Source organism: Protomyctophum bolini (genome assembly GCF_963924005.1).
Source record: "Protomyctophum bolini genome assembly, chromosome: 6".
Classification (NCBI taxonomy): Eukaryota; Metazoa; Chordata; class Actinopteri; order Myctophiformes; family Myctophidae; genus Protomyctophum; species Protomyctophum bolini.
Genome location: NC_137867.1, coordinates 18192350 through 18263235, shown reverse-complemented (window position 1 = coordinate 18263235; position 70886 = coordinate 18192350). Strand labels below are relative to the sequence as shown.

General features: G+C 42.9%; 5 protein-coding genes and 1 long non-coding RNA gene across 9 annotated transcripts in view; 4 read left to right on the top strand and 2 right to left on the bottom strand.

Annotated features, from left to right (window-relative positions):
- znf131 (zinc finger protein 131) overlaps positions 1-5469 on the top strand; it is an 8262-nt gene extending 2793 nt beyond the window's left edge. For 2 of the 3 annotated variants that reach the window (XM_080765315.1, XM_080765316.1), the window contains exons 4-9: positions 554-698; positions 1174-1276; positions 1440-1634; positions 3205-3592; positions 3697-3827; positions 4202-5469. In XM_080765315.1, coding sequence (XP_080621441.1) covers positions 554-698; positions 1174-1276; positions 1440-1634; positions 3205-3592; positions 3697-3827; positions 4202-4696 — 1457 coding nt within the window. In that variant the 3' untranslated portion in view covers positions 4697-5469. The remainder of the gene's footprint in view (positions 1-553; positions 699-1173; positions 1277-1439; positions 1635-3204; positions 3593-3696; positions 3828-4201) is intronic. The other variant, XM_080765317.1, reaches the window with a different exon arrangement.
- Positions 5470-11205: 5736 nt separating this feature from the next.
- Positions 11206-26205, top strand: nim1ka (NIM1 serine/threonine protein kinase a). Its single transcript, XM_080766358.1, has 7 exons — positions 11206-11399; positions 15948-16425; positions 17077-17444; positions 18158-18270; positions 20824-20945; positions 22944-23090; positions 24709-26205. The coding sequence occupies exons 3-7, from the start codon at positions 17140-17142 to the stop codon at positions 25459-25461; spliced, it is 1440 nt and encodes a 479-aa protein (XP_080622484.1). The 5' UTR covers positions 11206-11399; positions 15948-16425; positions 17077-17139; the 3' UTR covers positions 25462-26205.
- Positions 26206-33459: 7254 nt separating this feature from the next.
- On the bottom strand, positions 33460-36303 carry LOC308316492 (4-galactosyl-N-acetylglucosaminide 3-alpha-L-fucosyltransferase 9-like). Its single transcript, XM_080765143.1, has 3 exons — positions 35996-36303; positions 34580-34898; positions 33460-33903 (listed from the first exon to the last, which is right to left on the bottom strand). The coding sequence occupies exons 1-3, from the start codon at positions 36263-36265 to the stop codon at positions 33671-33673; spliced, it is 822 nt and encodes a 273-aa protein (XP_080621269.1). The 5' UTR covers positions 36266-36303; the 3' UTR covers positions 33460-33670.
- A 2890-nt stretch (positions 36304-39193) lies between these two features.
- On the bottom strand, positions 39194-53395 carry LOC308316783. 2 transcript variants are annotated; one of them, XR_013964206.1, is made up of 3 exons: positions 53109-53395; positions 40581-40717; positions 39194-39844 (listed from the first exon to the last, which is right to left on the bottom strand). It is a non-coding gene; the product is annotated as an uncharacterized lncRNA (long non-coding RNA). The 2 variants fall into 2 exon arrangements; XR_013964207.1 differs by lacking the exon at positions 53109-53395 and adding an exon at positions 43145-43273.
- A 3076-nt stretch (positions 53396-56471) lies between these two features.
- creb3l3l (cAMP responsive element binding protein 3-like 3 like) lies at positions 56472-64057 on the top strand. Its single transcript, XM_080765313.1, has 10 exons — positions 56472-56616; positions 57696-57833; positions 58353-58731; positions 58992-59110; positions 59404-59496; positions 60070-60176; positions 60505-60573; positions 60672-60756; positions 61451-61547; positions 62029-64057. The coding sequence occupies exons 2-10, from the start codon at positions 57696-57698 to the stop codon at positions 62436-62438; spliced, it is 1497 nt and encodes a 498-aa protein (XP_080621439.1). The 5' UTR covers positions 56472-56616; the 3' UTR covers positions 62439-64057.
- A 2710-nt stretch (positions 64058-66767) lies between these two features.
- gadd45ga (growth arrest and DNA-damage-inducible, gamma a) lies at positions 66768-68356 on the top strand. The gene is made up of 4 exons (XM_080765528.1): positions 66768-66895; positions 67012-67113; positions 67247-67457; positions 67597-68356. Exons 1-4 carry the CDS (start codon positions 66843-66845, stop codon positions 67708-67710), a joined length of 480 nt encoding a protein of 159 aa, XP_080621654.1. The 5' UTR covers positions 66768-66842; the 3' UTR covers positions 67711-68356.
- The last annotated feature ends 2530 nt before the right edge of the window (positions 68357-70886 follow it).

The window sequence follows — 70886 nt, the reverse complement described above, 5'->3', positions numbered from 1 at the left end:
GGGGAAAATCATTTTTTTCTTATAAACTAGTACCAACAAGGTCGACTAGTGGATTTACTAGTCGACTAGTTGCTTAATGCCCTAATCCACAGTACCTTGAAGTAGATCCTCGCAAGTACTACAAGACTTTATGAACGCATGGTCCTAACCATAAAGTAATATTGTGTCATGTAATACACAAAATGCTAAAGCATTTAAAAAAGTTGTTCTTTAGTGAATTCATAGTTAATAGCAATCTAACATTTGTAAACTATTCAATGTATTACAACGTAGATCTCAATCATATACTGTAACTGTACACACACAATGAATCATTTTCTCAATCTACTGTTGGACAAATGCTTTATTTCCCTTTTATATCAACAATGTCCAGCATACTCACAAGCTGGTATCCTGGTATTCCCTTTTAAGCCTAATTTATGCTCTCTCACACAATTTATGCTATGTCTCACGCGTTGTGAGTGCTATTTTCGGTGTGACATAATTGTGCAATGGAGTATGAATCCAGCTTACTACTGGTTACCAATACCTGCTGGTTCTTTCTGTCTGCCAGGTGTAAGTAACACAGCCTTCAGCCATTTGGTGGAGTTCACATACACAGCCACCCTGGCTGTCAGTGAGGAAGAGGAGGCCAACGATGTGTTGAAGGCAGCAGAGTACCTTCAGATGCAGGAGGCCATCAAGGCCCTCAGAAACAAGTGAGAAGGCTCACTTATTCTGAATCTTCACATTTTAACTATATATTCACTGGTCTAACCAAGAGAGTCCAAATCGTGACAGTTTTCTGAAAATCGTATCCGTGGTGCACTGGTGCTCCTTTTCATGTCAAGGACCCACAGAATTATCTGTATTTGGCTGCCGACCCCCCATCTGAAAATATGTTTTTCCAGGGCCCCCCCAGAAACAAAGATTTGAGTTAAAAACGTTTGCTGTGAAAGTATATATTCAAAGATTTGCACACATTTTCATGAGTTTTCATAAATAGCAGATCTACAAGCTCAGCTAAAGTAAAAAATAATGGTCAAAAGTAATTAAAAGCTATAAGGCAACACAGAGGTCTAAATAGGCTAACCAAGTGCTGTTTGTAATGGAGTTCAAATCCATGACGGAATATGAAACGTTTACCACTCAAGTGAAATGTGTTGACCTAAATTTAGTCCTTTACATCTGCAGGATGAGTGAGAGTCCCTTGCAATCTCGGAACACCAAAAAGAGGAAGATCGCAGAGACATCCAATGTGATCACAGAGTCTTTGCCTACAGTGGAAGGGGAACAGGTATTGCCTACTCCCACTGATATGAATGAAGCTTGGCGTTATATTTTCCATTGCTATGGGGAATATAATTTCTCTGACATTTTAGGATAATGGGTCAACTTTTGTATTTTGAATTCTTATTTTTATTGTTGGTCCAAAAATAATGATTTGTTTGTTCCTCCAGGTGGAGATTGAAGTTGTAGGGGATGGGTCTATCGAGGTGGAGGAGTCGGGACTGGAGGAGGTGGTGGATGCGGCAAGGAATGCCCAGGCTTCCTCGGATGATTCTGCGCTGGCTCTGCTTGCTGACATTACCAGCAAATACCAGCAGGGGGCACAGACTCTACATGTGATCAAGAGAGAAGGAATCGCGGAGGTAGTTGTGCCATTGATCAATCCATTGCTTTATTTTACTACTTTTTATGCACAACATCATCATGTAATCATTTGGTTGTTTGAATGTGTGGCATGCCTGTCAAGGCTTGAGCTATTCAACTCCAATTAAGTATAGAGGGTATGTGCATGCATAAAGTGAATGGAAAATCGAGTGGGAAAGTGAGATTATAATTGTTTAATGTTGTTTAATGCAATCGGATAATACTTTTCTGTTTGGATTTATGGGTTGTCAAGGCCAGAAAGTCGTTTTTTTCCACTCAGTAGGCGTTCCCGCATAACCTCAGGGTTTGATAATGATGTTACGCGCATACCCACTGGATACCTGCTCCTTTTTGAGAGAGAGAGTAAACAGCTTGGTCAACTAAGGTCATCACCACACGCAAGCGTGGTGATGGCTTAGGACGGTGGTCAGAGCACGGGACGTGAGTGACAGCTTGGTCATCTAAGGTCATCACCACACGCAAGCGTGGTGATGGCTTAGGTGGTCAGAGCACGGGACGTGAGTGACAGTGGGATCAGGGGTTCGAGGGGGCGGACCCACATACTTTGGATTAGGGGGCCGAAGCGTGAGCCTGAGCGATGTTGTAGAAACCCCCTCTGGAACGTGCAGAGAAGATGGGAGTATGGGAGAAAAGGGAGGGAGGGAGGGGTACTGGAAACTAGCACACTGGCATTTTTGAAACTTGCGTTTTAAATACCCCCGCTGATGGGTGAGGTAGGAGTGGCTAGGCTGGTTGGAGGTGGGTGAGTGGTTGGCAAGGGTGGAGTTGGCAGTGGCAGATGGGTTGTCTTCTGCTTGGCCAAACCTCCCGAACCTCAGTTGTTCCAACTCCATTAAAAAGGGAAAAACATATACAGTATAGGGTGGAGGGGGGCATACAGACTTTATTTACGGGTGCCAGTAAAATTGCAGCTGTCCGTAGGTGTCCGACAGGGAGTTTAACCACCGACGCAAAGCGGTGGTGGTTAATCACCCTGAAGGTGAATTTTCTCCCGACAATGACCACCTAGGCAGATATTATCCTGCTTATTACATGGCTACTTAATACATAAATTAATAAATTGACCCAAAACACAACAAAACAAGATATTTCCTTGCTTGCGGTAATGAAAGTATTCCATAAGTGTCGAGCTGGCCGAAGTCTGCCCAGCTGCAGCACTGTCTGAAAACAAGGAAGTTAGTTGATAAAATATAATCCATTTTTGAGAGCAATGTTTAGCTGTAAATGACATTGCGTGTGGGTTTACATGGCTGTCATGCTGGAAACTGCAGTAAATCAAGCAGATGCTCCGAGCGTTTGTTCTGCGATTGACCAATCGGAATCAAACATTCAACCAAGCCATGTAATAAATAGAAATAATAACTACAATAATATCATATTATATAATATATTATATATCTATTCTGTATTGTCTGTATGATCTATTATGTGTGGTTGATTACATTTGACTGCTTCTTGCCATATTGTCCAATATAGTAGATCAAATGTATGACTTTTCACTTATTTGCACAAAACCCAATCCCTAAATGTCTTTGTTGTTTTCCTTACCAGGAGATTGTATACGAGGAGGAGACGGTGGCTGCCTCCAAGGTCCTGGAGAACGTTGAGGTTGTAGAGGTCCAGATCTCCCAAGTAGATAACATGTTCCGCTGCAACCAGTGTGACCGCAGCTTCAAGCTCTACTATCATCTCAAGCAGCACTTGAAGACCCACAGCGGCATGCAGCTTAGTGGTGGAAAGCCCTATGTGTGTAATCACTGTGGCAAAGCGTACACACGAGAGGGGGCCCTGAAACAACACATAAACACGTTGCATTACGAAGCAGAGGAGCTGTCCCGGAACCAGAGACCCCAGCAGAAGAGAGTACACGTGTGTGAATACTGTGACAAGCAGTTTGACCACTTTGGCCACTTCAAAGAGCACTTGAGAAAGCACACTGGTGAGCCACGCCCCTCTTCAAACCATGAAGTAAAATCAAACTGGTCACCTGAATCTCTGGCAACATTGGGGTTCATCTTTCTAATTCCTCATTTCTGTTTCCAGGTGAGAAGCCTTATGCATGTCCAGACTGCCGTGAGCGCTTTGCACGGAACAGCACACTTAAGTGCCATATGGCAGCATGTCAAAACGGTGCCGGAGCCAAAAAAGGACGGAAGAAACTATACGAATGCCAGGTGAGGCTTCGCAAGAGAACAGATGTCCCAGTTTTGGCCCAACATGTATTGGATGGATATCATTACACTATGATGTGGTAATACTGATAGTACTATGCCTCATGAATTAGTCTTTTGATCTCCGCAACAAACGGGGGGGGGGGGGGGGGGGGGGGGGGGTTCGAGAGTCAATATCATATGCTGAAGTTATTAAACAACACTCATTAATTTAAACATTGTAGTAAATGTGTTAAGTTCTACCTCATTTATGATTCCGGGAACATCTTCAATCAGTTCTAATATCATGTCATGTCGATGTCTATCTTTCATAAACACATCATCCCCACTTGAACGCTCCTGTTACAACACCATGTTACCCCCTCGACTGCCCTCAGGTATGCAGCAGCATTTTCAACAGCTGGGAGCAGTTCAAGAACCACCTGGTGAGCCACACGGGGGTGAAACCCAACCACTGCACCATGTGCGACCTGTGGTTCACGCACCCCAAGGAGCTGCAGGCGCACCTCCGAGACATCCACGGCATCGCCGACAGCAAGCTGCTGGCCGCCGACGCGGACCTCGCAGCGGCGACGCAGTCCCTGGAGGGCGAGGAGGAGACGGTGCTGCTGGACCACGACATCCAGGTGGAGCACGTGACGGTGGAGCCCGGGGACGTGATGGAGATGGGCGAGACGACGACGACCACGGTGGTGGTGGACGAGGAGATGTGCGAGGAGGACATGGAGAGACTGAAGCAGGCTGGCGTGGAGATCCAGGTGGTGCACGTGACCACGGCAGAGGCCGTGGAGAGCCATCAGGAGGTGGAGGTGGAGATAGACGAGGGGGAGGTGGTGAGAATCGAGGAAGCGGAGCAAGCCGTGGAAGTATGAGACGACCAAATGGCTTTTAAAAAAAAAGAAAAAAGACTCGTGCTGTCGTAGAGACAGCCAGCCAGGGATGGCAGCTCGCACATAGTGAAGCATTTCAACAACTGGGTAATGTTAAAGTATGACACGCATATAAAAAGATGCTACTGTGCAATTGTCCAAACTCTCAGTCCTAAGTGGTTTGCGGTGATGCTGATGTTTTATTCACCTCTCTGAACACTGCATGTGGAATACATTATTTCACTTCAGAATGTCTTGCTGTCGACCATCACACTGAAAGGCTTACATGTACGCCCAGTTTGTGCTTTGTCATGCGACGTCGCTTCCTGTAAATAATTGATTTTCAATGCAGATTGTGTGAATATCTGTTATTCATACGATGGTGTATAAGTTAGGCTTTATTGCGCAACCCATCTCCCACTATGGAGTCTGGGTTAAATTATATATTTTTTGCACACGGTTTCCTCAGTTTGTTTTTAGATTTATTTCTGGCATTTTTGAGCTTTACTTCCTAAACATGGTTCAGTTTAGATTAGATTTGGCTTCATCTGTGAAAGAGATGTTGTCGAGTTTATTCTAATGACTTGCTCATATCTTTCCCCCTGAAACAAAAGTGTCTTCCTGTGTTAATTATTATAATGAATTTATTACAATGTATAATGTTTGTTTTCACTAAATAGGCTTCGGAAGAACTGGACTCGGTTTTGTTTTTATAGGTTTATGTAACGTTCAAGATGCTGATCTTGTATTTGTACAGAACAATGAATAAAATACTATTATAATAATTGTGTGTGCATTAGGCGTCTCCATTCTCTTTTCCATATAGCTGCCCTACATTATGCAACTGCTAGTTATATGTGGGGTTTGTTATTTGGTACTATCATATGGATTGTATTAATATTACAGGTCTACTTTACAGCTTTGTATAAAACTTTTAAGATATTATTGGGGGCTTTTTGCCTTTTATTTATATATTAACAGTAGTGTAATATAAAACTAAACCTTAAGGTACATAAGTTTTATGACTGTTTAATGTGGACATGCTACCAGGGGAGCGAAATCACCGCCTAGCAACTTGGATAGCTCCTGTGGTGCTGAAAATAATGATCTTATTAGACCTCACCCTCCTATCTTTAATCCCTTCCGCTCATTGGATAATCAAAGACTGTTCACACCGCCGGTCGATGCCTATTGGTCGCTGCGTCTGCTAATCAAGAGATTTCCTTTCACAGGCTTGATCACGGCAGCAACACTGTTCAATGTCACCATGCAACAGTGAGGCAGCGACGATTAACGCAGTAAAGGTAAGATTAATCAATTTGTATAGACTTTGTTCTGTTGTAAGTGGGAAATAGTTGGGACTCTTCGGAGCAAATGGGATTAATTTAGAAATAAACGCTGCCCAGTGAAGAAATGGCCTGCTACTGAGATATCGGAACTGATAACTGTCAATTAATTATTTCATTTAATTCATCAACATAAAGCTACATAATGGAAGGTCTAGGTTACTGTTTAGGCACCGATAGTCCCCGTCGTGTCAAACTGCCTTCCGCAAGCAATGGCCAATTAGACTTGGTAAACTGCCAAATATCTAATAGCCCGTGAATTCAGTTCTAAAGATTAAACATTTGCCCGCTAGGAGTCGGTATATATCTATTAGTATCTATTTCCTGTCAATCCATATTAAAGTATTTTGATTCGGTGATGATCCACTAACTTGGCTGCAATGCATTACTTTGGATTAGAATGCCAAATCCCTGGCAGTCTGGGGCAGTGCAGGGCACAGGGGAGGGATGTAAAGATGAGCAATGCGAAGTCATTTTTATTGAGGGTTGTCTTTTTCTATGTAGGTGGAGAACTGTTAAAACATTGGAATGTAGCTTTGTTTCAGTTTTGATATTTTGAACGGACATGCAGGCTATATGATAAGAATAGCCTAAGTGTCACCTGCATTCTCTAATGTCTACTTTAGTTGACCCTGGTCCAGTCCAGGGATGGCATGTGTCATTAATCTCGTTTTCGACTATTTAGCTGTCATCCCAAACTTCCACCATCAGAACCAAGGCGCAGCTGTTCATTAATACAATTATCATCCAGGCAATCAGAGTTTGCACTATACAGCAATTGACAAAAGTGCAGTTAAGAAAGTTTTAGGCTATAATAATTAACCACTGTCTTAAACCCTCTATTCATAGTGAACGAACCGAGTTGCAACTGCTTTTGTTTCCTTCCACTGAAATAAACAGATGTTGTGAGCTTATACATGTAGATCTATCTATTCTTGACAAATGTTCTCCCCAGAATAGTGGGTGTTGTTGTTGGGGTCAAGTGATTAAGTAGATTCTAGCAAGGCATAAATGTCCTGCAAGGTTAGCAAATCCCAAACTACAAAAAAACATTGTCATTATGGTGTAGCAGTGGCAGGCTATGGAGATACATCTTTGAACAGTGAACACATTGAAACCAAATTGTGTGGCTTTACATGGTAGGCCTATAACAGTTCAATACATAGTATTAGTTCAGACAGCATACACAATGGAAACAAAAGCCTCGGAATGTAAAGACAGCATTTAAGTTTCCACTATAATTCCAGAACATTGCTGGGTAAAAACAGAACAAAAAACAAATTGAATTGCAGCATAGGCGGTGGGAGAGTCTAAAATGTACCTACTGAATGGATAGATAGACCCTTAAAAAGCTTTTGATAATTTTTCAAGATTATATAACAATGGAAAGGCACCCAGATTTTTATGAACAGAGCCTTGCCAGTTTATTCATGGGTCGGTCAATGGTTAAAAACAGTATTATATTCTCCACACATAGTGTTCAAAGATGAAATCTCCTTTTATGGTCAACAGATGATCTGATAGAAACTTTCTAAGGTACTGAGCAAGGACAATTATCATTTTGTTGAATGTACATGATATTAAACTATTATCACCAGTAAGATACCCTGAGGGCGAGAAGCAACCTCGTCCTAAAGGGTGAGATTGCGTGCACGCATCCGCCTGGGTGACGGCAGACTACTGGGCGAGCGCTGGCGCTTTGGGATGGGGGGTCAGATCAACATGGAATGAATTCTGTACTGGCCATATATGGAGTGTACAGGGTTTGATGAGGTTAGATCAACATAATGGAATGTCAGAACAGGTCAGATCCATATATGGAGATCGAAGGGTGGCAGCGGGGGCAGTGTCTTGAGTGTACAGGGTTTGATCAGGTCTGGCCATACAATATATGGAGCGTGTCTTGAGTGTACAGGGTTTGAATGATGAGGTCAGATCAACATATGGAATGTCAGAACAGGTCAGCTCCATATGGAGCAGCGGGGGCAGTGTCTTGAGTGTACAGGGTTTGATGAGGGTCCAGGTAGGGCCGGGCCTTAATTTTCGTGCCTGTTGAGAACTCTACTACTAACTTTGGGATGTCTAGAGTTTGAATGGACAGGTATCAGTCAAAAGGGAGACATTGAAGAGGAAGAACGGGTGGGGATGGATCAACATTGGATTGTCAGAACAGGTCAGCTCCATTATGGAAATCTAAGGTTTTGAGGTTTGAGGTCAGATGTAGAGTTGCTGGCTGGCTCCATATATGCAGATCTAGGTGATGATCCAGTCTTCTCCATGTAGGGTTTGATGAGGTCAGTGTCGTGAACTTCATATATGGAGACGGTCATATATGGCGTGACGTTTCACGAGGCATGATGTCATGAGGTGTGACCATATATGGAGGCATGACACAAGGTGTGACACTGACTGACTGACAGACGAGAAATGCTGATTTTCATAGTAAACTGCGACCTAACTAATATATTAAAGATATATTTTGCACCTACGCCATAATGAAACACAATCATGAAGTAGTATGGTACTTTTGCAAGCAAACTGAGATGCAGAAACACATCGGCAAAATAGCTTTCATCCTCCAACATTTAAAAATAACATTCCGTACAGAAAATGTATCCTAAATATATTATTATTGCGACGGTAGGTCACACACGGCATCCGGACAATTATTTGGTCAAAATGTTGTTATATTTTTTTATTTTGTCATAGATACATTACATGTTTATACAACATGTTTATCACTTAGTTGTGAATGATACTGTTTTTCTGAATTTGAAAACAATAGACTGTTTCGCTTGTTATTGTCCTTTGATTCTCATTCAGCGGTACACATGAAACATTTTCTTTCACTTCATCCTTCTTTGATGAAGGCCTGTTTGAAATGCTGAAACTGATGGAAAACGGAAATGTGTCTTTAAATTTGCAGTGTCGCAAATTTGAGACAAACAGTAGATCTCACTTTTTTTAGCTATGCAAAATGATCCCCAGCATTACACTGCCATGTTTGTGCATGTGGTTGAATTGATAGTTTAACCCCTAATGCAAAGTCAATATTAATGCTAAAAAGGCAATGGTCTACTAGGGGCTCAATAGCATGACCCAAGAAATCATTATGAAATTAATTAATCTCATTTAGCTAATGTGAAACTCTATTTGCCTATTTCAGTTGAGACCTCAATTTCTGTAACTGTCCATTCACAGTAATTATATTAGTCAGCATAGCCTTGTAGGGGAGATAAGTGGCGACATAACCTGTTTTTTTCCCTGTTTTTTTTTTATAGATCTTTTAGTTTTAAGATCTTAATGGATCTAGACTTTGGAAGACACCAGATATTGTTCCTTTCTGTTGCAATTAAAAATGGCAAAACAAATCCACCCAAAGTATTTAGTAGTTATAAAGGGAACTATAGACATGACATGCACATTTTCCTGCAGTTTTTTGTCCCGAAACAGAGCCCGAGATGTGCTTGAATCTGAATAATAACCATTTAAATTACTTCCTTGAGGTCAAAATGATTAAATGAAAAATGTGTTCATTTGTGTCTGTATGTTTTAAAATGTTACTGTTTTTTTAACATTCTCTTCAACAACATTGTAGTATAGAACAGTCAGCGCATGAACAGAGTAAACGTGTTACGCAGTGAGACATTGTGTGTGTGTTGTGTGTGTGTGTGTGTGTCGTGTGTGTGTGTGTGTGTGTGTGTGTGTGTGTGTGTGTGTGTGTGTGTGTGTGTGTAAACACAGCTCGCTCTCCACTTCCTGCAATCAGTGTTGTGGTAACTTTGTTGAGGCCTCAGAGACATCTCATTGATCTCAAGCACTCTCTCTCTCTCTCTCTCTCTCTCTCTCTCTCTCTCTCTCTCTCTCTCTCCTCTCTCTCTCTCTCTCTCTCTCTCTCATCTCTCTCTCTCTCTCTCTCCTCTCTCTCTCTCTAATAATTTAGAAGATGAAGTGACATTAAATAAAGCAATCTATACCAAGATCATATGCTTGAACATACACTACTGTTTTCTCTCTTTTAGTTTTTTTTAAATCTTTTTTGCACTCTCTTTCTTTGTCTCCACCCCGGCCGAAGGCCTGTCTGTCCCCTCCGTCCATCCATCCGCCCGTCCATGTGTCCGTCTGTAGGGATCGCAGCGAAACTGTGCACACTTCCTGAATGCAGAGCAGAACCTCTGCCCTGAATATTTCATACCGGCCTCTTATAGCACCACCAGAAGGCAGTGTCCAAACATCACGCAAATCGCTACACTACTTCTATAGTCATTAAATCAAACAAGTCTTTGGAATTTGAACATTGCTGGCCCACAATAATCTAGCTGATCCTGGCAGAGACCTGTGCTCCCTGTCTGAAGGAAGCCCAACAAATACCTTTTACTCTTATGTACATGTAGGCTACACAAGATGTAATATAAAGTACAACAGTAAACATCATAAAATACAAAATGTATTCTAACAAGTTACAATATAAATAATGGCAAGGCATGCATGTGTGCCGTGCATGTGCATGCACACACATACATTTTGCAATTGGTGATGGCAGCAAAGGGTTTGGGGGGCCAGTCGTTTTACGCAGAAATGTGAAATATTTGCTCCATAGATTCCAGAGGAGACTGTCCCTCTGTTCCTATATGTTCTACATTCTCCATTGTCCTGCCGCCCTTTCACTGGTCCACTCTTTAGTTTAGACCACTCAACCCTGTGTCTCAATTAACACACTGGGAGGCTTCGCATGGGGTGTGTGTGTGTGTGTGTGTGTGTGTGTGTGTGTGTGTGTGTGTGTGTGTGTGTGTGTGTGTGTGTGTGTGTGTGTGTGTGTGTGTGTGTGTGTGTGTGTGTGTGTGCGTGTGCGTGCGTGCGTGTGTGCGTGCACGCGTGTGCATGACTGAACACAACAGTGTGAGAGGAAGAGAATGAGAAGCACAGGCAGAATGCCAATGGCAGTGTAGTGAGGAGGAAAATGGGAGAGAATGTTTGAGAATTGGGGACTCTGGGGTTCCGGTAAAAAAGGGGGAAAAAAGACAGAAAGAGGAGTGGCTACAGGCAGTCAGACACATAAACATTTTACAGACAGGCTGGATGTCTGCAGCTGGTGATGTGCCATGTCCGAACCTCAGGAAAACGGACAGCCAGTATCTGGACGGAGGGACTTGTAAAGACGTGGACAGTGGGAGGAATTGTTGACCGTAGCTATGGATAAGCTCTCATGTGTTTGCTGTCTTTGCAGTGAGTGAAGAAGTTGCTGACGCTATAGCAGTGTGATCCATGGCACAGGCTGCACCAGGCAGACCTTCCTTCCTCCTAAGTGACATGACTGTCTGCTCGTCTACCTGTCTGTCTGCCTTCAGCCTCGGCGGCTGGTAAGTAAGGCGTGATTTATACTCCGTCCTCTGATGTGAGCATGTGGCATGTGACACCGTCGTACGACAAAATAAATCAGGTTTAAAGACCCTATTAGACAAACATGTTTGTACTATAGATCTAAAACAGATACTGATGTATTGATGCTTGCTTTCAAATTCACGGCGCCTTTGGACAAATTGTTTTATTAATTTAATTTCATTATGTGTGTGTGCGTGTGTGTGTGTGTGCGCGCGAGTGTGTGTGTGTGTGTGTGTGTGTGTGTGTGTACTCAAATACTCCAAATAGTTTTGTTAAAATGTATATGTTTGTATATTGTGCAGTCAGGGTAAAGTTTACAAAGATAATATTAAAATGGCTCACATCATGGAATAAACTCTGGTGAACTTAGGTATAGGTGACTGAGCATGCTCTCTACTGGGTAATCATTTCAGGCATATCATATGCATTAATGAAACCGTAGGAACCAATGCTACTGGCAAAGATGCTCTGGGACACATCATCAGTGATGATGCTGAGAACATTGAGTGTTTTTACACCCTCCCTCATGTGACCCAGCCAGGATTGATCTGGCCCAGGCGTGTGTCCCAGCAGCGTCGGCCCACTGGTCAGTGGTCACTCCTTCTCACATTTAGAGGGGCAGTTGCTCAAGTTGCCTTAATAGTGTAAGATTTATAGATTTTGGGGCATTAATAATATATTAGAAGCTTTTTTTAATCAAGAATTGATCAATGTCACCATGGTGCACAATACTGTAGGCTACACTGTACGAGAAAAGGGCACATTGCTGTCCAGAGGGCAAGGGCAGGTGGTGCTCTAGCACCTGCATCTCAGCATCTGAGCACGCCACTGCGCTGCAGCCTCCGTGATGCCAAGTAGCATGTAGACCTGTCACCTTGCGCGGTGAGCTGCCAGCTCCTCCATATGATCCTGCTAGGGAACTGTCAGTTCTTTGAGTAGCTCAACATCTGGCCTCAAGTAAGATGTTGTGACGTGGTCCGGAAACTTGCGTTGCATTCCCATGTCGCAGCTCCCAGTCCGACACTGAGGTGAGAAGGCCGGCTGCTAGCTTTGCCTGTGACTGCGGCTGCTCTCCAGCCCTGACAACGGCTATGTTGCTCTTAACACACTCACAGTTGCTTATTGTTGCTGTTCTTGGCCACTGCTTTGGAGAAGGCTTTGTTTACTGCCTGTCAATTGATCACCTACAGTATTCATTCTGCCAACAGCAGTGGGCCTCCCGCAGGGTTACCAGGCATCTTCTTTGGATATGTTCTACTAGAGTGAACTTTTTCTGGGGCACAGAGAACATGTTGGAGAGTCACTCTTGGGATATAAAGGACATCAAACAACTTGAACCATGACCATGATTTGCTGGTGTTCTGCCTGCCACATCTCAGACCAGGACATCTTCGTGCTCAGCACACCCTCCCACCTTGTCCATGCTCCCTACTGGTCTGTTACTCCTCAATACCTGCCCGCACCTCCATCATGACTAGCTGATCTTTGTCCTTCCATGTGCCTGCGATGTACCCTGCTCGCCCTGTTGCCACCGTGCCCACCAAATTAAGCCATATGTCTCAGCCGAGGATGCTGGAGTTTGTTGGTCTTCACATATCGTGTTGCATTGCATGGGCTGATCTTCCTTTACGGATTGTTAACTTTGTTGCATTTTCACAAATTACCGAATGAATGGTTTCACAACTTTACAAAGCATTTTTCCACATCCATATGCAGATGTTTAAGAGACAAGAGGACGTTTGGATGTCAAACATTTTTTTCCTCATTACTTTTAATGACACCAACTTATGATAATCTAAAATTATTTGTACTCGCTTTTCATTTATGATTCATTAGTATTCATATATGTGAAGGGATATGAACAAATACTGTGTCTGATAGCATCTGATTTATTAATCTGGTGGAATTTGTTAGTTCGTATGAATCGTTGATCCATTGATACATTTTCAAACATTTTTACAAAGATATTCATAAATGAGAGCCATTGAGAGTGCCAGGGGCCTGCCGGGCTGTATCAAAGTCGTTTGCTTTTGTGAGTCCTCTGCTGTTCCAACATCCTTCAAACACCTTCATAGCTTCCTGTTCCTTTTTGACATGAATATCTAAGCATTGATCACAGGGGAAAGGATTTGCTAGAGACCTCCACTATAGCACAAAGATACACAGCTCTGCGCATTAGGCTTTTATGTGAGTGCATGAAAAGAGTAAAGGACAGTATATGCATCATGTGATGATGAGTGCATAGGTTATGAGACACAGGCTCCATCTTTGACTTTAAGTGGTATTATATTAAGTTATATACTTGGTAACCTACTCAATATAAATGAAACCTTTCTTTGATGTAACCATTAGCAGCGGGTTTTGGTTTGTTGGGTAGCTGTTTAGTGTTTTTTATTTAGCTTTTTGCAAATTCATGCTATGTCAATGTTTTTGTGTTTTTCTACTGGTCAAAATGCATACAACCTGCATTTTGTTTCCATAACATTGGTCACACGATTTAGAGAGACTCTCAGCTTGGATTTGGCATTCATTTGTATTTTTAGCCTTGTATTTTGTCATCCTCCACAGACGACAGTGATACGTGCTGGCATATATTACAACCTCGTACAGGAACTGTCTGTCTGGATGAAGCTTAAAAAGCTTTCTTCAGACTTCAGGTCTTTTTGAAGACCTGGAGGGCTGGGAACACACAATGTGTCATCATTTGTCGGCTGATAAAAAGCGACCATGCACATTTCTCTAATAAGTTGAACTGTCGCAAAAGTACAAAAATATATATTAATGAAAAGAACACACTGACCTGTGCCTTTTAAAAGCGGACACATTTTGTACTATGCATTCACCCTTGTAAAATGGCAGTTTTTTTTAAAGGAGGGCAGTCAGTGTGAACTGTGTGACTGTGAATATACACTACAGGGCTATATCTTGCGCCACCACTTAACCCTAATTTGCCATGTTTTACTATTTAAAAAAACCTTTTAAAATACCGGTAGATCAAATAGTCGATCTACAAGGTTACAATGTATCGATGTAGATCGGCTATAGTTTAACTATTGTAATGTGTTTGTCAAAATAGTAAAAAATGGCAAATACGTTTAGGGATAAGGGATAAGGGTGGTGCAAGAAGGAGCCCTAAATGTATTTCAAATATAATTATACTGTAGCCTACCCACCCTATTAAATAGTGTGATCAGCAAAGCTAGACATTGATCACTGGATATACAGGGGCTTAGCGTATCTCTATAGAATTGTCAATTCTCCTGATAGGTTTATGTTTAGGATCCGCTGGCTTAACATTCCACCTGGTTGCTTGGTGATGGACACTGAACAAGCATGTTTGTGTGCCTTTATTCTAGTTGAGGATTACGTATTAACAATGACAATGAGTGTAGCGAGAGAGCACATGTGGTATTATGCTCAGTTAGTGCTTTATCAATCTGGGAACCCAATTGGTTAAAAACAAATCACACCTGTGTGAAATGAGGGGTGCTCTTGTCATCGTACATCATCATGCATCATGATGGAGAATGGAGAATTTACGTCATGTGTCTGAGCAAATCGGTATTGTCCCACACAAATTAACAATGAAGCAATAGACAATTAGAGCAAATAGACATGTCACGTCATGATGATAAGAGCGCCCCTCACTTCACACGGGTGTGATTTTATATGTAGAAACAGGAACTCAGTTTGGCTCCTCCCCTTTCTTAGTCCACTTCCTCCTGGGTGCTTCTGTGTTTATTCCTACTAACAATAACACTACATATTTAGGGCAGTGGTGCTGACAGTTTATGCTGATCTTTCTTGAGAGATTAGTGTTTTTACTGCTTACTTATACCTGTACCTGTCAATTTATGTGCCTGAATTCAATATGCTGTAACATCTTCCAAAATATTATTCAACATAAATCCCTTAGACAAAGTTTATGAATGTTTGCAATGATTCAATCGATCAATTGCATAATTAACTTTTTTGTTCTGACAGAACAGTATCGTCAGTGAAGCCAATACATATTTCAGTGAAATGCGGATTGACCTCACACAGTGCTGCTGAGTTATACAGTGTTAAGTAAGCTACATTGCAATAAGGTTAAAGCCTTTGTTCCTTGCTGAGGACATTGTTAGAAGAACTCTGTTCCTTGGCAGCATTCAATTGTCATAATTATAGGCGTTAGCACCAGCATACACATGTACACAGAGTACGCACGCAAGCATCCGCAAACGCAATACTGTACACTTTTTTTTGGAAAAATATCTTCCTCCTTATACAATAATAATACCTGATGATCATGCTAGAGCAGAAAAAATCATGGCACTCCATCTTTAAAGTGTAATTCAAGTATATTGCTGTGCAGGGTATAGTGTGTGTTGTGTTGCATATGCCAGTGAATATTTGGAACTGATCTGATTTATGTAATCTCAGATCTGAAATTTATAGGTCTGCTTCTTTGTGCTACTGCTACTTCAGTTTCTCACGCTTGATTAAATAACACATTTACTTGTGCTTTACCGTGTGCTTTTTTTCAGGCTGTCCCACTAAACGCCCCGTGGCTGCACCCTAGCCACACTCCATCCGACCTCTTCCTCCTCCTGTCCCCCCCCCCCCCCCTTCCCTCTCAACCTGTGGGCTATTAATACCCCAGAGTCTCAAAGAGCCTATCAAAGCCCTGCAGAGCTCTGATGTGAGGGCTCAACAGATGACACTGAGCCTCTCAGCATAGTAGCATACGTTTCCATCTCCTGGCTGTTCCCCTTTATGATGGTGGAAAGAATGACGTTGAAGCTGGCCGCGTTGCTTCCGAGGCATCAACACTTCTGCTTCAATCATCAGACAACAAACTGCCCTTGACTTATATGGCAAGAAGGACACTGGGTAGTTTGTTTGGAGGTTCTCCCCATTTGAAGTTTCCCTCTGTTTCTGTTTGGATTGGATCTATCAGTTGCTCATTCATTGACCTAAAGAGATATACAACTCGGAGGAGGAAAATGAATATTACAACTGAAGGTAAGTCTGGCACTCTGACTCTGTCCATGTTGTACTTGTAAAAAGTTATAATAGTCGATGAGTACATTTGGGGTAAATTAGCTATTAATAATCTCACAAGTGACACCTATGTGTTACAGTTCTGTACATACATGCACAACATAATGTCTATATGAACAGAAACCCTAATGCTTCCATAATATTTTGTCACAGTTGAGTTGAGTAGAATTGTAGTGCTAAAGCATGTATTAGCTTTGTTCATTTGTTATTTGCTTTGCCTTCGCTGTCAAGTAAACCTGTTCAAGGAAGCAGACTTGAAAGACCATGTCTAGAGCACATTCAGGCACATCCCAATCACTGTACACCAGAGAAGTCTGCACAGTTCCAAAGAGGACGTCATGAAATAAAATTCAAATAAACTAAACTTACATTTTTTTCCCTTATTCTTTTTTTTCCAATCCACTATCTATTTGTAACATTTATATTCTTTCTATTTAAATACATGCTTGGTATGCTGCTTACTTGTTACTTTTTAGAATATTACTTGTCCTAGCACTGTAATTCCTCTGCAACGTGCCCTGCTGTTGTTTGACTAATGTACACGGCACTTATTCCTTCCTAGAACTTTGTCACTTAAGTCCTTAACTTATAGCTGTTTCTGCAAATCCACAGGCGTTCCACCGATCCCAGCCATGAGATAAGCCCTGTTCCACGCTGGGCATCCTGCTGCGCAGGATGACTGCTGTCTGCCCCTCTGGAAGTATCCCTGCTGAGGTGGGGACAGCAGGCTCCAGGGGGTTAGGGGCAGCAGCAGCAGCAACAGCAGCAGGCATGACCGGTTCACAGTCAGTTTCAGGAGTGGGAACTGTGGATTCTGTCCGGGGTTCACTCGGAGGCACGGCCGGGGGAACTGGTGGCCAGACGTACAGCCACTGGAGTCGCCAGGACAGTTCAGATATCAACACAGACGATGAAGGAGCGTCGACCCGCCGCCTCACTCCACTGGAGAGGCTAAACCTGGACATGTGCCAGGACGAGAGGTGGGTGGAGCTACATCTGTGATCCATGTTTCACTTTGGGATTCGAACCTGTGTCTCCCACATGAGAGACGAAATTTCGCAAGTGCCCTGGTAATTGGGCATGCTTACTTCAGGAGAGATATTGTTCTATGAGCTTCAGGCAGCACTCGTTGTCCACCAGTAGGTGTCTGTGTCCTATAGCCTTCTCTAGGGTCTACATTTCTCAATGGAAGAGTAGGGAGACCACCTCCAACCACTGCAGATGTGCTAGTTTTATGGTATTAACATACTCTACCATACAGCAACGAATCAATGCAAAGAAAATCGAATGATTGTTTCCCCCTATTGACTCAATTCGTCTGACTAACAGCTTAAATCCTCTATACTTAGTTCAGGGGTTCTCAACGTATACTTTGTCAACTACTACAGTGCAAAGTGCAAAAAATAAATAAATAATAGGCTATATATATATATATATATATATATATATATATCAACTGTTTAGTTTGGTTGATATAAATGGGATATAATCAGAAATAGTGAACAAGAAGGGAATATCCGCACACAACATACTGCCCGCCTGTGTTTTTATTTAACCAACCAATTATCATAACAATTCCTAACAATTACATTACAATTAAGAAAATGTCATGATTCATATTATTAAATGTATCTATTGAAATTAGCGTTACACTGGCTTTCTACACATGGTATTTATTTTATGCCGTTGACAGGGTGGTCCGTGAGCTAACGGTGGGCAGAAGAATCGGCTTCTACAAGGTGCGAGGGGAGATCGGCTGTGGCAACTTCTCCCATGTCAAACTGGGAATTCATGCACTCACCAAAGGCAAGAAACGACATTACATTGATGAAATGCAATGTTTAACATCAGGACCACATGCTCAACTAAAAATTATTTTATATTTGCATGGGGATATTTAATATTGTTTTCCTGTTACAGTATGTGACTTTTTCCTTTGCTCCTTCTCTATTCTTTTGACTATATTTTGTAACTGCGAATCGGTGCACCTTGTAATGAAAATCATTTCACTTGTTTGTTCTATTCTTCATTTATGCAATTGGGAGACGTACGTTCTCAGTCTCTCCCAAAATCCCTGCTAATGTTTGGAATATGTAAAATATCCTGAACCGAGTTTGGCTTTGATTGCAGCCACTTTATCTGCAAGTGTCAACATCCACAGTTGCCATTCTATCCTGACAAATTGAGTTAATTGAGCTGGTTGAATATGTTGCACAGTTGAGCTAGTAACTGCGTATATACAGTACCATTCCTCGTTGTCGTCACTGAAATGTGCTGCGAGCTGTAACCTTTTTCTTATGAAATAAATCTGTACTGGTTCACGTAACTTAAATGATGGCGATCAGTCTATCCATCTGATCTAACTTCAGTGTGTAAGGGAAGGCACAAAACATTTTTGAATAGTTAAAATGGCCAGTCTACAAGCTCACAACGTGTCAATGTAGATTGGCTAGTTGAACTATTCAAAAATGTTTTTCTAAATAGTAAAAAAGGCAAAGAAGTTTAGGGATAAGGGGTTTAGCGGTGACGAAAATGGAGCCCTTGGTATTGTATCCTTCTCAAATAGAAGAAAGTTCGCTTGATTCTGGTTTACAATCATTGTGTAACTGACACTAGAGAAAAGGTGTCAATATGTGTGAGTTGGCATGACGATTATGCACGGCTATGAATATTTATAGCTCCCATTTCTGTGAGCGAAGACTTTATTATTATGAATCTCACAATGCACAAACATACACACCCATGTCCCACTGAGACGCATTGTTAGCTTGTAGATTTTTCCCAAATGTATGTATTAAAGTAATTTAATTTAATTTGAGTTTGACCGATGCACTCTTTTCATCAATGGGCAGTGCAAACAATTATTGTACGTCCTGACATAGCAGTGAGTGTACTAATAAGCAGTGTGGTGTGTGGGCCTGGGCCAGGGGGCTGATTCAGCCTCAAAGAGACAGATTGTCTACTGCCCTTGAACAGATGGATTGATTAGAGATCTCCAGTTTCCGTAGCGACGGCTAAAATTGCTGCATGCCTCATCAAAGGAGGAGAGCGAACGATATAGAATGAGAGAGAGAGAGAGTGAGAGAGGTGAGAGAGAGCTAGGTGTGTGTGTGTGTGTGTGTGTGTGTGTGTGTGTGTGTGTGTGTGTGTGTGTGTGTGTGTGTGTGTGTGTGTGTGTGTGTGTGTGTGTGCGTGCGTGCGTGCGTGCGTGCGTGCGTGCGTGCGTGCGTGTTATGCACATGCATCGATGCATGCATGCATATGTGTCCCCCTTCCCAGTATATGTCTGTGCAAGTGTGCGCTTACATGCATGCACACGTCTTCGTGTATAGACACAGATCTACGGGCCTGTGCGCATGTGTGTTGTCTCGCTTGGCCTTCCATAAACAATATGAGCTCTGATGCATTTTGAATGCTGCCACTGAAGGCTGTGGTGGAGCTGAAAGGGAGCCTAATGCCCATGTTAATAATGCATGCAAGAGCACAATTAGATATCTCAACAGCTTTTACCTCTCAAGATCTTTTCTCTTTTATTCCTCTGTAGCAATCAATTAAAGCGATACGTTTTGAAACTAGTTTCATTGAATTGACATTCATAAGGTGTTTTGATCTACAAAGACTTTAAAGCATCTCGCTACCTGTCCTTTAAACTTTAAAGCAGTCACATCAAGGTCAGTCATGCATTTTAAAGTGGATGGGTTTACATTAATTCCAGGTGCCAAGCAACCCTTTTGTGTTCAGTCTTGATTCTCAATTTACCTACAATTTATTGTGCTCAGCCTTGAAATGATTACAATTTAACAACTTTACGTGAAAGCAATGTTCCAATTGAAATGCGAATAATACTGAGAATGGACCCTTTGAAAGAACATAATCAAGAAATTAGTTTCTGAGGACAGCTTATCCTCAATCAAATTATCCAGGCCGCAGTGTCAGGTCTGGTCGCCTCAGGGGCAATGATGTGTTTACTCCAGAGAACTGGATGAAGAAATTATTTTGAAGTGCTGAATAAATGAAAATGCTGCATGCCTCATGTCCTCAGTCCTGTTAAAGTTGTATAATAAAATTAATAAAAAACTAAATCAAACAAACTAAAGTATACATACAATCTGAATTTATTAATAATATTAAAACCCTGGCATTACTATTTTTGGGCAAATTTTCTAAATATTTCTAAATTGTTATTTATTCTGGGTCAAAATAACATTCATTCACAAACAAAAGGCTTCAAGTGGGTACATTTTACCTGACAACGCTGTCTTGACTTTCGAGTCAACCTTGTGACTCAGTCCAATGGTAAGTTGACGTTGCTGTGTGTCCATGACCATTGACCTTGGTGTCCTCTCTCTCCGTCCCCAGATAAAGTGGCCATAAAGATCCTGGACAAGACCAAGCTGGATCAGAAGACCCAGAGGCTGCTGTCCAGAGAGATCTCCAGCATGGAGACACTGCACCATCCCAACATTATACGCCTCTATGAGGTTACACACACACACACACACACACACACACACACACACACACACACACACACACACACACACACACACACACACACACACACACACACACACACACACACACACACACACACACACACACACACATTTAACATCTTTATTTGCATTCACATTTTACAAGAAATTTCTTGAACACAAACAATAGTGCATGCACAAACTTGAAAAAACTGCTTCAGGATACAGATCACGGGTACAGAAAGCATCGCCTTCTCCATATATGGCGACTGCCAATTATTGTAGACACTGAACAGAATTTTGCCGATGCCTGAGCTCTCGGCTTGGGCATGCCTGCAATCTGCAGGCCCCTCACGACTGATTTGTGGACATTACCGAGGCTTCCAAATATGAACACAAGTAGTTTACATTTGTAGCCAAGCTGTATAATATCCTTAAGACGCTGGTACTTAAGCACCTTGGTAAGGAATGTCAAATGTACATGCCACTTCCAAAATGGGTCACTTCTCTACTGTCCTCATCAACAACAACAATATCTGGTGTATTAGCTGTGACATCTGAAAAGGCATCATTTTCATTATTGTGCATGAACATGGCAGTTGAAACACGTGAGTGCTTATACATTTTGGCAGATGATGAAACATATGAACTTATGTCCTTAGCTAATAGGTCAACAATTCTGTGGTCATGGTGCAGACAATGTGGAGGAAACGTGTTAGGGTACCACAGAGAGAGATTGAGTCTGGTTGGAAGGACCTGTAATCTGGCTTTGACTGTAAAGGTGACTATATCCTCATCAACTGCATACTTCTTGAATATTGTATGAGATACGGTGTGGTCTGCATTGGGAAGGCAAGCTAGCTTCCCCTGTAGTTTTAAACCAGTCCAGTGTTGTTGTTGTTTTTGCTGTTGTAACATTATAAGGTACCTCTGTGCATTGACTGGTGATACAAGGTGTTCCGTATCCAATTACAGTACTCCTTACTGAGATCAAACAGTTGGTAATAATGTCCTCAGAAACTGCTACAGATTCAGAGTCAGGTCGAACCCAGCACAGAGATACTCCAGTTCTCACACAGAGGTCATTGAGTTCAGGCCAATCTGATGACACCCCAAACCCAGTAGCATGTGAGTCCATTTTAAGGTTGGGCTTTCTTCTAAACCCCAGGAAACTTGGCTCGCCCTCTGCTGCCAGTGGCAATTACGCCGTTTCATATCTAGAAACAGAGAAGATCTAGCAAGTTCCCTGACAGTCGTGTCATCACTGTTTAGCATGTTTATCAAGTGAGCCAGCCTTGTGGCGTTATATATCCACTCCACGTTCGGCACGCCAAACCCACCGTCCTGTTTGACTGGAAAATAATGGAGAAGAGGTGTTGTACTCAACCTGCCTAATAGCCTCCAACTTCATCAGCAGTGGTAGTGGTGAAGCGTCAATCAGGTTCAGCCTAGCTGTAAACTTAGATGTTACAGTATGTACTCAACCTGTTCTTTCCAATCCCCTGCGATATTAAATCTATGCCCTAGGTAGTTGTATGACTCATGTAGGTCATACACACGTATGGGCTGTGAGTTGATGGTGAACTCAGGGCTTTTGTCAGCCTTAGACTTATCACACACACACACACACACACACACACACACACACACACACACACACACACACACACACACACACACACACACACACACACACACACACACACACACACACGCGCACACACACACACACACACACACACACACACACACACACACACACACACACATTAATAGGCACAGAGAAACACATACACAGATTACACACACACACACACACACACACACACACACACACACACACACACACACACACACACACACACACACACAGCCCAAATTCTGCTGATGTTATGTTATGTGTGAAGTTTATGTGTTGTCAGGGCTTTCATAATGATCTTGTATCACTTAATGGTTGATTGTGATATTCCGATCATTAAACATGTTCCCTTGCTTCCTTCACAGGTGGTGGAAACACTGTCCCGTTTACACCTGGTAATGGAATATGCAGGCGGGGGTGAGCTCTACACCAAGATCACTACAGAGGGGAAACTCTCTGACATCGACTGCAAGATCGTCTTCTCTCAGATCCTCTCTGCTGTCAAGCACATGGTCAGCTGCTGCGACACATTTTGTTTCATCCATGCATACTTTAAATCCTTAGAAAAAACGTCAATAAATGTACAATGTACAAAAAAACCATCTATAAAGCAGCTTTACAACTTGACAACATTGGACATTTTCACAGCAGAGGTAAGGCCATGGGAGGGATTTAATAATCTATTAATCAGACCCCATGAGCTTTAGATAAAAGACAACTTGTTGGCTACCTCATGCTGTTTGCTTCCTGTTGCCCACCCCACAGACATTTTTGCAGACCTGAGCTTTGATATATTATTGCTCTACCTTTGTTCATTTATTATCCCAGGATCTATGAATATGTATTATGTTTTATCCTCCAGAATGCAGGTGGTCTAATGCACATCCACAATTAACATCTGAATAGAAACACCAAACACACCATGCCGAAAATATGAAAAGCTATACAGTACACTTCCTCAATGACGTGACCCACATGAAGTGTCCAGCCTTCCCCTTGTTGCCAGGGTTATTGACAACAGCCTTGCGAGTGCCAGTCTACATACTGTATGTGGCCAAATTTGACTGAGGGACTGCCAATGGATTTTTTTGAATTTTCGTTTTTTCATGTCATATGAAAGCAGGGAATAGCTTCAAATTGACATATTGGTTGTTCAGTTTGACCCACCCGTTTTGGATATGTGGCTTATAGAGTAATTAATGTCTTGCAGAAAACAGCGAGTTGAGAAAACAGGCTTGAAAGGTTCACTTCTGTGGACTCTAACATTACACCTAGCTACATGTTTAAGCATTTATTTCATATTTACATCGTCGATTTCAGATATGATATTTATTTCAGACATGCTCTAGTATGTGAAGAGTCTCCCTGTGCTATTACCTCATTTTGGATCAAATATAAAGCCTGAGGAAGGTTGCAAGACCGAGACGTTGCTGTCTGCTCTTTAAAATAATTGCTCTTGAAGTGGTGGTGTGCAGGTGTCCCTCCTTTCTCCTACAACGTTGTATGCCTCGTCACCATCGCACCTGCTCCAAATTGTCTACCGGGTGTGTGGAAGTCATCTCTCTATATGGATAAAATATAAATAAATTCAGTTTTTCTCCTCTGGTGAAAAGCTGGAGGTTGCACGATGGCAGGCTCTCAGTTAAATCTGGTATATCTGGTAAATCTGTATACAGGGGAATATCTCTGTGCCCCCCAGATGTGCAATTTGAAATAGAAGATATCTATAGAATAAAAAAGCAAACAAGGAAGGCATACAGATAACAGCAGCACAGGAAGAGTTTACTGCTGACATGTGTACGTGTAATAACCATCCAATGTTTTCATTTGTTACTGAACGATCTACAGTATTGTTTAGTTATCTGATGTACTTATAGTACAATTCGTATCATCTTCCCTACCTCCACCCTGGCATACTGTACACCTGTAGAATCTTATTATAGATTTCCCCTGGACTTTAAGCTGCTTGCAGGGATTGACATGTCCATAACCTAGACCTCAATGTATACTGCCATTCATTCTGAATATCTGTTTCATCTATGTCATGCCAGTTGTCTGATTGACCTGATAGTCACAAGAGGCTAAAGCTAAGACTGAAACCTGGATGTTTCTTATATTGCTCTTCCCCAGCATGACAACAACATCATCCACCGTGACCTGAAGGCAGAGAACGTCTTCTACACCTGCAGCACCTGCGTTAAGGTGGGAGACTTTGGCTTCAGCACGCTCAGTCAGCGCGATGAGACGCTCAACACTTTCTGTGGCTCCCCACCGTATGCCGCCCCAGAGCTCTTCCGAGACGAGCATTACCTGGGCATCTTTGTGGACATCTGGGCTCTGGGGGTGATGCTGTTCTTCATGGTGACCGGCACCATGCCCTTCCGGGCGGACACCGTGGCCAAGCTGAAGCGATGCATCCTGGAGGGGGCCTTCTTTCTGCCCTCCTGGGTGCCAGAGCCATGCCAGCGGCTGATAAGGGGCATCCTCCAGCCGCAGCCATCAGACCGCTGCAGCGTGGAGCAGATGATGAGCTGCGATTGGCTGCTTCCCGTGGACTTTCCCAAAGCCATGGAGCCCTTTAAACTGGACCCTTCCTACCTGGCGGAGAGCTCTCTGGCCGAGTTGGAGGAGGACGAAATGGAGGTCAACTCAGCATTGCAGACGCTGGGCATCACGTCGGAACACATCCTCAACAACCAAGGTAAAGACTGTCGGAGCTCAATCACCGGAGTGTATAGGATCCTGATGCACCGCGCTCACAAGAGAAGGGCAGTAGAGAGCATGCCTGTAGTCACGCATGTGACAACTGTGACCACTAAAAAGGAACGTCTAAAGGTATACCGTAGTTTGCAGCACACCTCGAAGCTCTGCGTCATTCTGTGACAAATGGCTAAAGCTGTCCCCTTTAGATGAAAATACGTTTTGCAGTCCAAATGGCGGTTTCGCAGAAAGACCCATATTCCATTAATGACTAAATGCTTTTTAAATCTTTTGTGGTATGTGCAGTCTCTGTGAGAATGCCGCTGCCCACAGTTAACTGTAGAATTGTCTCTGCGTTTGACACAAGATGCACTTGCAATCCTTTTGATAGTCATGAAGTGTATACATTGAGCTGTTGTGTCCATTAGAAGACTCAGGCAAAGCATGTAAACCATAACTTGTGTTATACTCTAACTCCAAGAGATCCTAAGAAGCAACAATGTAGCTTTTAAAAGCATTACAAGTTGAAGGAGTGGCTATAACTGGAAGTGTGGCAAGTGCAACATGAAGTCAAGGCATGGCCTGACCTGTCCTTAATATGTTTAATTGCACTTTTCTGGGCTGCCTTAGTTTTCTTTTCTAATGCATTCTAAAAGAAACACTGAATTCATCTCATGCTGAATGCATGTCATGATATGTATAGATGTGCCACAGTGGTCTTATATCATCTTATATCACATGTCTCTATGAGATATTCCTTCTGTTAGACTGGTTGACCCTGTCCGATTTGGATCTGTTTCTTTCTGTGGCTGAAAAAGCCAAGTACATCAAGACCAGCCACCAAAGTTACGTGTTGTGGATGTGGAGTATAGGTGTGGTTTTGTTATGAGCACTTACTGTAGCTCATACGACTCAGGAGATACTGTAATTGGGCTTATATTGTCATTTTATGCCAAATTCATGTTTGTGTAAAATAGAAATTAAAATAAAGTCAAATTAAAATTAAAGTGTGTGTGTGTGTGTGTGTGTGTGTGTGTGCGTGCGTGTGTGCGTGCGTGTGTGCGTGCGTGCGTGCATGTGTTTCTCAAGTGTCATCAAGACTCACACCAATGTAGGTTTCTCTCATGATTAGCTGTTCAGTCTCACGGCTGGTTGATTTGGCCCATGAACACAATTGGTCTTGTCGGATGAGGAAGAGGAAAGAACTGTCCGCAATAACCCATGGTTGAGTGGACCTTAATGTCTGCAAACTGCAAACCGATCAGTCCATGCCAAATTTCTTGTGCATGCTTAGCCGATTGCACACTGTACCTCCATGCATTGTTTTCCTCACGTTTCATATATATCTTTCTATATTTAACTGTGTCTATTAATTTCACGGAAGCTGTGTGTGTGTGTGTGTGTGTGTGTGTGTGTGTGTGTGTGTGTGTGTGTGTGTGTGTGTGTGTGTGTGCGTGTGCGTGTGCGTGTGCGTGTGCGTGTGTGTGTGTGTGTGTGTGTGTGAGATATTGTATGCAGATTACATTATTTTAATGGCAGAGACAGAATCTGACCTACAAAGAATGCTGACATACAAGCAACTGGTGTAAAAAATGGAGACTTTCAATGAATGAAAAGCAAACTGAAATCATGCATTTAAAAAACGCACAAGTGACTTTCAATTTCATTTTGGAGGCTCAAAGTTAAATTATACAAAGTGCTATAAATATCTTCTATTTGGTAATAAGCACTAGGGGGCGTTATAGCTAAAACAAAGAACCTGATGGATATTGGTTTCTCTACCTATACTCCAAACTATACAAGGCTTGTGTGTCACCAGTGTTAGATTATGTAGCAGGAGTGTGTGGATTTAAACAATACCCTAAAAGTGAGACTGTGCTTGACCATTTGCAGACCATCTTGCCATCAGTTTGGAAGCACTCGTTTTCAGTAAAGCAACGTCCTCCTGCCTCCTGCATTATGTGCAAATTCAAAACAGGTGCTACCAGTTGAGTGATATCTATCACTTGATAATATCAAGATAATAATCAAGATATCAAGTTGATATCTAGCACTTCCAAACTGCACCTGCAAGGAAGGAAAGTAGCTCATAACATGTCTACAGTGGATTTTTATGAAACAAACACTTTGCAGATAGAATGAATGAATGCCTTTATTGCAGACTCAGGGTCCATAGAGAAACATACAAAACATAAAATACAATATACATCCAATAAAAAAGTCCAAATGTACATGTTAGACATGCATTTGTGACAGTTATAAATAAAGGCTTTTAAGCCAATGTCTTCTAAGGCTAGAGGAGTACTATCTAGTGCAACTTTTGACAGGGTTATTTATACTGACAATGATGCTATTCACAGACTCATCCAAGCAACACATGAATGTATGCATTAAGTTCCGGAGAACAGCTTGAAAAGTATTGACTCTTGCAGCCACAAACATTTCACTTGCACTGCACCATCTAGGTTTTTTGAGTAAAATTCTCATGGCATCATTATAGCTACTTGAAGTTTCTGAATACTTGCTTTTTTGTAGCTTGACCACAAGTGGGCAGTGTAGAGTGGTGTACAGTAAGCTCTAAATAGAGTAATCATAACTGCTTCTGAACATATACTGAACTTCATCATCTGTTCTGTTCTGTAATACTGTAATACTGTTCTGTAATACAATGTCCAAGATATTTGACTTTATTACAGACACAGAGTGTTAAAAGATAGTTTAAAATCAGGAAATGTTTGACTTTTGTCCTCTTTTGTTTTACAAATAAGAACAACACTCTTACTGGCATTATATTTGATATCATTTTCAATGCCATACTCAGTACATAATTATGTCGAGCAGCTGCTGTAGTCCAGCGCTACTTGGGCTCAGTATGACTAAATCATCTGCATACATCAAATGATTGACAAGATCATTACCCAGCATACAACCAGTGTTTTCTTTTTTTTAATATATATATTTTTTTTTTATCCCACGATTTTGTAACCCATTTTTTACCCCTGTGTCAATCATCTAATGTGATCCTGGGCTCTACACACCCTCCACCAACCTAGTCCCCATATATGGGGGACAAGGGGAGAGCAACGGACTTTAACTCATGCTTCCTTCATGCCTGAGTGTCCAAGTTTACACCTGACAGGGGGGAGTTTCCCTGGTTGGACGTAGCGCGTGGAAGGAACACGTTATTCCAACCAGTTCCTTTCCCCTCCATCAGGCGCCCCGGCTGGCCAGGGGGAGGCAGTTTAGTGACCAGTCCAGGATTACTGCATGTTTTTTGTGAGGGTACCTACCCTAGGGGACACATGCAAACGGAGGAGGAAACACGCCGCCAGCACCCCTCTTAGGCTTAGTTTAATAAAAAGCTTTCTATGATTAATATGATCAAAGGCTCTCGACACATCAATAAAAGACATAAGGACTGTTGATATTTGTTTACAATTTCCTTCAAAGCATATACACAGATCAGTGCCATGCTTGGGTTTGAATCCAAACTGATTGTCTGTGGAGTCAATGTACTCATTTATCTTGTCCAACAGAATCCTTTCCAATACTTTAGAGTAGACAGTATGCTGGCTAAAGCTATAGGTCTGTAATTGTCAACGCTACTAACTTTACCAGCCTTGTCCTTTATAACTGGGACTAATAAAACAGAGAGCATGGAATCACCATGAATCATAAAACCAGTCAAACACAATCCAAGGAGAGGAGATAATTTTACACTGGCATATTTAAGATGCTCAGCAGCAATGCCATTTAGGCCACTAGCATAGAGAGATTATTTATTGCTTTATACACCTCCTGTATTGTACTAACCATACAGTCATCACTCTTGATGCTGTCTGATTGATACAGTTCACTTTGGACACAGTTGAAAAGGTTACTATAGTGCTTGTGCCATACCTCAGCTATATTTTGTGCCCCTGATGTTCCATCTACAGAGCATGGTAATATGCTTTACTTTTATTTAAAAGTCTCACTTCTTTCCAGAAGTCAATACCGTCGTTATTTAATAGTTTCTTTGCCATGGGGTCAGCCCTTAATGAATCTTACAGCATACTTAAACTTGGCATGGGTGAGCTTTTTGTGCTCAAGCTCCTGCCCTTGTTTAGGCTTACCGGCCCTGTCCCAGGTTTTATTAGCTGCCCTTGTCTAGGCCTACCGGCCCTGTCCCAGGTTTTATAAGCTGCCCTTGTCTAGGCCTACCGGCCCTGTCCCAGGTTTTATAAGCTGCCCTTGTCTAGGCCTACCGGCCCTGTCCCAGGTTTTATAAGCTGCCCTTGTCTAGGCCTACCGGCCCTGTCCCAGATTTTATAAGCTGCCCTTGTCTAGGCCTACCGGCCCTGTCCCAGGTTTTATAAGCTGCCCTTGTCTAGGCCTACCGGCCCTGTCCCAGGTTTTATAAGCTGCCCTTGTCTAGGCCTACCGGCCCTGTCCCAGGTTTTATAAGCTTCCCGGGCTTCTGCATGATGATTAGCTACAACCTCATTCCAACCAGGTCTGATGTTATATACACTATTCTTTTAATGCTTGTGATATGGTCTACTGCTTTCATGCAGAGCACCCACTATACATTCATACATAAGACACAGGGCTCACCTACAGTATGCTCCTCCTCTTTACAATTAGCATCCTTGCACAGCATAGCGTCTTTGCATATTTCTACATTCTTCCGAGAGCTGGTTATGAAGACCATTATCATAATAAAAACTTGAGATTGAGGTAATGTCTATATAGTCCAGAAAACGATGTACTGTATAATCTGTCAAAAATGAAACGATCCTTATGTGCCCAAATCAGGGCTGGCATACTACAAGTAAGGCCAGGTAAATGGCCCTCAATGAGGAGGGCCATTTACCTGTAAAATGGAATTGTCTTGTTTTCATTTTGTTTAAATATTATATGTCACAGGGCAACCCGTGCCCTATATATAAAACTAAGGACTAATGTTTTTAACTGTGGTTTGCTAATTGTCTCTCCTGCACTGCTGGTGGCATTTCCCTTGATTAGGAAGGGGCCAAGTGCTGTGCAGGGGAGGGGTGTTCTTCTTTTAGTAATGGTCATTGAGTTGTCATGCTTATTTATATTTGTTTAACTGTAACACATCTTTAGTATGTTTAAGTTAATTTTATACAAGTAATTATTTATGGAAGTATTTATTTATAAATACCGTAGTTATTGAGAAGGAAGGTTGTTATTTTGATTCTCTCCTGTGGTAGGATCCACTCCTATTTAAAGGAGGCTGCAGAGACAGATACTACTAGTCAGTTGGTTGTGGGCTTGAACACGGGTAACAGTCCTGAGGGAGAGCTACAGGACCAAGGTTTAACGGTTAACCTGAGTTCTCATCCTATTTGGTCTTGTTCAGTTGTGGATGCCTAAGTATTTATTTCATTGGTCTGTTTCTGGCCAGTGTGTCATTTTGAACTGTCATGTGAATTATTGTCTTTGGACTGAAGAAAACTCTCTGGACGTTGGTGGAAGAGTTTTGGGAGAATAAAAACCCTGTTCTTGGAGCCTTGGTCGTTCGGGCAACTTTGACTGTACGTATATTTATTTCTGTTGTGAATGTAATGAGGCAAGATGTAATATGAACTGGAAGGACTGTAATGTCAGTAGTTTTCCATGTTAAATGTGTCATAAATATAATCCCATATGGGATGGGCCAAAGTGGCATGACATGAAAATAAAAATGTCATTAATTTAGTCATAAAAAGAGAAGGAAAGAAATGTAAATGTAAATGTCATATTTTAGTCATCTGAAAGGTTTTTGTGTTAGTCTGGGTTTAGTTTTAGTCGATTAAACGGGTTGATTTTGTTGTATAGAATATTTTTTACGGTGCTTTGGCGTCCTAAACTGATTTTATACTTTGTTGCATGCTGAAAATAGCCGATGCGTTGTGAGCTTGTAGATCTGCTATTTTCAGAGTGCAACACCCGAGACCTGAGTGCAATCAATGATAAAATGACTTGTCTGTCATGGTCTGGCCAAGCCACACTTGGGCTTCCATGCCCAAGTGGCAAAAAACCCAAAAAGCTGCTCGTGAAATACCTTACTTTTTGGAAATGATACTGCAAAAAGGGTTTTTGCCACTGTTTCTGGATGGCTCAACCCCCTTTGTACCGATGCAGGGATACCTCTATATGGAAACCTTTTCTTAGCGTAGAGTGAGGTTCCAAACGGGTCTACCATCAGCCATCATCTGATCAGTATTGCTTTCATCGTTTGACTACTGCCTGCTACTTTGTTGTAAGGTTTGACTCTTTCTGTGATTAAATACCACTGTTGTGGCGCATGCATTTTGGGATCAATTCACTCTGCATGCATAACATTGTCTTTTAGTTCTGGATCTCCTCTCCACTAGTCCTCCGACCTCCCTAACATTTTAGTCTAGTTTCCATTTGTCAACAAATTGTCAATATATTTAGTCTTTTAGTTTCATTTAGTTTTTGTCAGTGAAAAAAGTTAGCTGTCATTTTTCGCCATGGTTTTAGTCAACAAAATCAACACTGTAATACTTATTATTATTATTTAGTGTGGTTTGCCCTTTGAGCTTGGCCACTGTGATTGGCTGAGCGTTGCATAACGCTTGTAGCAGCTAATTGGCTGTAGTTGGTTACGTAACCAATCTGTTTTACAATCGTTTTACAATCGTTTATAATTATAGTCTGATTTCCCTGAAAACCAGAAAATTAATAGAATCTCGTGTTTCTTGTGTTTGGCATACTGTGGTAAAGCTCTAAACAGGAGATATCTCGTGAATGGCACAGAATTTACGTGGGATAAGGTCTACATTACGTGGTAAATGTGTCGAGAATTTATGTGGGATAAGGTCTACATTACGTGGTAAATGTGTCGAGAATTTATGTGGGATAAGGTCTACAATGTAGACCTTATCCCACATAAATTCTCTACCACGTAATGTAGACTCTACATTACGTGGTAAATGCGTCGAGTTGTTATTGGTGACTCCTGTAGGACTACACCATACAATGCAATCAGTGGCTTAGGACCAGATACAAGGTTCAAGGTTCAAGGTTATCTTCCCTTGGGAGAAATTTGTCTTGGAGACAGAGTCACAGCTGCATACAAATAACAGACATGTTCACATACGAAAAGAAAAAACACCATGAAACACCCACATATACAAAACAGAGATATTGCACACATTCCCTTGATAAAGTGCAACTAGCAATCCCTGATTGAGCATTTTAGTTGACAGGGGAACAAAAGAGTGTTTAAATCTATTATATACACATCGTGGAGTTCTATACCTCCTACCGGATGGCATTAGCTCGTACTCTCGGTACAGTACATGCAAGGGGTCAGATACAATATTCCGAGCCTGTCTCACCACTGCTTGTTCAAAGATGGTCTGGGGAGTGATGGGTGGGGTGGACATGCCCATGATCTTCCCAGCCATGTTTGCTAGCCTATTTACTTGAGACTTGTATTTCACAGTTAGATTGCCAAACCAGCTGGATATACCGTATTTTAGCATTGACTCTATACTAGCTCTGTAAAAGGTCAACATGATATTTCTACTGACTCCAAAAAGCCTAAGTCTTCTGAGAAAGTGTAGAAGTTGGTGTATCTTAGAACACAGTGTTGTAACATGCGTGTGCCAGTTCAGGTCCTCATCGATCTGTACTCCCAGATATTTATATGAGGGGACCTGTTTGATGTTATGGTCATGGACACTAATTATACTGTGGTCTCCTATGGACCTGGGGTCTACTATGACCTCCTCTGTTTTGTTTACATTTATTTTCAGATGGTGTAGATCACACCACTCTATAAACTTGTCTACTCCCTCTGTATGGCTGAGGATGTTATTATCACTCTTGAGCAGACTAAGTATCACAGTGTCATCGGAGAACTTGATAACAAATTGATTTGGATGTGAGCTGACACAGTCGTCCGTATACAAGGTAAACAGAAAAGAGGAACTGACTGTTCCTTGAGGCACCCCTGTACTACTCAGTGTCTCCTCTGAGAGCACAGAGTTAAATCTCACCCTCTGTGGTCTACTAGAGAGAAAAGAAAAATACCATTTAATTATAAAGGGGTTCACATTTAACTGAGCTAATTTACGCAACAGAATATCTGGATGTATGGTGTTAAAAGCCGAGCTGAAGTCGATAAAAAGTAATCTGGCGTATGCCACCTTACTTTCCACCTTGTATGAAAAGGTATTAAATACACCTGTCCAAAATGTAATTTGTCCATAATAAAACGTGACATTGTAATTGGCTCACATATTAGTGGGAGCCTGGGAGGGGCCTATGTAAGCGACTGCGGCAACCACACTTTGCAATTTTTGAAAATTGCGACCTTTCTAGTTATTATTATTATTATTCCTACTATTACTATTATTATTATTATTATTATTATTTATCCCCAGTACCATTTATTCAGATTGTGAAAGACCTGGTAGCCTTTGTTCATTTTCAGATGCTGACATGATCTACAAACTTGATCACTGAGGAAGAAGCACTTATGGACCTTGTACCTCTCTCTCCACTTAAAGTACTGCATGTATTCTGTGTGGTTGTTGTCGAGGTAGATCAGTCTCTCTGCCAGCTCCTTGGGGCTGGCGAAGTCATCTACGTGAATGAAAGAGTCTCCTGGAAACAACAAAAACTTTTTTTAAAGAGGTTTCGTTAACTGAAATAAATAAAAATAAAAAACTATAATAATAATTTAAAAGAAAACGATAAACAAATTTTGAACTAGTTTTACACACCAGCATAGGGCACCTTGTGGTCCGTGATGTCACTTGTTTACAATCTGACCAATAAACGAAAGTATAAAAAAGTAACCAGTAAGACGTCCGTCCTGAGGGCGAGAAGCGACTTTGCCCTAAGGGCCCTAAAGGGTGAGGTCGCACTGAAACAACAGGTCTGGGAATGCCCATATATGGACCTTATTTTGTTTGTTTTTTAATTGACGTTTTCGGGCCGGGTAGGACGTAAAATATGTGCTAATTAGTAAGACCAGGCGGGGCCTCGGCCAGCCCAGTTAGGGTCCAGTTGGGGCCCAGGTATGGCTGGGCCTTACTTTTCTGGCCTGTTGAAAACTAGTTTTTGCCGGGCGCGGCTGAGATAATAACTTTGGGGCGGCCCGTCTAGAGTTTGAATGGACAGGTATTAGTCAAAAGGGAACTACTGTATATTAAAATACGCACATCACTTCGTGGAGTTGCTGGGTTCAAAAGGGAGACATCGAAGAGGAAGGACGGGTGGGCAAAACAACATAAAATTAAACTAAAATGAAAGAAATCCCAAACTATTATAAACTTGCCTGGAACATGGTTCTCGTAGTTCCTTCTGGACGGACCCAGAACCACAGGCACAGTCCCAAAACTCATAGGAGCGTACAGCTTTTCGGTCAGGTAGTCTGTATCGATGGTGTTTTCCCAGGACAGGTAGAACTTGCAGCTGGGCATCAACTGGAGATAATCTTCATTGTTCAAGTAACGATTGAAGGCCCTCCCATAAAGCTCTATCTTCATGTGGCCTTTCATCTTCTCGTAGACCTGGACTCTTTTATGCTGTGGGTTCCAGTTGCTCACGACCCAGCACACCAGCTTGTCCTTCTGTGGCAGCTTGAAGGTTTCGTCCTATATGGGACGATATGAAAATTACATGTCACGATTATTGTGGCAAAAATGTTTAATACTTAAAAAAATGTTAACCACTTAACTCCCAGCATCCCTTTTCTCAGAGGGGATGTTTGCCGATCTAAAAGCGTAAAGTGCCTACAAACTGGGATCATAACAATACAGTTGGTAACTACTTTTTGAATTTTGGCATGGTGTTCGGTATAGGCATAAGGTTTACAAAAACTCCCCATAGCGAACCATTTTGTGAAATGAAGATTAAAAGAACATACTAAAATGTTGTAATAACTACTGGAAAGGTACCGTATCTTATACCCTAACACCATGCCAGAATAGTCATCGGGCCGGAACCCCCAAACCAGAAGTACTCAAAATAATTCCCTACGGCCCGCGATCATAATTTTAGGGCATACCCAATAAAATCCTTGATGCACAGTAGTTTTGCTGATTTTTAAAATACAAAATAAATATAAATGTGAGGGGCTATTTAGAGTCTGTATAACATTTGTTATTCCACCGGACAATTCTATTTTATTGGGTAGGCCCTAAATTTATGATTGCGGCCCGTGGGGAAGGTATTAATCTTATTGTTCGAGGGAATGGAAGTTCTGGTTTGAGGATTCCGGCCTGATAACTACAAATCAGTGACTACAACATGAATTAAGATATCATCCGCTCTTGAGTCCTGACCGGATCATAAACCCGAAAAGGAATGCTGCCCAGACTATAGAGCGCCGCAGTCCCGCCCCCTTTCAGAAAAGCGAGTGGACCAGGAAGTGGAAGCCCCATGCATTCTCCCATCGGCACTTCTAATATAATTTATTTAAAGACGGTTACGCCGCGGACAAAGACAATTCGGATCGTGACGAATCATGACAATGAACACAATGTTTTAGGCCGATCAAATCATTAGAAAGAAGAAAAGAAAGTCAGGAGACAACACTATTTGTTTTGTTTTTCGTCTTATAAATTATTTGATCGGCCCAAAACATTGTGTTCATTGTCATGATTCGTCACGATCCGAATTGGCTTTGTCCACTCGCTTTTCTGAAAGGGGGCGGGACTGCGGCGCTCTATAGGCTACAGCTACAGTATACCTTGCGCTCCACCGGGGTGAGGTACCCATAGGGCACCGGGATGTGAGAGTCCAGCCGATAGCTGCTGGTCAAATTGAACAGGTCGTTGAGTGCAGGATTGCGGGCCGAGTGGAGGGGCGACTCCCAGTTCCACCAGATCCACTTCTGGAACCAGGGCCGTGCTTCTGTTGGCATGTTGTCCAGCCCGCCGTGGATGTCTCTGTGGTGGAACAAGACGGCGTGTGCTTTGTGGTAAACGCTCCGGTCGTCCGTCAGCCGACATCCCACCATGTCGAACTCGCTGCACCTGAGGTGAGGACATGACCGGACAAAAAAACGTTTAGTCATTTTATCCAGACAGAACACCCCAGACAGTTTTTATGTTACTCGATTCATATTTAGATATTACATGCGCAAGCAGAGCGTGCAAGTAATGTTATCGGGACCGTACCCAAGTTCCCTCAGCCCTATGTTCCCTCAGCCCTATATGTTCCCTCAGCCCTATATGTTCCCTCAGCCATATATGTTCCCTCATTCCAAAACAGACAGACAGGGAGGGGGGGGGGGGCTGTAAGGCATCAATTATACCCATAGTTCACCCTGCAGCAACAGAACACATTACAGATACCAAGTTACAGCAATGACACTACTGCATGGGGTCTAGTCTATCTACTTTGTTATAGCAAATGCTCCACAACAACACAGTGAAACAGTGAACAGTGAAACATTCCTTTAAATCCTGACATGGCCTTCATGAATCACTCATCATGTACTTAATTATCTGTTTTGAATCTCAGGTATGTTTCCATTGCATAGTTGTCTCATCAACTATTTAAGCTACGTTGACAAACAAAACTAGTTTAGCCTGTAGAACTTCCTGTCTCCTCATGTCCCCAAGTAACACTGTCCTCTGAAAGGCCATCTGCAATAATTCACCATTCACCTTTGTAGCTAAGGGTTCCTTTCTCGGACTGCAACTGTACTTACTGTATAAGACCCATTTATTGAAATCCCAAACATGGAATATACTTGGACCATGCATTATGCCACATATAATGCCTGTCTCAGGACGGCCACCTGCCAGTATACAGTGGATAACTTCCCAGTCTTGCTGGGTAAGTTAGTTGGGTATATATATCTAACTACTTTAACCCTGACATCCTGATTTTGGGCATGTCATTATAGGCTAAGAACTAAGAAGAAAGGACAATTGCTGATCTACAAGGTCACAACATGCCATGTGTTGTAGCTTTTCCCCAAAAGTGATAAGTGACTTATTTTAAAATGTGTAGCGCAGTGGAATAGAGGGGACAATATATGACACGTCAAGAGTCTATTAGTACTGTAGGCTATACATTTGTGTTCTGGTAATATCATTGATCACTTGTTTTGCATGTCCGTAGCAAAAATAAAACATTAATGCAAATGTCGATCACATGCACAAGCTGGCATAGTGATGCCCCCAGGTGCAGATAGCTGCTGTACTATCATGGTTATTGGTGGTGAAGGCAATACTAATAATGTTAGTCTGGATATATCAAATCCTGTGTTGAGGATCACACAAGAATAGCATGCACTTTATGAACAAAATAACACCCACAGCACAGGGACAGCACACCTAAACCTAACCTAACCCTTAACGCACCCCTCACCAACCTTAATCCGGTCGTCTTAACGCACCCCACACCAACCTTATGTCTAACCAAAGGATGCCTCCCGAGCCACTTCCAATGTGATTGAACTATAGGCTCTGGTGCTGACAAATATTAGCCCCAATGTTGAGTAAATCAACAAAGGTGTGGCAGCACCAGGAGAGTGTGACCCAACTTAATGTGTTTTAAGAGTCTGTTTAATTAAAGTTTTATGAAGGTTTACAATTAATACTGTGAATTAATTGCACTAGCAAAGTGTAACATACAGTGAGGACGGAACGTTTGTTCTAGCCCAGGTTCTCTGGGGTCCCAATATAAGGAGCGCAGCTTCCGGTTCCCCTCAGTTACATTCTGGAAAGAAAAGCAACACTCATTGCTCCGTCTTTATCCCTGTTTATTCAGGTTCAGTTTTGTTAATGAGGTACTCAGCAGCCCTGAGACCCGTAACAGAGGCTTGTCATGTCAGCTGTCAATCAATCAACTCAATGAAGGCCAATGGAAGACGATTTATTGGGCTGTAAAACAATATGCCCATTTTTACCTATTTTGTTTTTCTCGCAAATATTTGATGCTGCTGCTTTAGATTCTACCAGCAGAGGCCCACAGCAGAGCATACCCTGCTCTACGCAGGGTATGGCAGCATCCTGGGTCCTAAGGCCTTCAGGAGGCTGAAACCCTGTACTGGCATAAGCCAGTTGGATGGCCTCCTGCACAATACACCGGGAAAGCCATACTTTAGTAATATGGGTTTCCTTTAGCTCTGTTACCCCATGTCAAATACCCATACCGTTCCTGAAGGGAGATGTCTTGGTCATGTACAGTCTGAATATTTCATATCTTTTGTCAGGTGTGCGCTGTGAACAACAAGTCTGACTCAGCCTTTTTACACATTACCACATTTAACCAGACAAGGAAGGTAAAAAATATATATACAAGGAACAAGGAACAAGGAACTGAAAAATTATACTCTGGGAAATCGAAACAATAAAGTTCCTTTAAGGACAGTTCCGTAACAGGTTCTTCCCAGACCGTGCACCCGATAAAAGACATTAAGATGAATTGCAGTCGTGCCTGCTTCCTTGATGCGTGGTGAGACGAGAAAAAAGGACGAGACGAGAAAAAAAAATGCGATGAGAAATAAAAGACGAAACGAGACGAGAAAAATATGACTAGACGAGAAAAAAGATGAGGAGAAAAAAAGACGAGACGAGCTGTTTTCGGGGGGTAGGGCAGGGGTTCTCAGCCCGTGGGTCGCGACCCCTCGGGGGGGGGGGGGGGGTCGCCAAATGTTTTTTTGGGGGTCCCCAAATTATATATAAAAAAAAAGGTTGCAACTGAATAGCTGGAAAATGGAAATGAAGAGTTTACATAGTACATGCATTAACTTAGCTTATAATGATTATATCTGGTTTCATTTATGATATCTTTTCTCTATTATTAAGGTTGTTTTTGCAGTCAGTTTGTATTGGGGGTGGGGAGGGGGTCGCGAGACATGGCCAAAGCATTTCCGGGGGTCCCCAGCCAAAAAGGTTGAGAACCCCTGCTCTAGGGAACACAGAGAGGAGAACATGCAAACTCCACACAGAAAGGCCCTTTCGCCAACCCCGCCTCGGGTATGAGCATGACGCGGAGGAGGGAACACGCCCCCAGCGCCCAGCATCCCCAGCGGGAATCGTCCTTGCTTCGTAGAAAAGATGCCATTTTATCATGATTATTAGTGAGGACCTATTATATGAAGATATGTTGAAAAAGTGGTCCTTTAAGTAAAATTCCGGAATTCAAAACTTACTTGAGAAAAAGTACTAAAGCATTAGTATTAAAATGTACTTAAAAGTACCAAAAGTAGAACGTATACTCATTATGCAGAATGTCGTTTCACAAGTTTTCAAATATAAAATGTTTGAAAGTCTTTTGAAAATAACTGATCTACAAGCTCACAAGATGCAACACATTGTGAGCTTCAAAATCTACAAAGTAATTAGTAACTAAAGTTTTCTAATAATTGTAGTGGAGTCTTCGATGTTAGTGGACTTGAAGTAAAAGTACTGAAAATTACACCCACCGACCTGACATTATCCTTTTGACCAAACGGCCAGAACCACAACAGTATGATGATGTCGTCCTCTGTGGACTGCGGACAGTTTGGGTTTTGCACCACCTGAAGGGACACGTTTGGGTTCTGCACCACCTGAAGGGACGCGTTTGCGTTCTGCACCACCTGAAGAGACATAGTTCTCTTAGTAGTAGATAGTTTTAGTTTTAGTTGACAAAAATATCCTAAGATTAGACAAAAATCTACAGTTGATTTTGTTGACCAAAATGTATTTTGGCAGGCGTTGATGGCATTGAAATGCCTGATTTTACAATTGGTTGCATGCTGAAAATAGCGGATCTACAAGCTCACAACGTGGTGCACTGCGGCGCGTTGTAAGCTTGTATATCCAGTTATCCACTATTGTCAGAGCACCACATCCTAATGAGATTGACATTCAAAATAGTACATTTGGGTTTCGCCTCCATGCCCTCAGCACACCTGCGTCTGATTAAATACCTAGAAACACACAGTCACAAAACTAGATGAACAACAAGTATCTGGTACCACCCACTTTTAAAACAAACATGGGTACATTCTCCTTCTACAGCACTGCATGCCCCCACTGACCCGCTGGTGTGGAATGAAGATGCTGTAGATTAGAAGGAACATTTACCCATTGTTTGTTTTAAAGGCGGGTGGCCTCCTTTAAAACAGGCCTGAAAAACCACCTTTCAGTAGGCAGTCGATCATTTTATATTTTATATTTTGTATGTTATTTGTCATGTTGTGTTTATGAATTGAATAAGTCGGAGCCCGATGGAAACAAGACAGCAAGGACTTTTTATTGGTGCTATCCTTTGTGTTTGACTGCACTCTGTTGCTGTTTACATTTCTGTCATTCAACAACATTCAATCAAACCTTTTTGCAGATGCTGAAAGAGGTGAGATTGATGTCTAGGTTGGAGTACATGAGATAAGACAGCAGACACAGCAACGCAATGACGCACATGCACAGGTGCTGTCGACTGCACTGTAATGATGACATCATGGTTAGCTCTGAGAGAGAGAGAGAGAGTCACTTCATCATCGATACATTACTTACAATTAATTCATATCCACAGCATAAGATTAATAAAATAAATTACTATCCACAGTATAGTAAAAATCACACCTGTGTGAAGTGAGGGGCGCTCATCATAACATAATAAAATGTCTATTTGCTCAGACACTATGATGTAAAATGCATCCATTCATTGTCAATGGGAATTTAATGTTTGTTTTAGATGAAGTTTGTGGATGGTAACTAAAAGCTGGGTATAGTACAGTATAGAAACATGATACCAGTTTGGGTGTATTTATCATGTATATTTACCATGTATTTTAACACAAAATATTAAAAGGAGCCCTCAAATTTGTACATTTTAAGTATTTGAAAAACTAAAAGATCGATTGGTGAAGAGAGTCTAGATGGAAAAGAGTGCACAGAGCATCTCAAGTATAGCGCAAGACAAGTTAATTATGTGGTTAAACTGAAGTGATTTTGATGAATTCCAATTATTTCCAAATAGTATCAAAGTATTCCGTGGCACCCCTGGACCTGTGTCATGGCATGCACCCTAGGGTGCCATCAAGGACTGTCTAAAGAGGACGAGACGCGAAGATCGTACGGGCGACGCCATGTTGCTCCATGAAAGGAAAGAAACGTGCAGTTGAGACCAGGAAGTTGTACTGTACATGTACCACTTCCTGGTCTCAACTACGCATGTTTCTTTCCTTCCATGGAGCAACATGGCGTCGCCCGTACGGTCTTCGCGTCTCGTCCTCTTTAGACAGTCCTTGCAGGTGCCATGGCACTGACTTGGACTTTCTTGTAACACTCGGAAGGGTGTCACATGCATAATCCAAAATTAGGGCCCATGTTGAAAACATTAAAAATCACACCCTTGTGAACTGAGTGGTGCAACTCCCCTCTCTCTCCCCCCTCCTCCCTCTCTCTCTCTCTCTCTCTCTCTCTCTCTCTCTCATTAGCAGGCAACAGTGCAGCACTATCTCTCTCTCTCTGTTTCTGGCACAACAGCACCCCTACTGGTACTCATAGTCACATAGTCACATTAACGTCACATAGGTAACACGGACATTGCTGTTCCTTGGAGTGGTTGCACCACTCAAAAATGTGTAAATGAATCCCTGTGCCTCAAATATAACAGAGTTTCCCTATAGAGCTATAAAGAAAATTAAAACCCATTCACGGAATAACATGGTTCTTAATAATATTTTAAAGAACCATTGTTTTTTTCCCCTTGCGTAACATGAGAAATGAATCAAACATGAATAGCCTAATAATAAATTAACTAAATGCTGCATCATAAAAGTGCATTTGCAATCAATGATATTTGCAAAGTATCAAAGCTGCTGTCATTAGTACTTTTTACTCAATGAAGAATTAAGTAAATTAAAGCTATGGTTTGATTATAACAAATTATCTTAGCAAGACAAAGTTTATGCTATTTGGTAATCACACGATAAACACAGGTTCATATAAATATTAATGGGAATGCTATTGATCGGGTCCATGAAAATACATTTCTGGGTGTGACAATAGATGACAAGCTTAACTGGAAACCACATATTACTAACGTCAAGTACAAAGCTAGAAGTATAGCAGTCATAAATAAAGCAAAGCAGGTTCTCGATCCTAAAGTCACTTCACACTCTCTACTGTTCATTAGTCTTGCCATATTTTCATTATTGTGTTGAGGTTTGGGGAAATAACTATAAAAATGTATTTCAGTCACTAGTCATTCTAAAAAAAAGAGCAATAAGAACCATTCACAAGGTCGGCTATATCTATCTGGAACATACTAATTCTCTATTTTTTACAATCAAAACAGCTCAAATTCACTGACATAGTAGCTTAACAAACAGCAATAATAATGTACAAGGCTAAGAACCATAATTTACCAGCAAATATTCAGAATTTGTTTCAGGATAGGGAGGGGGGTTATAATTTGAGGGAAAATTTTAATTTTAAAACGTTAAACAGAAATACCACAATGAAAACTTTTTGTGTTTCGATGAGGGGTGTAACACTGTGAAACAATTTGAGGGATGAGCAAAAACAATGTTCTAGCATCAGTCTGATTAAAGTAATGTATAAAAATATGATTTTCACAAAATACAAGGAGAAAAATATGATACCTGATAATTCAGGTGTTTGTGTTTAAAATGGATATTTGTGTATGTGTATGTATATGATATGGATATATGTGTATTGAATTTATATATGTTTATACTATTTATATGTGTTACATATTCTCATATGCGTTTTTAACTCGATACAATTGAGATTAATTTTGATAATTAATAAAGTTTAAGTTAAGAAGTCAGCGAGTAATTATTTAATTACAGAGGTGTGGGAGTATATACGTTTTTACTTATTACTATTATTATTATTATTACCATTATTATTATTATTATTCTCACCTGGATATGAACACAGCTGAAAACACCGGCAGACACACAGGACACATGTGCTTGTGTCTAAAGGACTATTCAAATGCAGTGATCTATGGCAGTTCAGGCAGATGATGTGTTTGGCCTAATGTTGCTTCAGATTCTAAATACCTACCCCCCTTTCTTTTTTTTCTTTTTTCAAATGATTATACATTAGATTCATACATTAAAAATATAAATGCAAACTTTTTTTCAAATGAATTTAAATAAAAAATGAAAATATTATAAATTCCATAAGTTACTTTTAAGTGGAAGTGAAAAATAGACCTACTATTTACCGTGGGGCACGTGCTAAAAGGTTATATAGCGGAATATTCGCTTCAGCGATTCACTATGGGAGCGCTCCCTCTGAGCGCGAGACACAGAATAATTATTAATAAACTCACATTCTACTAGTCGAATGGGCCTTTGCGACATGCCGTATTCCGTCACCTCCCCGGGTATAACCGGCGAAATACGCGCATGCGCACTAATTCGATTTTCTTCTGCTCGTGAGACACAAGCTTTCATATCACTGAGATCCTTTTTCCGATATTGGTTAAATAAAACAATTAATCTCAATAAGGACGGGTCTGCAATTCGACCTGTACCGCGAGGTTCCTTTATCGGTGATCTCACCTCGGTGATATAAGCTCACGAATTTAAGACTTCTATCGCTAAGTAAGTACTCGCTGTGTAAGCTAAAACTGCTTAGCCTGTTAGCTGCTGTATAAGCCTTTGTTAGCTAGTTAGCCCCGCTGTGAAAGCATAGCTTCTAGCCTGTTAGCTGCTGTACAAGCATAGCCTTTGTTAGCTAGTTAGCCCCGCTGTGAAAGCGATAGCTTCTAGCCTGTTAGCTGCTGTATAAGCCTAGCCTTTGTTAACTAGTTAGCCCCGCTGCATAAGCGATAGCTTCTAGCCTTTTTGTTCGGGTTGCTGTATAAGCCATACACTGTCTCGTGCTGCACAAGCCGTGTCGTTTATCTCCGTTGCTGTACCTATTAGCTGCTAGTGTACTGTAACCACAGCAGCATGTCTGAACGGAGTTGTTCTAGAGCTTCAGCCCGCCGCTATCAAGGCGACAAGTACCCGATGCAACAAAAGACATGTAAGAACCGCTCTTGCGGCAACTCCATGTCCGGATGGGACCAGCACAACTTGTGCGCCTACTGTCTGGGCCTCGACCACGCAGAAGAGGCCCTAGATTTTCCGGATAAATGTCTTAAGTGCGCGAACATGGACAAACGCAACCTTTGGCGCCGTTTGACCCGTGTACGGAAGTTATACGAGTCCCCCGAGCGCGACAACGACGAAAACTATGATGACTTCGAGGAACGTCTGCTCGAAGACGCACAAGATGGATGCCGTGCAGGCCCCGCCACGGTAAATAACACACGGCCTAGCCATAGTCCCTCGTGTGTACCAATGAGCTCAGGGATCCCCTTACCCTCTGCTGATTATAATAATAATGACCAGAAAGATGTTTTCATCAGGCAAGGCGCCAGGCCCCGCTCCACTGCGTCGGCCACGGTAAGTAGGCCTCCACCAGACGAAGTAGCCTCCACGTCTAGGCACTCCGAGTCCCAGGGGGCCCCAGTAGCGATGGCCAAGACCCCCCCAGTCTTTGACATGGACAAGGACTTCCCGCCCTTGACCCACACCCCACGTGCCGACCATGATTGGGACGGAGACGGGGACGAAGGCGACGACATGGAGACCGGCCTTCCCTCCTACCAACACTATAAAGTGCTGGACCAGGTCCACGACTCCGACTACGACGACGACGACGACGTCATTGTTGAGGAGGAATATGTTGATGTGGACGGAGAGCAGCGGGCCGAGGACCCTCCGGCCGTCGACGCCCAAGCAGCTGCTATGGCGGCCGAACAGGCAGCCCCTGCTGGACAGGAAGTGGCGCCCGTGCAGGGCGCCATCGCACCACCAGAGGCCAATCCACCTACAGCCGAGCTGCGTAAGCGAGAGACCGAGCTGCTGGATCTATACAGAACAGCAGCGGTCAGGTGCGGGCGAGACTGGCCCAAAGAGGACCCTGGCCTGCCGCCAGAGGACGGCTGGCAATGCCGCAGAGTCGTGCGGACCGAGCCTCCACCTAAAGACTCGCTGCCGCTCGCCGGAGGTTTTAAAAGTGTACTGACCCACACCTGGGCCGAACCTGCCTCTGACGCCAAGAAACAGCGCCGTCGGGGGCTGGCCCTAGACACCGAGCTCGCCAACGAGGTGGGCTTGCTAGGACTCCCAAAAATAGACAGGGCCACCGCAGGGTACCTGGTGAACCCTCACAGCCCTCACTACTTCCCCATGGATAGGGACCCGGTTTTCCCTGACAAGAAAGACAAGGACGCCTCGCTAGCTCTCAACCGCCTCTACGACAACATGGTGACCATTGCCAAGTCAGCCAACGCAGGGGCCCTACTGCAGGGCTCCCTATCGATGCTCTTGGCCGAGGCGGGTGCAGCTCCCACTCCGGACCAACTGGCCGAGGCCCAACGCCTCGTCGATGAGATCATAGAGCTCACGCTGACCGTCACGGAGGCTGTTGGACGAGGCATGGCCAACGCAGTCCAACAAGAAAGAGTGAGATGGCTGGACGTGTTTCCAATTCCAAACCCAGGTGACGTCCGCTCTGTAATGCTTAGAGGGTCCATTACCCATGAGGGCCTGTTCCACGACGCTCTAAACAAGCTCATCGCCTCCGGAGAGGAGCAGAAACGGCAAGCCGAAGCGGGGAGCCACCTCCCCCGCCCGGGTAGACCTGCTCAGTCAGCCCCGCCTCCTCCTGCTCGCCAGCCTGCCGAGAGGCACAGCCGTCAGGCCTGGAGAGTCCGCAATGAGCGTCCGTCCTCCCGCCCCCCCCCGTTCACGGGGAGAGGGGAGGGGTCACGTGCATTCAACCAGACCCGTGGAAGACAGCGAACGCCTCGTGGAGACGACCGCCGCCGCCAGAACTCCCCATCACGCAGAGGCGGATTCAGGGGACGTGGACGCGGGCGTGGCCGCAATAAATAGCAGGCCTGGCCCTGCCTCGGGGGGCCGCAGAGGGCCGGCCCCCCAGCACCCCTGGTTCTGGGTTTGAATCCGTCGGGAGTGGTCTCGGACCTCGCCGGCGGACCACCTCCAAAGAGGTTAAAATTGTGCTCACACCGGATCGCAGTAGACGACGTTGGTGTTCAGAGTGTACACAATTTCCACACTGTGAAATATTCTGTAAATGTACAAGAATGTCATATTGCAAAATGTTCTGTGGATGTTTTTTCTGTAATAAAATATTGCAAAATAAAAAACAAACAAAAAACCCAAATACAAACCCGAACCCAGAGGGTCATGAACCCACCTTCAAGAGAGCCACTGCGGCTCTCGGGAAGTGTGGGGGGACGTGTCAACAAAGTGACAGGTCACAGCCTCAGACCTGTCACTTGCTGGCACCGTCACGGCCAAATTTTCCAGGATTGGTCGCCCCCGCCACCAGAGGGCGCCATTGCACCATCAATGAGCGCCAGGCCGGTGGCGGAGAATTCTGTGTCATCTCACAAGGTGAGTCAGGCCGCTGCCAGCCCCTGTCCAACAGGGGGCAGCATAGTACCACAGAAAAATTCTCCAGTAGTTATAGAGAATCCACTAGCTCTACATTTAGAACAGTGGAAACAGATTGGTGCATCTCCGTGGGTGCTGCGCACCATCGCCCGCGGATACAAGCTACAGTTTGCAATGAGACCACCCGTGTTCGAGAAGATTGTTATGTCACACGCGAGTGGTCAGGCGGCGGATGTACTACGATCGGAGATAGTCTCTTTGGTAAACAAGAGAGCCATCAGGGAGATTCCCACGAACGAGAGCAAGATGGGTTTTTATTCAAGATACTTTCTCGTACCAAAAAAGGGGGGGGGGCTAAGGCCTATCCTAGACCTCCGTGCTCTCAATCGACACATGAAAACTTTCCGCTTCAAGATGCTGACAGCGGACTCGCTAGTGCGTTCTCTGCGCCAGGGCGACTGGTACACCAGCGTGGATTTAAAAGACGCCTATTTTCACATCCCTATCTATCCACCGCACAGGAAGTTTCTGCGCTTCGGTTTCGAGGGGAAGCTATACGAGTACATGGTGCTGCCGTTCGGGATGTCCCTCTCTCCCAGGGTTTTCGTGAAATGCACACAAGCCGCCATCGCTCCACTGAGACGGCGGGGGGTCCGCATCGCAACCTACATAGACGATTGGCTGATCTGCGCGAGCTCACCACCGGAGACGATGTCCCACACTCAACTAGTGGTGAGTCTCCTATCTTCTCTGGGTTTCAGCATAAATCACGTGAAAAGTATTTTAGTGCCTGCACGGATAATAGACTATATAGGCATAACACTGAACTCTCTCTCTTTCACGGCCAGGCTGAGTCAAGAGAGAGTCAAGTCATTCCGTGCATGTTTGACTCTTTTCAGAACAGGTCACAAGATTGCGTTTGGAACTTGTCTGAGGATGGCGGGCCTCATGGCCTCGGCCATCTCCCTGGTACGCCTAGGCAGGTTATATATGAGACCGTTTCAGGCATGGCTGAGATCTCTGCGGATCCCCAGCAGTCAGCGACACAGACGGGTCCTAGTGACAGCGGAATGTGTGCTGGCTCTGAAATGGTGGAATGGTCAAAATGTCCTAACAGAGGGCGTCCCCATGGGGATAGTCCTCTCCAGAAAGGTGGTCACTACGGACGCGAGTCTATCGGGGTGGGGTGCCACCCTCGATGGGAGGACGGCCAGGGGGACATGGGACGCCGGCCTCCGAACCGCCCACATAAACTATTTGGAGTTAATGGCGGTTCTACTAGCTCTACACCGTTTCAAGCGGTTTCTACGTGGTTGCCACGTGCTGATACGCACGGACAACACTACGACGATGTACTACATCAACAAACAGGGCGGACTCAGGTCACGCCAGCTGCACATGCTAGCACGCCAGCTGATTTTGTGGTGCGACGAGCACCTCCTCTCGATCAGGGCATGTCACGTCCCAGGTCTCCTGAATGCAGGGGCCGACCTGCTATCCAGGGGTCCGCTCAGGTATGCGAACTGGTCTCTACATCCCGCGGTAGCGGCACAGGTTTGGGACAGGTTCGGGACTCCCGAGGTGGACTTGTTCGCCTCGACAGAGGACACGAAATGTCCCCTGTTCTTCTCTATCGGGGGGGAGGCACCTCTGGGCTTGGATGCTCTAGCTCACGGGTGGCCTCGGTCTCTGCTATATGCGTTCCCCCCACTGTCCCTGATCCTTCCCACGCTAAACAGGGTGAGGACTCAGGGCCTGACCTTGATCCTGATCGCTCCGTCATGGGGGTCGTGGAGGTCGGAGATAACTCCGCTCCTGTACGACCGCCCTTGGCAGCTCCCGCTGCGGGCGGACCTGCTCACTCAAGTGAGACACGAAATATTCCATCCCCAACCGCACGCGCTGGACCTGTGGGCCTGGCCCGTGAGAGGTTGAATCTGCAGGATGAGGGCCTACCTCCTAACGTCATAGCGACTATTCAGGGAGCTAGGGCCCAGTCGACCAGAAAACAGTACGATGTAGCCTGGCGGGTCTTCGAACGGTGGTGTTTGAAGAGGCCTGGGCAAGTAGTCCCGTACCTGGCCTCGGTGAAGGAAGTTCTGACCTTCCTTCAGGAGTTCTTGGACGACGGAAAATCCTTCTCCACGGTGAAGGTCAATCTGGCAGCCATTTCGTCCTGTCACATAGGTATTGAGGGGAAGACCTTGGGTGAATACCCCCTAGTACGTCGCTTCATGAAGGGCGCGAACAGGGCACGTCCGGTCTCTCGGTCTATGGCTCCGCCATGGGACATATCTCTGGTTCTGGACGCTCTTATGGGGGCGCCGTTTGAACCTCTGGAGTTGGTGGAGCTAAAGTTCCTATCGCTCAAGACCGCTCTGTTGATCGCGCTGACGACCGCTAAGCGGGTTAGTGACATGCATGCCTTATCTGTAAGTGCGGACTGCATGTTCTTCAGTGTAGATGGACTTAGGGTGACGGTGAAACCGAACCCAGCCTTTGTGCCTAAGAATTTTCTCGCTCGGAGTGTTCCTGTTGATCTGGGGTCGTTCCATCCACCTCCTCATGCGGGGGAGGAGGATAGGAAGTTACACTCTTTATGCCCAGTGAGGGCGTTACGGATATACATGCAGAAAACAGCTCCCTTGAGGCAGGGTAGCCAGCTGTTTGTGGCATGGGGCGCTGGGGCGATAGGTAAACCTGTCACGAAGGTGCGGCTTTCCCGGTGGATTGTGGAAGCCATTCAACTGGCCTATGCTAGTACGGGTACACCCCCGCCGGATGGCCTGAGGGCACACTCCACGAGGGGTGTGGCGGCATCCTGGGCGTTGTTCAAGGGTGTCTCGGTACAGGACGTCTGTACGGCGGCGAGCTGGTCGTCCCCGTCGACGTTTGCGAGGTTTTATAACCTGGACGTAGCAGAGCCGGCTCTGGCTCATGCTGTCCTTGGTGTCGCGTCTGCACGCGGCGGTTCGCATAGGTAGGCCCTGGTTCAGGTAACTTAGGTTAGCCCAGAGCCTGGGGCATAGGTTTAGGCCCTGGAGCCATGAGGTGGTCCAAGACCATCAGCCCAGTTAGCCCTGAGGTGCTCTAGACGGCCTTTGGGCTGTCTGCGCCTCACTAGGTAGGGACATGGCCAGCGGGTCGGTGACCCGGGTGGCCTTCGTCTGCCTGTCTTCCCGAATCCTGGTTGTGGTCACTGTGTCAGGGACGCAGGTGGCCACGGAGGTATACCTGTCGGATGGGTGTGTCACGTCAGTGATATGGTGAAGGGAGTTTATGAAGTCTCCCATAGTGAATCGCTGAAGCGAATATTCCGCTATATAACTGGAGGTTACGCAGTAACCGTGGTTATATTAGGGATATGAGTGAAGCGATTCACCAAGATACCCTTCTAGCTTGTTACGGCAGAAGGAAAATGTTCACCGAATTAGTGCGCATGCGCGTATTTCGCCGGTTATACCCGGGGAGGTGACGGAATACGGCATGTCGCAAAGGCCCATTCGACTAGTAGAATGTGAGTTTATTAATAATTATTCTGTGTCTCGCGCTCAGAGGGAGCGCTCCCATAGTGAATCGCTTCACTCATATCCCTAATATAACCACGGTTACTGCGTAACCTCCAGTTTTGTAATCATTGCCCAAGCAACATCCTCACTGTTCATGCATCCTTTTGTAACTCTCTCTGACAGTGTAGACATGGAACTAAATGGGTTGTACATCAGCTGTGATACTCTGACATGCTTGATAGATAAGCCCACTGAACTTTCATTCGGTTCAACTACTAAGCCACAGTTTGATTTCATTTAACAGATATTTACACTGAGAGGAAAGGAAACCTCACAGAATTATACTAAAAAGCGATACACATGTACACACAGTGCAACCACCTGAACCAGACCGGTTGCACTGACGCACGTACCTGGCTTGCTTCCTATACTCCACACCACAGTATTTCAATTGTCCATCAAAACACCTTCTTGATGCGTTGCATAGTATGTTTGCATAGCAGTTTGCATAGTATGGATTTGTTTTGGCGTCCGGATACGCCGTGGCTATGGCCGTTTTTAGCCCAAGGAGTGTTTCTTGTGCAAAACTAATGCTTGGAATGGATTCACAATCATGAAAACGCCCTAGTTTGACATGTCACATGCTACTTAAAGCATAATGAAATGTTGACATTTTTGCTAATGGTATGGTCACATATAAACACCAATAAAAACATTGCTCAATACCAACAGCCGGTCAGCAAGTGGATTCATGAATGTATGTATAAAGACAATATTTTAGGCCAATAAAAAAAAGACCAAATTTCCTACTCCAGCTCGAAAGGCCATGTTATTTAAATGACGGTCGGTTTCAGCCGTGGAATTTCAATTCAAATCAATTGTCCATCAAATGTAAGAAACTATTTGAATGAATAGCTAATAAAAAGATTTAAATTAAAACATGACGAGTGGTCCAGTGGATCACTCGTTTCCCTTTTTTATAGAACCACTAATCTATTCCTATAGCTATCCCACGGTTACTTCATCCAACCTTCCAGTAAACTAAAATTCACTGAAGATATGGGCACATTTCCTAATAATGCTGACTCAATCAGGCAAGCTTACCGTTCTTTTTTTTTAAATTTATGATCAGTACTTTATTTTAGATTTTTTACAAACACATAAAACAGAGAACTTCAAATACAAACACAAACAACAGCAGAGTACGTATTCATGGACAGGCAAGATAGATAAGATAAGTTTACATTATTTACACGACCAAACGCAGCATCATCAACCGTATCATAATGTGTAGTAATACCATAAACAATCAAGAGGGCATTGCCTGACCATGGATCACACCAAGGGACCTGCAACATGACTGAGGAACACGTCCCACTTCAGATCATATTTATCCAACTGATTATTCATCTTAAAGGATAACCTCTCCAAAGCAGCCACTATACCGAGCTGAGTGAACCATACATGTGCTGGAGGTAAAACCTCAGACTTCCATTCCTTAACAATGATTTTCCTACCCACCATTAATGCTGTTTGAATCCAGTCAGCTAGAGGTGCAGGGAGGTGTTTTAGTGGCGATGGATCACCCAGAATAAAGAGAGCCGGTGTATAAGGAATATCCTGGTTTGTGATTTGCATTATATTCTCATGAATAGCACACCATAGCGTCTGTACCCTAGGGCACTCCCACAATACATAATAATAAGTGTACAGAGGTCCTCCTCACAGTACAGTACATTACTACGATAAATGATGATGGGTGAGCTCCTTTGTTCTTCTTTTTTTTAACACTTTATTTTGATTTTTATTGGTGAATAAATGAAAAAAACATCTGTACATTTTGTTTGTACCTTTGCCTGTTGAAAATTTCAGAGAAGTTGGAGCTGCAATGCATTCACAACACACCAAGTCAAGTAACAGCAGGAGAACATCAGTGTCGGGTGACCAAACATATGTCTCGCAATTTTAGAGCCTGACCGATGCCATAGTTTTGGGTCCGATGCCGATGCCGATTTTGGAGAGACCTACACCACCGATGTCGATACGATGCAGATGTTTTGGACCTTCTAAACTTCTAAATACGTTTTTTTAATTAAATTAACAATAGAATACATTGAATTCATTTAAATTAAATGTTTTGGCACATAAGGCATTTTTTTCTAAATGAAATGCACCCCTATATATGCCCTCCTATATTCAGCTATTAGTGTAGATGTCCGTCCTACAAAAGATTACATTCTCATTGACAATTTTATGTCATAGTGTCTGAGGAAATAGACATGTTACATCATAATCATTACATCACCTAATCAACATGAGTTAGACTTTAATATATTAGCACCCCTCACTTCACACAGGTGTGATTTTTTTAGTTGTATGTAGGATAGGCTTCAAATAATAGAGCAGTCATTAATATTGTTTGTTGTGGCTGTATTTCCGCAATACCGCCCTCATCTGGCAGCGTCAGGTTAGAAATACACAGCATATCTCTAAATAGCAAATAATGTACAAATGCCTTTTATACATTTAAATCCAATGAAGGTGTTTTTGTGGTTTAACCTGTAAACCTTATAGAAATGGTAACCTGTTAATACTATGGTTAATTATTATTATTATGCACCCCTAAAGTCAGTGATGTAAATAGGTTTTCAATGTTAAAAATATATAATTATATATATAATATAAAATAATCTGTAGTATTAGCATACCTCAATGTTGAGGATGTAAAATATAATAGTTGTCCCTGCTCCCTGTAGTCCCTCACTATAAGGAAGGATTAGCCTGCCCCACACACAGTGACGGTCACACACAGGCTCACAGGCTCACAGCTGTCATTAATTAATGGTCTTGATTGCCTATACGGTCAAGTTTTAGGGTGAAATGTACCGTCTCACCGTCTTAGCTGCTGCTGCCACGTGCCTGCTGGCAACCAATATGCACATGACTTCCAATCCATTTGGAACAAGGACACTCACCAGTGGCAAACCTGCATCTCCCAGACTCCCATCAGTCAGTCAGTCCGTCAGTCACGCCTCGTGACACACTCCATATATGGCCAATACAGAATTTGGATCTCTATATGTGGAGCTGACTATATCATCACCTGGATCTCCATAATGAAGATCAAGACCTCTGATAGCTTTATGTTGTTTGTGAATGATATGTCATGTTCCATCCACTATAGTTCATGTCCTCATCTACTCTCTCTCTCTCTCTCTCTCTCTCTCTCCCTCTCTCTCTCTCTCAAACTGTTCCTCTAAATCCTGCCATGCCAACACTCATCATACATACTTTTCAGGTAATAAACTTGTCCAAGCATAATAGATTCATTCATTCTCATAATGGAACCACAACTTAAGCTATGTTGACAAACAAGAAAAATTGTTCTCAATAGTGTTCTGCACTGTTATCTGAGAAGGCATCTATCTATATATAGGCCTATTGTAATAACCTACTGTGTAGCTCCCAAGTATGCTACGCACCCATTCACTGGGACGCCAGGTTCAGGTTGAGAGGCCCGCAGCTTTGCGTCTCACTGGTTCCTGGGTGAAGAGAGGGACATATCTAGCTGTAAGTCCTTATGGGAAGTCGGACGTCAAGAACTTGACGTCCGACAGAAAAGGGAGTGAGAATCTCATGGGATAACTGTACCGGATTGCCTGGTTGAGTCACCATTATAAGGAAATGTGCCCATAATTAATTGCATGTGTCTGCTCGCTCATACATACAGTAAGTTACAATGAACAGCAACATGATTTTAATAAGGAAGGTTAATTTCCCCCCCACACCACGACCATATCCCCCCTCCCAAAACAATAGTGGTCCCCAGGTTGATTCTGAGTCAGGGTGGTGGTCCCTGCTAGAATACTCACAAATACCAACCGTAGGGCCCACATATAACTCCTGTATTAGCCTCTTTGCACTGGCTTCCAATTAAGGCCAGAATTGATTTTACAATTATTTTAACAACCTACAAAGCATTGCACGGGCTGGCCCCTTCATATATTCGTGACCTACTGCCCCCAAAGTCTAATGTAAGACCCCTTAGGTCCTCAGACAAATACCTACTGAAGATACCGGGGACTAAACGTCCCAAAAACAAAGGGCGACCGGGCTTTCGCAGTGGTTGCTCCTACTCTTTGGAGCGCCCTGCCCCTCATGTTAAAAAATGCTGAGTCAGTAGACTCTTTTAAGAGAAAGCTATAAAAGACACATTTATTCCGTATTTATTTTTCCCATGTAGTTCTTACCTGACTTATTTTTACATACCTATGTTTTTGTGATTCTGCCTCTAGTTTACTATTTTACATGCCTATGCTTTGAGTTTTTGCCTTGTTTATTCTTCGTTAAATTCTTTATTGTCTTTTTACTTTATTGTGCTATGTTTTCCTGTTTGGTTTTAACTTGTTGATTGCTTGTTCTGTGTTCTGTTCAGCACCTTGTGACTTTGTCTTGAAAGGTGCTTTACAAATAAAATGTACTTACTTACTTACTGTAGGAGCCGTAATGTGTGGCATTCTAATGTGCTATTATGATTGACGTAAGGTATGTCACTTTATTGGGCACTGCACAGGTAGTGGGCGTGTCACCGGGGCTGGGGCGCTGCCACTCTAGTTTTATGGCGTTACCTGTCAACTTACGTGTGGTGACAAGAATAAATGGTAAAACCTACAGCTGGAATGCCGCTACACTTACTATAATCAGTTGAAAACCCCTGCTTTAAACAGATCTTAAATCTGAGTTTTCTGTATAGGCCTACTATTTAAATAGTCCTGAGAAAAATGCTGCCATTGCCCATTTGTCCCAAAGTGGCAGTGCAAAAAAAGTGCTGCTATTTGTTTAAAAAATGTATGTATGTATACCCTGTATTATAACGATGCTGTTACATATAGCTCTGTTTACAAAATGCTGTACCCCCTCCAACTGTATAAAGGCCTACTTTCCCCATTTTCAACTGTTTTTATATTGTATTGTGACACTTGCTTTGGCAATGTAAACGTTTGTTTTCTCATGCCAATAAAGCTGAATTGAATTGAATTGAATTGAATTGAATTGAATTGAATTGAATTGAATTGAATTGAATTGAATTGAATTGAATTGAATTGAATTGAACTGAACTGAACTGAACTGAACTGAACTGAACTGAACTGAACTGAACTGAACTGAACTGAACTGAACTGAACTGAACTGAACTGAATTGAATTGAATTGAATTGAATTGAATTGAATTGAAATGCATCAGTCAATTACAGTATCAATCAATCAATCAAGAGCGCCACCCTTTGGCCAATGGTCTTGGGCTCCATGGTCTTCTCTGTTTGGCATGATAGCCAGCCCTCTATGCCAAGTTTCGCGGAAAACGATTGGTAGTTATTAAGCCAGAACTGCTAGTTTTTGCAGAAGAAAAAGATGGGAAAAACCACAAAAACAATGAGGTGGCAGCCTATAGGCTTGGCCACCTAATAACAGCGAACTAATACAAAATAAGATTTCATATTAAACCTTGTAGAGCGTCCTTATTCCTCTTCCCAATCACATTAATGCACACACGAAAATCAAAGCCTGGGTACCTAGGCTATCTTCCCATTGATAAAGCCTGAAGCTCATTGTAATATGTGGAAGGCTATAGGGCCCCCTGGTGGCTTCAGTGCACAATCTGCACATCCATTCCTTAGCCACAGACTCATTCACAACATTCTGGTGAATGGAATAGATGTAGGTGGATGGACGTGTGTGTGCGTGTGTGTGTGTGTGTGTGTGTGTGTGTGTGTGTGTGTGTGTGTGTGTGTGTGTGTGTGTGTGTGTGTGTGTGTGTGTGTGTGTGTGTGTGTGTGTGTGTGTGTGTGTGTGTGTGTGTGTGACCATTTTCCAAAATGTCTACTCTGCATCCATCCCTATGGTGGTACATGTATCCTTATTAATACCTTTCCCTCTCAATTCTGTTTCCTTTAAATATATTAATTAACAATATAAGATCTAAACAGCCTGGTGCTGCGGTGCAGTGGTCTCATTTGATGATCTTGGTCTTGATCTTGATCAAATAAATAAATAAATGAATACAAGAGAGAGAGAGAGAGAGAGAGAGAGAGAGAGAGAGAGAGAGAGAGAGAGAGAGAGAGAGAGAGAGAGAGAGAGAGAGAGAGATGGCACAAATATGGGAGTCCCGGCCATATAATATACTACATTCCCCAGAAGACCATGTGCCGTCGGTGCCGTACCGCACTACGTACGCGGACCTGTCTTATCTTTACGTGATGACGCAATTTTTGCCTATGTTGGAAGGAAGTGCTCTATCTGGAAGCTGAGGCGAAAGACGGGTAGAAATTAAAATCCCCCCCGACCGACCACACTGAATACACTGACTCACTCGAATGGTATCTGTGTTTACTGCGATCATACAAAGGTACGATATTCGTTATTGTCGTGTGATATTCAATAATTGTAATTTTCCACTTTGTTTTACATTCGTCAACGTCGACCACGCCCTCTTGGCAGTAAAAGCGCAGGTTTATTATAATGTTACGTTAGCTGACCTGTAGTGCTGCTAATGTTAGCTAGATTATTGTCTTCCTCCAAGCGATGTCATTTTGGGTTTACAACAAATTACTATTGAACCGTTTCCTCTGTGTAAAATGGTCAATAAGTAGGTCAAACGTCTCAGCAAGCAATGTGCATTCTTCCTGCAAGACAATGAAATGAAGGGGGCGCACACTCATTTTTTGTAGATATTTATAATTATTAAGTAATAGAGAACTATAATATGCTATGCTTTCAGTAAAGATTCAAACAAAGAACCACGTATCGTATTTGTTTTGACACTTGATATTCTTACAGCTGTATCCTTCTTCTCACGCGACAACAATGACATGTGTGGGCGGGGCCCAGATAAAGGATGAGCTCATGCTGGCCATGATGCAACATCTAACTGTTGACATTTAGTTGACACGTCGACTGATCCTTACCACGATTACCTCGACAAAACATTTATATGGTCCTACCCAGATTCATGTTGTAGAAGAATCCAGTTTACACTTGAATCCATTTTAGCCGACAACGTGTCTCACACACACACACACACACACACACACACACACACACACACACACACACACACACACACACACACACACACACACACACACACACACACACATGCTTCTGATGTCCCACACACTCTCAACAACATGTGTCTCAGTGCTTGAATCCAAACAGTACAGAATGTACAGAATGTGTATACACATAGAGGCTTGAGATCACCTGATGGCCATAACTCCTTATCCAGAAAACTCCTTATCTGTAATTACTAATCAGACTCACTAAACAGCTCTGTTATTAGAATTCAGTACTGTGTACACACACACACACACACACACACACACACACACACACACACACACACACACACACACACACACACACACACACACACACTATTATATACTCCAAATTAAACATGTGTAAATATGTTTTGTGTCTCTTTAGATGTCAGTGATTGAGGACCTTCCAGCAATGGATGGACCAGACCTCTTAGGTCTCCTGTTTCATGGAGAGAATGATACTCCTGATCCCTTCTTCCCTGATGGGAAAGCTCTTATTGAAGACTGGCTGGCTGAGCAAGATGTAAGAATTACTTGTATTGCCAAAATGACAACTCCACAACCGGCATAGGTCAAGTCCAAAGAACAATAACAGGACACTCATTCTGTTAGTTATAATGATTGGTGTGGACACTACAGTAATTTAGAATAAGAGCTTTCTCACTGCTGTCTATGTTTAATGACAAGATTTTTTACTCAATGTTTGCTCACGTAGTAACAGAAACAGCTGCTGTCACGGTTTACTTGTAAGAGCTCTATGTTTGTGTTGACACATGATCTAGTGTTGGCCCCTTACAGTATGCCATCTCTAGGATTTACAGTACACAATCTCTAAACTAAATTGTGGTAACAATAGAAACTGTCACACATAACTGGAAAACCAGACACTGCCATATACAATTCCTCCATTGCTTTTTAAAATGTTATGTGGACACATTTAAGCACAAATGTTGTTTATCTGAAATAAAACAAGACAAAATATACTATTTTTCATTAGTGTTGGCTCTCAGATGGCTGTAACAATATGACTGTGTTTTCCTAGATTCTTACAGGTATGGATACAGAGGACTTTCTGTCCAGCTTGCTGGAGGGAGAAGACAGCATGACTGCTATCTGCCCCTCCCACTCTCCCCTGGGCAGTGACAGCGGCATTTCCGACGACAGCAGCACCAGTGGCGGAATGGGAACTATCAACATTCTGGGCTGCTCCAGTCCCCAAGAGAGTGACACGGACCCTGTGCCGAGCCCGGTGCCCTCTGAACCTGCCCTGGCACTAGGAGAGCCCCAAGTGGAGAACCTAGAAGCACTGGCTGTCCAGACAGACCACAGCTACTCTCTGCTGCAAGGCGGAGGCGTGGACCTGGATGTCCTCCAGAGTGTGAGAGCAGAGAAGCCGGACATGGATGTTTTCATTGATTTGGGTATGCATGGTAGCCTAATACAAGATGACGCTCATCATTTTGATAGTCATTTGTTCATGTCAATAACTTACCCATTTTCCATAACAAGTTAAAGCCTAAACATTTAATCTGCAGAATGTCTGTTTTTGTCTGTTTCAAACAAACTACTTGATGGGGGCATTGCATACTTCTCACACTGCGATTAATGTTAACTTAAAAAAAGGTATGGTATTGGTATAGAGTAGGGTATTCTTTTAAATGAGCATTTTCTGTTTATTCAGATGATCTGGAAAGTGAAGTAATGGAACAGGACTCCGCCAGTGACTGTGAGATGCCCTGCACTTTGGCCATAGAGAACTCAACCCAGGATTCCACACTGCACAGCAAAAACTCAGAACAGGTCAGTTTTCACTCCCTCATCAATATTATTCCACATAAATGTCAGACTGACATAAATGTGACCAGACAAGAGACGTAACGTTGACAAAATTGAAGAAGCTATGAAACCTCAAACATATTCTGTTAGTGTTTAGTAGCCATTGTTTTTTACAGTAATATCGTGACTTTCAAATTAACTGCATATTTGTATATGCATGTGTACTTACATACACATGTCACACGCATGCATCTATTTAATGACAAAAATATTTTCTCCTGAATAACTTCTAAAAATCTAAATTTTTCTCCTTCCAGTTCCAATTCAAGGAGCTTGTGCTCACTGAAGAGGAGAAACGGCTTCTGGCCAAAGAGGGAGCAAGCATTCCCTCTGACATGCCTCTCACAAAGGTAATACTGGCATGGGGAATAAATAGGGAACAATAATCTAATTAATTCTAATTGTGAATATATATATTTTTATACAAATGTTAAAAAATATAATAATCTATTATCATATTGTAAATGGTATAATTTACAATATCGACCAGAGCAAACGGTTGCGCCCTTCTTTGTCCTTTGTTGAGGGTTGACTGCAGTCAATGTGGTGGTCTCAAAAATATAAAGGAAGAAAAAGACTGCATTAGTATATTAAGGAAGACTCCTTAGACAAAGACTAAGACAATAGTCTTTATTTTATTTTAAAGTGCTCATTGCTCATAGTGAGGCTGAATAAAATTAGCAACCGTATTGGTCCTGGGACCTCCGTCACTCGTCAGTGATATATGCTTCTCATACATCATACAAATGAGGAACAATAGAATATGCTTATATCTTTTAGTATGCTCTATTATAGTAGAGCCTCTTGTTTCTTTACCCTACCTTGCCATTCTAGAAGTAGCACATGCAGGTAATGTAAGACCCAGCTGCTGCTTGAGACTGCTTAATGCACACTGATGACTTCTCCCTCTCTCTCTGTCACAGGCCGAGGAAAGGACCTTGAAGAGGGTGAGAAGGAAAATCCGCAACAAACAATCTGCTCAGGAGAGCCGCAAGAAGAAGAAGGTGTATGTTGATGGACTGGAAAACAGGTGAGCAAATGAAGACAAGAATTAAACATATTTTGAAAAAGAGATGTAGGCATTAAACAGAGTCCACTTGTGAGTACAGTAGGTTAAACATAAGCCCAAATCTGTGGATGCTTTATTTAGTTACGGCTTAGTTTTACAGATAAACCACATAGTATGAATTGTAAAGGAGTTGTTCCGTTATTTCCGCTGTCCTGGATCACATAATAATGTTGAAGAAATTATAACTAACAATGTTGAGCATGTTTTCTTTTTTACTCCAATATACAGTATAGCTACAATATGTATTAAACATGCCTTACATGCTAATTGGTAATGCTCCCTTCTTCAGAGTTGCCATCTGCACAGCACACAACCAGGAGCTACAAAAGAAAGTCCAACAGCTCGAAAAAGACAAGACGTAAGGCGGCGACTCTTGAAAATCATCATATGCATTCATATTCATAAATACGTAATTTTAATGACACGTGTCATCCTTCCTATATGTGACTATTTTAGGTCATTGGCAGAGCAACTGAGGAAGCTGCAATCTATTGTAAAGATGTCCACCTTGAAGAACACCACCACCAGTACTTGTGTTATGGTAAGAGAAGAACAAGCTATATACTATCCCCTTTTTGTCAATCACTGATGGTCAAACACACTAATAACCTTTCTACTCGCATTACACTACGCACCAGGAAAACAAGCGCTCCCTCCACTGTTGTTGCCTTCACAAGGGCTAAATGTGTGGCAGACAGGCGAGTAAGATAATTGAGAAAGGTTTTACAGTTGAAAATATATTAAGAAAAAGACAAAAGCAGTGAGAATGGAGAGACGAGGAAAGGATCTGGTAAATACTACTCCTCTATTTGGACAGCAGATGGCACCATTATTTAAAGCTACAGGATGTATCTCAGATCAATTCATAATGTGACTATCCTAATATGAAATCTCTAAAGTTAATGCACAACATATACGCTTGCGCATGGTCACGGGGGTATACGATTATTTTTACTCTTGGACGGTATACTACGTATATAGCGTAACACGGTAGAACACACCTCTGATAAACCCCTTGAGCAGTGCCGTCGCTACCTATAATTGCGAAATACGCACTGCGAGTAGGGAAACATCTGTGCAGCCATAACCCGCTTCAACCTATCCCTGAAAGTTGGCAGCCTTGCATTGCATTTGCATAACGACTTTTAATATCAAATGTCCACTCTGTGGTATTATAAGGTCTTAAATTTGCAGATACACTGTATTCTTAATTTCCCTTCCATTTGTTCTCGCAGGTTTTCCTCCTGTCTTTCTGCCTCATTATCTTCCCTTCAGTCAACCCGTTTGGCAGCAGAAGTACAGGACAGAAAGAGCTGTACACACCGTCTTCAAGTAGGTTTATTACACATGAGAAAAAAATATTTTACTATCACAAAATTAGATTCTGTCAGTGCCATTTTTGTAGAAGATTTTATTTTATTTCATCTTCTGCATTCATTTAGCAGAACTGTTCCCTTGTATTGAGTGTATATGCAGCATTTACTGTGTGGAAAGGCAGGGAATTGAAGGCAGAGAACTATGACAGCATAGCAGCCGTATATGTAGAAATCCCTTTACAGATACGTAATTTCATGATTGAATGTTTCTTTGAGACTGTAAAAGATCTCTCCTACTTCAATGATATGAATATCGAGTCTTTGAATTGGGGTGATGAAAAACTTCATTCTGAAATGAGATATTTGAAATACAGTGACTCCTACTTTTACAATTGATGACATAAAATGAAAACATATTATAGATGGTGTTTAAAGCATAGACATAGTAGTAGTATGTAACTACTCTGTCATTGATGTACTGTACTCCACCTTTGCAGTCATGTCCAGGACATTGCGTTCGGTGCCCCAGGAGAGTACAGACGCTGTGTCTTATGTCGACTCTGAGGAAGAAGAGCTCCTCCTGGTGCCGCCAGCAGAGGTGGAGAATGTCAAGGCTATCTTTGCTGTCGGTCAGAAGAACCACACCCCAGACTTCCAGCGGGTGGAACAGGCAGACTCCGAGACTGGTATCAACAGCAACTCCTCCGCTGACTTCCCTTCCAGTCAGGCCACTCAAGCAGGCGAGGTGAAGCCAGACTCGGGCGGAGGAGTAGAGTCTACGGCAGAGGGATCCATAGAAGCTGTTGTGGCCTCTGTAACGTATGAGGTCCCGGGATCCAAGGAGAACTGGATCGAGCTGCAATCGACGTCAGTCATATTACAGCAACATCGGTCGGATGAGATGTAGTAGCTGGATAGAACCAGCAGAGGGAGCCATATATATTTGTTTTGTTTTCAGGTGCTAGAGGTCTCCTAAAAGCAAGGACTATTAAAAGAGGACAGGAAGCGAATACCGTACAGTGGACTCCATGTTGCTCCCTGGAAGGAAAGAAACATGGGCAATGGGCTATATTCAGCCAACACTTCCGCGTTCAGCTTCCTTGGTCTCAACTGCGCATGTTTCTTTCCTTCGAAGGAGCAACATGGAGTCCACCGTAGGTCTTTGCTGCCTGTCCTCTTTTAATAGTCCTTGCCTAAAAGGAGGAAGAGGAAAAAAAATCTTTGAGTTTGATTTGTCCCTACTGTCCCCTGTCAGTCTTTGAACATACTACTGTTCCTTTGTGAGCACTTTGTACTAATTATCATGTTCAGTGATTATAAAGGATTTAGACTATTTCCATGTTTAGAGATTGTTACCTGGCTGCGGTTACCTGGCATTATGTCGGTATCACACATTACCTAAGAACTGAGGATTCACCATCAGAAGTGCCCCTTAATCAGTCCACAATAGATAACTTCAATAGAAGTAATTGCATAGATGGTGCCTCAGCACTACAATATTGCAAAATCCCAGGGAGATCTTTGCTTGAGTCTTGAACCATCTTTGTAGCTTGGTGCTGGTGTAGATGTTACTGTACCTTCATGAAGAATTACCTTATTCTCGTAGTGAATGATTCTGGAAAAGGTAGTCTAAGGGTATTTATACTTTGTTGAACAACCTCTTTGACAAGTGTCTTTAAAAAGAAATTGCATATTGTCAAGTGAAAATGCATTCTTTTTTGTTGAGTGAAAGGGTTGTACAATGAAGCACAAAATAGCCTTAATACTAAGAGCCAGCCAGCCAGCTAACAGCATCCATAGCATAGTAGAGTACAATATAGGCTGCTTAGTTCCCATGATGCTTTATTAAAAGTGGTTTGACTGCTGTACTGCTTTAGCCATTGCAGGACATTTGGCCATTTTAGTTAACTTGTAAAGTTTTTTTTAGCATTTCCCTTGTAACAAGGGTATTCATGCTCCTTTTTTATTTTTGGATTGTTTTTATAATCCATTTATGTTGTACAGTAAATCAAGCAAAAGGAAATAGGTCTGTGTCTGAATAATAGAAAATTACGCACTTTGTCATATAGACTTTGTTGACTGTGCCATTGTAGACAGACCCCAACCTACCCTCATTATCACTTTTCTCACCGTTTCTCAACTGTTTTGAAATTATTATTTTTTTAAACTTGTCCAAATTACCTCAAGACCTTTTGTGGCATGGAATGGGGTTCTAATATTTACTCTGTAATCTTTGTTGCAGACTTGCAGTATAATGTCCCAATGAGGCTTTAGTTTATTGTGGATTTCTTATCGGTCAAATGGAATGGTATTGGAACTGCTTTTTGTTATGATAGACTGTCAGTGGGAGTTTTAATGTTTAACATGTTAAAGATAAAGGTAAAATGCACTGATATTTGCCATTGATCAAGAATAGTAGAATGTAATTAAACTCAAAAGATTGGTGATAATGTGTACATTTGAATTGTTTATGTATTATACATGTATGTTCATCTCTAATAAAATCTTTTTATATATCAAGATAAACAGTAGGCCTACTTATTTAGTTTGACACTATGCAATGTTTCAAGACAATTAGGTCACGTGTGTGTGTTTCTCAAATATGTTCATGGACATCCCTTTAGTCTGTCACTATGTTGCATCAATATGCTAACTACCTCCAACATAGCCTATCTTATTTAGCCAACACATAACAAATAGTGTGAGGGGAATTCACAACAACCCCTCTTGGCCATTCAGAGGCCACCAAGTAGCTGTTTAGTGTTCAGCATACTTGGGATCAACATACGTCCCGGACCTGAGGGTTGAGTATTGAAAGTCTCCATTTGACCTCATCTTAGTCGTAAATGTATATTATTCTATTTTATTTTATTTTTACATTTTCAATCTATGAGAGTATTTCCCTGAGGAGGGAGAACGGCACCAGCTTCCCCCTTAGAGCTCAGAACATGTAAAAATGCAAAATATAAGGTGCTTACCCTGATGCCCCAAATGTTAGAGATGCCTACGGGGGGCTTGTGCAATGTATTAGTCCGTAGTTTTCAATAAAGACGTTTTTTTTTATATCCCGTATGAGGTGGATTCCAATTATTCCCAATGGCCATAGATGGCGGTAGTGAGGGGCGCATCCGGTGAAAACCGGAATTACGCTCAACGTAAACAGGAAGTAAAGGAGGGGGGAATGGCGTTCGGCCACAAACGGGATTAAAACGCTTCTTTATTGAAAGCTAACTGACTAATACATTGCACAAGCCCCCCGTAGGCATCTCTAATATTTGGGACATCAGGGTAAGTACCTTATTTATATTATATACTTTTCATTTGCATATTCGGAGCTCTAAGGGAAAGCTGTGCCTGGTGCCGTTCCCCCCTCAGAGAAATGAACACTTTGACTATCGTTGACTGAAAAGGTCAAAAACGCTAAATGCGTAGGAAAAAAAAGAGACGAGAGTCTAAATCTTCGCCTACGTTTGACCCTAAATATAGGCCTAGAATAGATGCCATCGAAAAAAACTGCCATCTGTTGTTGTTAATGTGTGTTGTTGTCCTGATTATATTCCTACTTAATACTAGATTGAACCAGCAAGCAGATGATGATCAATAATGTGTCAGAGTTTAGACGTATTGTCAGCTCTGGGGAACAACTCAATCATCGCTGCCTATTTGGGATGATGACTCACGTGCGTAGTGCTGTGGCGTTGTCATGCGCTTATTCTGTAGAGGAAAGGTCGATCTCTTATCACCACCAGGTGGGGACAACAGCTTACATTTTGAGCTCAAAGGCCGATGCAGTGCACTCTGTGGAGGTGTCAACGTAGGCTACAGTATGGTTTGTTAGATAAACTAATCCATCCACTTGCACATGAATAGGCTACACATTATTGTAGTTTCTAAAGGTCGTGCATGCCTCGGTAAATATTTAAAACAAGGGCCGTTTTTTCTCTCCAGGTCCAGAAGGGCAGCTAATTTGCAAAAACTAGCTGAGACAGGGCAGCTCATTAAAGAATCAAATAAATTGGAGGCTGGAGCGCAATCAGCACATACACGCAGCTAGCGTGTGGGTCACCCCTCACCTGTCGACAGAAAAGTGTTGAATGTAAGTTACATATTAAGAAGTCAATAAGTGACTAGGAGGCTGGCACGCGTCACTTTTCATAGGGGGTCCGCAATCCGCATCTGTCATGCATCTGCCGGAGGCCCCTCGTTAACGTGATAAGAACTGTGGCGACGCGACACACACACACACACACACACACACACACACACACACACACACACACACGTCGCCCCCTCGGGTCATAAAACAACCAGGGGCAGGTGGGGCACGAGTCCATTGTTATGACAAGAGTCGCTGTTGTCTTGGCAGTGGGTGTGGGGTCGCCACGCGCCAAGAACCCCTGACCATTATGCAAAGGATTCCTATTCAGTGGACGGGCATCACTTTGACGTGTGCCGTCGCTCTCAAGCTGTTCTGGTCACTTTGTACCAATTATTCATGAATAAAAAATCGTGTTTTACTTGAAACAGGCTTGTTTCTGAGTTCTCTGCACAACTCTGGGAAATGTTGTTTCTCGAACAGAACACTGTTCCCCAAATAATATTTTTGGGGTTTTTTAGGTGCAAATTAATACGGGGAAAAAGTGGGACAGAGTTTAACTATCAATGGACTTGCCACTTTGCAGACTAGCATGCTAGATTAACATAAATATGCATAGCCAAAATGGTCTAACATATTCAGAGTTGTTTTATAATAGCCATGAGAAAACACCACATGTCCGCAGTGTGTGAAGTTACAAGTACATAACAATTATATAACACACAGCGAACAACACAGCAGGTGGAGCCGCATATCAACCTGCTGTGTTCAGTGAACACAAAGTGGAATAGGTACTACTGAGACCCTTTTGATGGGAAACGCAGCCTCCAGAGATCCATAGTTTAATTTAGTACATTCTCTGGTGATGTTGGATGTTGTCGACAACAGGCAAGAGTGAGAATGGGGTGGGGGCGGGGGGATTTCTTGAAACGGTGTAATCCTGACCCACGTGGGGTTGTCAACAGGCGCACTGTTTAGAACGGTGTCGGGACTCGGTAGCAGGGACTTTTGCTTTCGTCACCTCGGCTGCTCTAAGCCAATCGTGAAAGGCAGCTAGGGGAAAGACCGCCCCTTGCCGAGAAACCCCACAGCCCGCCTATAAAACCGTCCACAGCCTATTCAGAGCTCAGAATATCGCAAGCTTCTATACAGAGACAACAGCGCAGACTATTCGAATCACCACAAAAGACCCATCGCTCTTGTTGGATTATAATCATGACTCTGGAAGAGATCCGTGGACAAGAAAACACAATGGACAATGCTGATAGGTAAATAAGCAGACAACATTTTTTGCAGCAATTCAAAAAGGTTCAATGCATGCATCGTTTGAACAATTTCATAATGTATATTCAGCCAACTGACAAGCTGTATTTCCCCCTCTCAGGATGCACAACGCCGGTACAGCTCTGGAAGAGCTGCTGGTCGCTGCAAAGAAACAAGCCTACCTGACGGTTGGAGTGTACGAGTCCGCTAAAATTATGAATGTGTAAGTATTGTAATTCAAGCCATGTTTGAATAATATCAAACAAACATATTATTATTCTTTTTTTTTCTCTCTTCAAAAAAAAAGCCTAGCTAGCAGAACATCTTCTCATGGTCTTTGTTCAATGTCTTTGCAGTGACCCAGATAGCGTGGCATTCTGCATACTCGCCACTGATGAGGAGTACGAGTGTGATATTGCTCTTCAGATCCACTTCACCCTCATCCAGGCGTTCTGCTTTGACAACGATATCAACGTGGTACGCGTCAACGACATCGGGCGTCTGGCTGATCTCGTGGGTGCAGACGAGACAGGGGAGCCCAAGGACGCACACTGCATTCTTGTCACGGTACGTCCTGTGAGTCAGTCATGAGTCACACAGTCAGCACTAGACAAATACTGCATGCTCTCTGAGTCCACTGTCTGCACTTTCTGCACGTTCTGTCTGGTTTCCTCTATCTAATGCTTTGACCCATTTCTTCACACAGAGCCCCAGTGCCGACCCATGGAAGGACCCAGCCCTGGACAAGCTTGGCCTGTTCTGTGAAGAGAGCCGCAGCATGTATGACTGGGTCCCCACCATCACTCTCCCAGAGCGCTGAAGCCCCAAAACACTCACATGATGATGATGATGAAAAAGAAAGTAGCAGAGCGGAGCCTTACTTGGGGGGGCTTTGAAGCCTTGCAACTACCTTTCTTGGATTAGGAGGCTGTCGCTCCTGCCTCCCGGTGCATTCTGGGTCAGCACGTTGGTTCTGGATTACCCTGAGGATGGGTTGAAGTTCAGAGGTCAAGTGTGGACTGGGTCAGGTGTACGTGGACTGATCGCCACTTTCAGGGCTAAAGGCCCGATGGACAGTGATGAGGAGATGAGTTGAATGATGGACAACGTTTTTCTTTTGTCCTAAAGCAAAGGCAATAGGGCCAACTAGAAAAGGAGAGAGGCTAAGCAGGAAATGGACTTCTGAAAGTGTGCACGCTGAATTGGAGTTTATAAGAAAGACTGGACCAGTTGAACCTCCCGAGGGAGTTGGACTTCACTTTTCTTGAACATTTCCTGTGTTAACAGGAAGTACTTGGAATAACCAGAGACAATGGGTTGCAAAATAGTGATGTTTCTACACCTGTGAAAGGACTTGAGAAGCATTTTTCTTTTATGGACTATAATACAGAGAAAACAACACCATACTATCATGTTTTAACTGTATACATGTTTCCATATTTTGTGAATAAATATTTCTTATTACACTCTAATTCTCTGTTGTCAGAAAAGTTATTTCCTCTGTGCATTCCTGATAGATTGCTTTAGCCTTACAGTGTGCAGTATGCTTTCATTTAACCATTTAAGAAGATTAGCTGAAATGCAACTGATAGAAGGAAGCTACTGCACTGCAGTGTGGTAGCTGATTAGACGTCAGAAGCAGGAAATGGAAGCACAAAAACCCCAACTCTCACTGTAGTCAGGCCTGCATGTCATCAGTGCCAGCCAGGAAGAGGAAAATAAATGTGGGTGACAGACTGACCGGGTGATTTGAAAGGGATGTTCAATGAGAGAAAAAGGGGAAAACAGAGCAGTTGCAACATTGCTAGTTGTGACGTGGGCTCTTTCCAGGCACTGACCTTTTACCGCCCATACACCAGCTGCCTTATGCGACAGCTTGCACAATCGCTAGAGCCAAGACCGGGGGAGGTCGGTTGGGGGACTGGGAGGCTGGGGGCCTGCCTGAGTGAGAGTTCTCTTTTGTTTTCAGTCCACACAGCTTCTGCAGTGTCAGCGGGGACTAGAGAGAGGTATCTGTGTCAGTGGGGAGTGTGGCTGGCTTCAGTTTGTGCATCCAAGTGGAAAAGGGAGGCTGCATTCTGTTAGGAAATGTTAACACAATCCTGCACTGCTTTAGTTTGATTATTACCTACCACAGATGTTGGGAAACTGCATTGCACACTTGGTTTGCAGATATTTATGGTTTAATATTAGTTTCAAAAACCCTGTAGCATCTGCCAAATATATTGCATGAACAAAGACAACATTGGCTAACTAAAACTAAAACTGCACGTTCATTATTTCTTTGTCCAGTTTCTATACTCATACAAATGCACCCCTCTTTTGGGGCATACAGGTGAGGCAGGCAGGCACAGACACACTGCACGCACATATGCACGTACGTACGCACGCTCTCCCTCTCTCCTGGCCCCATTTCTATTATAACTCAGGTTTAGTTCAAGTCCATTCTCAATCATGCTGTGTGTTGTGGTAGAGTGTGAGCTGAAACTGACAGTAAATAGTGGCCCACATCAAAGATGTCGGTGAGAAGAACTCACCTCACCTTTCCCTGCAACAGCCTCAAAGTTCATCACTGTCCAGATCCAGACTGTCTATTACTGTATGTTAATAGACACAGGCATACACATGCTGAGTTTGCTGACATGCTCGCAAATCCACATAGACGCAACCGCATGCTAACTTATCTTGGTTAATTTCTCAGTCTTCCAAGAATAAAGGAAACTTTGGTCTATCAGATTTATAGAACAATGAAGATGAAAGTCCTTTAAGGGACTTTCCTTGTCCATTAATCCCTGCACTGTCAGGCAAACAGTTGCTTCTCAGTTTCATATTCGAGTCATTTAGCTTCTAATGTTTTCAGAAACTAGCCATAGATTGGCATTTAACTGGCAAAACACAGAAATAATTGGATTCTCAACTGCCTGTCTGTCATTTCTTGGTACTGTAGTAGTACTGTTAAGGTCCTTTTAAGCAGTAGTAAAATAATACAATAAAAAAGATTGCCTATCAAAATACCTTCCAAAAATGACCTATCAAAGTTAAAGTATATAGTGTCCTGAACAGTATAGATCTTTATTATAGTCCAGCTGTAAACTACTTTCAAGGAAGAACAACATAAAACACAATGCTACTGTGAAATGTATCTTTGCAGGTCAACCATCTTGTCAGGCAATCTTAGCTTCTTCTTTATACCACCCAGAATCCAATCATGACCCATTTTATTTGACATTTTATGTCATGCCCCAGATAAGATGTATCTCTTTTCTCTTAAGAATACAAATATTGTTTTTTTTTTTAAATTCGGTGCTTTGGATAAACAGAATGGCTCGTGGTTAGTATTTAACTGTTTGTCAAATCTTTGACCTACTTTTTATAATCACTATATTGATTGATCCCTACTGATATACTGTATCATATTCTCCTTTGTGCTGCATAAAAACCTTACAGTCTATGATAAAAACAGGTTGATTCAGGCACAGCAAGGAAAACACATTATCTATAGATAATCTCTGATAATAATAGTCATATGATGCACTTGCATAAAGGAAAACCATGCATGCCATGGTGCAACGTGTTTCCTTAATGCATTTTCTGTGAGTGTGTGCGCGACTACACGGACTCACATGCAAGCAAGCGTACACACACTTCTGTGTTTCCTGTCATGTGTGTGCTGCAGGTGCATGTGGGCCAACAGAGAACCATAGCAGACTACAGCTGGAGAGGGTTCACTGCTCTGCTGCTGCCACTGCTGCTTCCGTGTGTTTATACAAACGTTCTCCTTGTGTCTCCTTGTGCCAAAGCCCGGAGCTACAGACAGTCCGAGACAGAAAGACTGTCTATATACATGTGAGCTCTGAGCCAGAGATACAAGCATATGATACACCAAAACAAAGAGAAAAGTCTAATCTAGGAAGAGAGAGAGAGGGGGGGGGGGGGGCAGGCAGGCCTATGATTAGACAAAGAGAAAAGTATAATCTAGGAAGAGAGGGGGGGTAC

What these genes read in the sequence shown, in the direction of transcription:
- creb3l3l (XM_080765313.1), top strand. Translation starts at nt 57,696, where the DNA reads ATGTCAGTGATTGAGGACCTTCCAGCAATGGATGGACCAGACCTCTTA. An exon ending in GTTGATGGACTGGAAAACAG is followed by an intron (nt 60,177 to 60,504) that starts GTGAGCAAATGA and finishes TCCCTTCTTCAG; the next exon opens with AGTTGCCATCTGCACAGCAC. An exon ending in CAGCTCGAAAAAGACAAGAC is followed by an intron (nt 60,574 to 60,671) that starts GTAAGGCGGCGA and finishes TGACTATTTTAG; the next exon opens with GTCATTGGCAGAGCAACTGA.
- gadd45ga (XM_080765528.1), top strand. Translation starts at nt 66,843, where the DNA reads ATGACTCTGGAAGAGATCCGTGGACAAGAAAACACAATGGACAATGCT. An exon ending in ACAATGGACAATGCTGATAG is followed by an intron (nt 66,896 to 67,011) that starts GTAAATAAGCAG and finishes TCCCCCTCTCAG; the next exon opens with GATGCACAACGCCGGTACAG. An exon ending in TCCGCTAAAATTATGAATGT is followed by an intron (nt 67,114 to 67,246) that starts GTAAGTATTGTA and finishes ATGTCTTTGCAG; the next exon opens with TGACCCAGATAGCGTGGCAT.
- nim1ka (XM_080766358.1), top strand. Translation starts at nt 17,140, where the DNA reads ATGACTGCTGTCTGCCCCTCTGGAAGTATCCCTGCTGAGGTGGGGACA. An exon ending in AATTCATGCACTCACCAAAG is followed by an intron (nt 18,271 to 20,823) that starts GCAAGAAACGAC and finishes CTCCGTCCCCAG; the next exon opens with ATAAAGTGGCCATAAAGATC. An exon ending in TCTCTGCTGTCAAGCACATG is followed by an intron (nt 23,091 to 24,708) that starts GTCAGCTGCTGC and finishes GCTCTTCCCCAG; the next exon opens with CATGACAACAACATCATCCA.
- LOC308316492 (XM_080765143.1), bottom strand. Translation starts at nt 36,265, where the DNA reads ATGGTGGGATGTCGGCTGACGGACGACCGGAGCGTTTACCACAAAGCA. An exon ending in TCACCCCGGTGGAGCGCAAG is followed by an intron (nt 34,899 to 35,995) that starts GTATACTGTAGC and finishes CGTCCCATATAG; the next exon opens with GACGAAACCTTCAAGCTGCC. An exon ending in CTACGAGAACCATGTTCCAG is followed by an intron (nt 33,904 to 34,579) that starts GCAAGTTTATAA and finishes TGTTGTTTCCAG; the next exon opens with GAGACTCTTTCATTCACGTA.